Source organism: Coturnix japonica, chromosome 1 (genome assembly GCF_001577835.2).
Source record: "Coturnix japonica isolate 7356 chromosome 1, Coturnix japonica 2.1, whole genome shotgun sequence".
NCBI lineage: Eukaryota > Metazoa > Chordata > Aves > Galliformes > Phasianidae > Coturnix > Coturnix japonica.
Window position 1 is genome coordinate 13,453,759 of NC_029516.1, and position 72,089 is coordinate 13,525,847.

The window sequence follows — 72,089 nt, forward strand, 5'->3', positions numbered from 1 at the left end:
GATGTCTTCCCACAGTCTTCTCCAAGCTGAACAAGCGCAGCTCCCTCAGCCTGTCTTCATTCTGCTGCTCCAGTCCTTTACCATCCTCATGGCCCTCCATGGAACTCAATGAGCGGCTGGAAGAGCCAAGGCTTTGGGGTGGCCATGGGGAAGCCTCTACATGTCTGCCAGGAGCAGAGCCAGCCTTGTGCTAAGCCATCTCCCACGTGCTGTCACCTGGTGCCCAGCCCACGCTGTGCTGAGCTCCTGAGGTGTAATGTTTCAGCTGGGAGTGCTGCAGAAGCTGGGGGTGGCAGGACAAACGGATGCCTTCCGTGTGATCGCTGAGATGCCAAGGTAAAGGAACACAGCAGGGCCAGCATTGATGTAACCAGTTTGCAGTGTGCAGCTCGGTGGCTCCCTGCCATGGCCGTGTGGGCTGGAGCTGAGCGCGATCACTGCGCCCCGTCACCAGGCAGGGTGACCCAGGGCCTGTCCTTGGCTACAGGGAAATACGGGCTGTACCGGTTTTATAGGTATGTTTGTTGCCACTGTGCAGAGCAGGAATAGCCGCCTTGGGATGGGTTCCCAGTGGGGCTGAGGACTGATTCGAACAGAAGAAAAACCACCTGCCAGTTCTGATAGAAACTGGTCCTCTGGAGGCAAGTGGTGGGAATTGGTGGCATGTTTTTGATGACTGACAGGAAGGCCAGAAAAGGTGACGAGGAGGTGTTTGTGCAGTTCTCTACGTGGCAGACTGAGAGCAAAGTGCCACCTTTTGCTGCTCACTTGCTGAGACCTTCTGTGCTTGTTTGGCCCCAGAGTTGTTTGGCTGTTACAAAGCATTCCCGCTGCCCTGCAAGCATAACAGTTCAGATTAGAAGGAGTGATGGGATATAAACTGGACAGGGTGTCATATCAGCCTGTCCTACCTGTTTACAGTATGATGAACCTGGGCTGCTTGTAAATAAGGTAAAATGAACGTGTGGCAGAACCTGCTCCATGTAATTTGCCAGAGCAAGCAACCAATAAGGATGTGAAGTCAACAACCCTTTAAGTATTTGGCTCCCTCTGCGCAGTTTGCTGCCATAGGTGTAGAGCTGAACGTCCTTCAGCTGCGTGGCTCTGAGCAACACGGGCTAAATTAAATGTTGAGCTCAGGTGTTAACTTCCAGCTCAGGTGTTAACTTCCAGCCCAGCCGTGCAGCTTGTTTCCAATGGGCAGAGAGGCTTTTCTTGAAGTAGAAGATTATCTTCAGTTTTCAGATGCTGGATGTTATCCTGAGTAAGCAGGCAGCATCATATCCGACAGGGCTTGTGCTGTGCTGAGCGCATTGCAGCTGGGAGGGGAGGCCGGTCCCCCAGCTGAGCTGTGTTTGTGGCGACCTCCTGTCTTGGTTGGCTGCTGTTGGCTCTGTGAGCCCTGTAACACTCACCCCTTAGGCCAGGTTCAGTCTGTGCTGGGTTCTTTCTCAGTGATCTTCCGACGGATCAATAGTGAGGTGGCCAGCACTGCCTGCGGTCACCTCCTCCAGTGCACCAGGCTACCAGGCCCTCTCAGGACAATGCTTCTCCTCCCCAGGGCCACAAATACAAGAGTAGAAATAAGGGATCAAGTGCAACAAAAGCTCCTCCCTGGAAACAGAGCAATGAGCAAATGGACTGTCATTAACAAAGCACAGCTTTAATAAAAAGGTAGAAAGCTTACATCTCAAAATGACTCATAAATAAACGTAACTGCATTACATAGCATCTCTTTTTTAAATGTATTCATTATAATAATATATATTTTCTGAGTTACAAAATCCATATAAATAGCAAATTATCTTCTGGGTGCAGAATACAAGGACGCATAAAAAATGGGGGTACAGATCTGAAAGGAATCCTGAGTCCACACACCACGAGAGGCAGCAAATGGGACAGTGACACAGCTGGGCTCGGCAGCTGCTGCTGTCCACGTACAGAAGTTCTTCAAAACTGGGAGCCCACAGGGTGCTGCTGACCCTGCTGCTCCGGACAATAAACTCTGGAGTGGTTCTGTGTTCTCCGTGCAGGGATTTCAGGAGAACTCTATGGATTCTTTTGGTATCGCAACAAGAAAATGAGCTCTGTCTTCTGATGGATGGAATGGAGGCACACAAGGCAAGCTGCACCAAGATTCTGCAGCACGCTTCCTTCTTTGTGGTACGAGCGGTAGCAGCCTTTCCAGCAGGAGTTTCCTCTCTGTTCCTTCCCATGGCTTTTAGAAGTGAGCTGTGCAATAGATGTACGTGGATGGGAATGTTCTTGACTCCATGACTCCATTGCTCAGAACGAGGCAGGCTGCACAATTGCAAGAAGGCACCAAGGTGCAGGGCTGGTCAGCGTAATTCAATTTGGAATTCAGAGGAATTGTATTATTTTAGCACAGTTTGGTTTTCTGTTTGCAATGGAAGATGTCAACTTCTCATAGAAGAAGCAAAGGCTGTAATCTGCCCATTGCGCTGCTCCTCGTGAGAAGTCTGAATGCTCCTTAAGTTCAATTATTTGTATAAAATATAATGTTTTCCTTTGTTTGGCTGAGGTCAAGAGCTCGGACATGAATAAAACATGAATCATCAGAGAAAACTCATGCTTACAGACTGCAATAAGGAAACAGAGCCTTCAGCTTTGCTTCTTACTCCGGTGTCAACTCAGTAGAGATACTGAAGTAAATCAGAGCCGTTTTCAGTCTCCTGGCTGATTTCCAATTTAAGAGGGACTAAAAACTGGATGAACAAAGTTATCCTGAAGTCGAGCCGCAGCTCCTCCGTGCAGAACTTCATGAGTAAACAGACACGTGATAATGCTTCAGATTATGAAACTCTTAATGATTTTCTGTCCTTTCAAACATTATGAATAACACCCTTCTTTCTTCTCAGTACACAATGACTTGGGAAGATTTCTTTCCTGGTTTGGGTTAAGGAGCCCAGCAACAAGAGGCTGTGAATATTGCACGGTGAGTTAGGATACAAGTCTAGAAAAGAGAATGGCACTTGAAAGGGTTTTTCAGTCCAAAGTGAAGCTTTTCATTTTTTCAGCTAGTTCCTGTCTCACTTCTATATGTTTCTTCAGGTTTTGCACTTCGTGGGGGAGGTTAATGTCCCACACTGACACACAGGACTGTAATTCTGGGGGAAAAAAAAGACAGTGCAACAGAGCAAATTACTGTGTGAACAGAAGTGGTCTTGCTGAAGAAGGGCATCAGTGTGAGCATCAGTTGTAACTGTTCTTAGGAAAAAAGCAAAACAAATCAAAGATGGAGATTTTATCTTCCTATTCCAGTACTCGCTATCCTAATTGTCAGGAAGCTCTTCCTGATGTGTGACCTAAATTTCCCTCGCTGTAATAGAAACTGCTTAGCCTTTATCCTGCCCACAGGGAATAACATGTTGAAGTATTATTCCCTTCCTCTTTATTTACATATTTGAAGCCTGTTATCATATCTGTTGGATGCTTTCCTAATATTAAGTAATTTATCTTCAGCATTTTCCCAGAGGCCGCATTTCTCTCCTCTGGACTATTCCTAATAGTTCAGATCATTCAGCATTGTCCCAGATGGATGCACTCCTGCAGCAGAGGTCTTATCAGAGCTCAGCAGAGCACAGGAATTAATTCCCATGTCTTAGAGAAGCCACTTTTCTATTGGCATAAGAAAGGTTTTTGTCCCTTCTGCAGGAACATGACGCTGTTGACTCATGTTCCACGTGTGATCAAAATAAACCTTATTTTCAGCACCACTGCTTAAGCCGACCATTTCCTCCTGTTGGTACAGCTGATCCCTCCTAATTACGTTTGAGGTCTCACATCTGTCCTTACTGAACTGTATCCTATTCCTTCCAGACCATTTGTTCTATCTGTCAAGGTTGCAGTGAATTCCGGTCCTGTCCTCCACTGTGCTCGTGGCTCCTCTGAGCTAAGTGCTGTCTGCCAACATGAAAAGCAGACGCGTTATTCCTTCATCCACATCATTCACCATAACACTGAGTATTCCTGGAGGCCCCTCTCGAAACCCGTTTGACACGCTCCACAATTAGACATGGGCAGTTATTCTCCAAATAGAGTTTTCTAGAAAATTATGTGCCCTCCAAAGAGTAGCTTCATCCGATCAATTCAGGCAACTGAATTGTTTGTATGGAGCCCAGAAACATAACCAATGACAAAAACGAATAATAATTTTCAAAAGAGTAGATCAAATGTTGATCGCCAGCTCTCCAAACACACCTCAGAGGGTGGCCGAGCGTCATAGTTTCTGCTTCACTAATAATACAAATTAATAAAGCACAGTTCAGGTACCTTTGTGATATTTGTCATCTTCGGTGTCGCTCTTGTAGCAGTATCCCAGAACCACCACCACGTTCTTCAGGCTCCCTTTTGCAAAGAAAGAAAAGGTCAGATTTTAATTTTGATGGGAGGTTTGTAATTGAAGGACAGAAAGAGGATCTTACAAACGCTGCTAAGATGACAGAAACCACAGTTTTGCTTTGGGCCCTTTATTCACAGTCATCCACCGTGAGGAAAAAAACCAACATGAAAATAAACAATACAGTTAATGTCTCTGTTTAATGTAGGGGTTGACCAGAGTTCAAAGCCTGGATCAGCTGTTCAGCCTGCTGAACGAGCCTAAGAAGAAAGCACCCTGCTATTGACCATGTGCAGAGGCAGCACTCGCAGAAAACAGGCATCACAGTGAAGGCAGAAGAGGCTGCAAACACCGTTCCAATGGTCAGCAGAAAGCGCCAGATACTACAGATACTTACATATAAACTGTCCTCTAAGGATGATGTCTTGTGTGTCATATGTGAATTGTCAAGTGACAGAGTTAGAAAAAGGCACATTCACTAATCCATACATAAACTGAAGACAAAATTGATATCTCAACAAAATCCCTTTTTTTCTGAAAATAGTTACATTGCCATTATATATTTTCAAGTTAAAATGAAGAAGGGTTCAGCAGCCATGGCACCATTTCCAGGGCTTCTGTGCTTACAAAGTCTTTGAATGTAGGAGAAAAGCCCGGCCTTTATAAATAATTGCTGCGAGAAAATGATCAAAAGGAAAAAGTACACATCAAACGGCAGGGATCAGCCCCTTGCCATCCTTGAGTTGTGTGCAAATGCAACCAATCTATTTCTCATGAAGTATTAATTTTTCTCTCAATAAAATTTTGATTAAAAATGCCATGTAGTCTGGAAGCCAAGCATATGAGACTCAAGGCTTAAGTCACACCATATTACTTTATAGGATATAATCGTCCTATCAATGAGAATAACGCGAGGCAGAAACCTTATTTTTATAGTAACTATTCTATCTATCTGTACAAAACACTAAAAATAAGAGTCCCTTTACAGCACTAATACTGTAGCTATCAGGAGAGCTTCACCAGGAGAGAAACCAGAAGCACAAAACTTAAGATGGGGAATCAACACAGACAGACAGAGATTAAGACAATGCCTATAGGACAGAGGACAGTGAGAGCTATGACAAAGCATGGCACAAAGGATACAGTGAGGGTGGGTGTGTTCTTGTGCTGACCAGTGATAAGCCAGAGGAGAGCTGTTACTTTCTATGGCAGCCTGTTGGTATTCATCTAACACTGGTCTGTCTGACACAGAGTGAAGTTGACAGCAGTAGAATAGTATGAATGAACAGCACACGGAAAATGCTAATCTGTTCCTGGAACACCACATCAGACAGAAGCCAGTGATCCTAATCTTGGCCCCAATTTCAAAGTGCTTGTCATTTGATGGCTTTACTTACCTAGCTGAGCTGTTAGCATGACTCGAATAGAGTCACAGAAGTTATCTATAACCCGTACAGGGCGACGTGTTGATAAATCAAGTAGCAGGATATGTCCTCCTCCTGTCCCTACCCACAGTGCAGTATTTTTCTGCAGGCAAATTGTCTTCACTCTTCCAGAATAAGCAACTTTATGCTTTGATTCTTTGTTCAGTTTTTCCACTTCATCCCTAAAAGCGTGGAGAGAAATTGTATTAAATTTTGGTGGCACCCATCCCATAGCTGCCAGAACGTCTCCCTCAGTGCCAGCCTTTTAAATGATCGTTCATCAAGACAACTGCAAATAGCTCATTCTGATTTAATTTAAACAATCTGAGATGAAAACTACTGGACTTCTAAGAGCCAGACAGCGTGCTGGAAAATGTCTTTAAATAGGAGGCAGCTTCACTTCTCTGTTTTCCCTCAGTTTGTGGGAGGAGGAGGAGTACACGTAAAGCTCCTCCTAGGCGTCACCATAAAAATCAAATGGAAATAGAACACTAAGGAAGAGGAACAATTTAAAGGCAAATGTAAATTGCTGTCACTGCTACTAAAACTCTGACGTAAGGAGAGGACATTTTTTATTAGGGGATGCAGGCAGCGAAACTGAGCACAAGGCATCATTATCTTACCTGATCAGCTAAGGACAGCAAAAGACTTTCTTCTTCAGTAGAGTTAAATTAATCTTCTTGAAATCACAGCTTGTGAAATATATAAAGGTCTTAGAGAAATGAAATTCCAGAAGAGAGAAAAGAAATCCTCCTAATGATCTGGGCAAGCCCCTTATCTCCAGAAACATGAGGTATATATATCAAGCACATCATATCAGTGCACTGGAGAAGGCAACCTTAAGTCAGCTTTCTGTGCAACAGGTCGTCAGTTGGAAAAAAAGGACTTACTTCAGAAAATGTGCACAGTCAATTAGTTCAGAAAGTTTTTCCGTCTTCTTGTCCCAGATTTCCACAAAATGGCTGTTTTTCTTTGCCAAGTAGATGGATTTATCTACTGCTATGGAAATAATGTTTGCATCACTGTAAGCGTTATGACAGAACCTAGAAGAGAAAAGAACTCCAGTCAGAATCACAGGAAACATCCAGCAGAAAAAAAAAAGCCCTGACTATAATCGAGTTGTCTGTAACTCTAAGGAGAATAGTTCAGCCTTAAATCCCAAGTGGGCTGGGATACAATTGCAAGGGCTCGCTGAAACCTTCCTGCACTTTGCTGTGAATTCTCACAGCAGTGAGGTTGATCTCCCTGGAGATGTATTCCAAATCTCTCCTACCGATCTGCTCAAATCACAAATACTCACATCACAGCAAGGCAAACTCCACCTTTTTTTTTTTAACCACCTTTTCAATATCTGAAGCTGCCTGACAGCTGCTGCAGGGCCCACAAGACCATAAAGGTCACTTACCAAGGATGACTCAGCCTAAAAAGCAGCAATAAGATTGAGATCACTTTGCTCTGCTCATCTCAGTGCAGCCAGCTGCCTTTTGGTCTGCTTTTCTCTACATACGAATTTGGCTCTAATGCCAAATCTACACATCAAACAATTGCTAGCCCTGTAATTAATCAGAGTTATCTTATTCCACTGCCTCTTCAGTTTATCTCGGAGAGCAGCTCCAAATCACAGACACCTGACAACAGACTCAGCAACACTGCTGCTTTCCCTAATGTTACTTGTTCCTGACAATTTCATTTCCTAAGCTGCACACAGTTTTGCTCCTACAAAGCTTGAAGTATCCCTCTGACATGCTGTTCATCTTGCCACTGAACTGAATTCTACCGAAGTTTAGGTTTCTTCTGTTATATTAACATGTTATTTTCCAAAGCAAATTCATTTCCTAGAATAATTCTCTTTATTAGTATAAAATCAAACACTGTATTACAAGCTCAGGAAAAAGGCCCATAACTTCAGAGCAGGATTTACCCAGATCAGAATTACAGCTCCAAAAACTACCTGAACAGAGAGAGGTCAGCAGTCAAACATGATTTACCCCTACAGGGCAAAGATAGGCACACGTACCACACCAACACATAAAGAGAAATGCTGCTCAAAATATGTGAATGTAGCTCTGAGTAAAGTAACCAAAGCTTCCACAAATGCCATCCAGGGAGAAAAGTTTTCATTAGCATTTATACACTTTTAAAATATATACTGACATCATAAATCCTTTATGCAGCAACAACGCATTTGCCTTGTTTAAAAGCAGCAATGAAGACTTTACACATAACTCAATGATGTTGTTTTAATGCACACTGTATTTCATTGATATTATGGAAGGAAAATAATGGGAAGAAGAATTTAAAAGCCCCAAACAGAACCAGACATCATACCAAAGTACCACCAGAAATCTTTGACACAAACAAGAAAAGAGCCAAGTGACGATACATAAAGAAACTTACAGTTGGCTTGACTTTGTTTCAATCAGCTTTTGGACAGAGAAATCACTAGATAAAGCGATGAGCTTTGTTCCACAGCCTCCCCAGATTGTATTTTTTTCAGATAAATACGTGGATTCACTTAAGCACATGAGTGGTGTGCTAACATTTCCTATAGTTAGTATCTTCAGAGGTGTTGCACCCTTACACTGCGGGAAGAAATACATTCTCCATTAGAAACAAAGAGCAGACAGACACACAAAATAGGAACTGTTAAAGCAGCGCTACACAACCCACAGAATATTCACAGCCAGATCTTCTGAAACATTCTGTCTCCAGAATGGCAGGGACCTTTATGAATGCCCAAAGAATACAGCCTGTGTGAACAGAAATAAAACAGAGCTGGGACTCATAACTTCTACAGCTGCTGGCCCAGTCCAAGAAAGCCACATTGATATCCTAGAGGAAATCCATACCAGGCCATATTCTAGATCTGCAGTGCACTGCAGCTCCGTAACTGCCCTAAGTTGCCTATGGGCAGGAGCCAACCCTCAGGAACCAGCCGACAGGAATGGCTACTGGCATCTCTTTATCTGTGAACAGAACTTTGACCTCTAGGGAATCTAAACAATACTGTTTCCTTGAAGTATCTGTTCTACAGAGGGAAACTGTTGTGTAGATTGAAAAGAAAAAAAGGAACTAGAAGAGCAATAACTAAAGGAGATGGTCTCAATTAGAATATTCTAAATAGTAACTGTTAATGCCACTCTCTAGTCAGGCCTGTCAAAGTCACAGAGTCATAGAAATGTTAAGTCCTAAAACAAATAATTTCCTTCTCTTAACTACTGGTTAAAACATTTATTATTTACGTGCAGCTCCCCTCAGGCTGTACAGAAAAAGGATTTTTAATTTTACAGAAGTGATTTTAAAATAAGTTGCATGAAATAAAACCACTATCAGTAACTGCTTTATGTATTGCCAGCAGCGTTTTTAGAACAGACTATAAAGAATAAATCTACCTTAACTGCTCTGTCTTCAAACACTGCCAGTGTTCCATCAGCTGTGCCCACCAGAAAGAAGTTCTTCTGTTTGCTGAAATAAAACGAAACAAAATAAAGCAATGAATGCAGGAATCAGGTAAGACAAAATTAAATCAGTAACCGTTGGTGCTTCAGAGTTTCACTGAACCCTATAAGCAAATAACCACCACCTATGATCAGGAACGTAGTTTCCAGTTACACTGGGTACAAAAGTAAGTGAAAACATGGACAAAATAGGCAATTGTTGGAACAAAACCATCTCATGAATGTACAGCTGTCACTTTCTGAACATCTCTGTTCAGTGGCACTTCTGAAACGTAACACAAAATCTTTAAAAGCCACACATACCTTTGCTTTGAAAGTGAATTACAGTATAAACAGGTGATAGAATCGGACATCTTCTGCAGACGGTGCCGTCTTGTTTCATCTTCTGTGTTAACTGCCCACAGAGAACCAGAATGGGTTCCTGCCACAATCCAGTTTTCTTTCTCAGTAGGAAGAGTCACCAACGCCAAACTTAAGATTTTACTATCTGCAATATCCTGAGTCAGGAAAAAAACAACAAAACACTCAACAACTCGGTTATGTTTTCAATGCAGGTAAACGCTAGTAAATCGCTGGTAGCAAAAATAAAGTACAATCTTCCTGGGCACTGGATCTACCCGTGAAGGTGTTCTCCATGACATCTAATTCTTGATTAGCAGAACACATCTTCAGCTGTACTATCTATATTCAGAGTGCTGGGAAGGCCGCCTCAAATGGTACACTGGAAAATTTCTAAGATGAACACTGAAAAAAATACTTTATTGATCTCCTTGTTCTATAATTCCTATATTATGAAGGTCTCAAAAGCCATCAGAGCATTAAGCAAACGGAGCTACACAATATTGTTTCAGTTTAGCTGCTAACACTAAAGCTACAGGTTTAACTTTTCTTTCCATTTTAGTTTTAGAAAAATAAGGCATACAATTTATACCAAGTCTACTAATTCACGGTCAACAGATGGCAGATACTTTATGGAAATTCAATTTAAAAAGCTTAGATGATGAGTCATACTCAGTTCTGGATGATGAAGAGGAACATATGGATATCACAGCTCATCAAGCCTGAGTAAAAATTTCCTATTGGCACAAGACTGGGATGAACCAAAAGCAAATTAAGAGAGTGAAGGTTATGACCCGAAGTGTCAGAAGGAGGTGATGTACCTGGGAAGAGAGGAATTGTTAAGAGACAAGCTGGATTGTTAGGGGACATGGAGACACAAAGGGTTGTACAGCTCTTACTTCTTGTCCCAGCCTCCATGCTAGAAATAGCTTCCATAGAATCACAGAATGGCTTGGGTTGGAAGGGACCCCAAGGATCATCATGTTTCAACCCCCATTTCAGTGTAAGAAAGAAACATGGTGTTGGAAAGATAGAATTAGTCAGAAGTTCAAGCAGGAGAGAGGATAAGAGAGTGTTTGTTACATTTCATAGATGCAAGAATGATTCATTTATGAGAAATCTTTGTTCTTGCCATGATTTCTCACAGCTGAACTGTCCAGAAGCAATATCCTACTGTTCAAATACAGTTAACTCTTCTGAAACAGACCTGGGTGCCAATGAAATTATAATAAAGGACAACTTTCACACATACCTCACAAGTATGTCCATCTGTATTTAGGTTAACAAATGAAAGCTGTGCTCTTTCTGTGTTCCCGTTGCCTATCCAGACTCCTGCCTTCTTGCAGCTTTGATTGGCAGCTACCATGCACTCTGCTGTGGAAGTGCTGGGTATTGAAACAGACCTCATCAAACAGATAAGCTCTGCAGAATTCAAAATCTCATACACCTACAAAGAAAGCCACAGTATGCACATGGTAATAACAAGGGGTTGTACAGGGATAAATAAATAACAAGGAACGGATAACAATGTTTTATGGAATACAGACATAACATCTCAGCAAGTGATAAACACACTAAGCAATACCTGGGAAGATGTTGGTCGTTCCTGAGGGTTTTCCTTCAAACATTTTTTAATTAAGAGTTCAACTTTAGGCCAGGGGGCACATCCATATTCTTTGACAGGATCTTAAATGAAAAATAAGGTAACTTCTTAGCCAGCCTCTTACAGCAGAACTGCAAGTTCTGAATAACTTTCTCCTTATTTTAAGAACTCATTTAACTTCTTAGATAACTGCTCTATGTAATACCACGCTCTGAGGCAAAATGTCAAATGAACAGCTTGGAACTGCTCATCTGCTACCACAGAAAAATGAGAGTCACAGAGTTAGAGTCTTTTTCATTAAAAGCAGTTAAAGTAAATGGATTCCGTCCCTTTTCATAAGGAATGGATCAAATATGTGTGAGTTATGTTATGATTCATGCTGACCACTGCAGGGCATGTAATTTCTGTCTGTAGTCTTTTCAATTCCTATTGTCAATTCTTTTTTTCCCCCAGATTTATTCTCCTGTGTTTGCTAATACAGATGAACTTTCGATAAACTGCTTAGCATTTCAGAGAAGCAACTCCAAATAGTATTTTTGATGTAAGGAAATTTAAATCCCCACTCAGAGCTTTGGTTGTGTATCTTATCACTATAGGCGCTGACCACTGTAGGAACAAATCACTCATGAGTAACAGTGCTTGTATTGCTTTTCTTTTTGACTCATCAATATGTACAGCAGATACTCCAGTCCTCCATTAAGCACGAATAAGGAATGAATAAAACACACAAATGAACATGTTCTGCTCAGCAAACAGTGGGCTCTGTTTACTTGTGAACTCAGCCCGTCCTTTCTGTGGTGGAAATACATACATGATGACCATGTATACAGATGGAGCTGTATTATCTCCAGAAATGAATACTTCTGATTGTCATTATGAACTGGACTATTCTCTTTATAGAGTAGAAAACATATGAACTCTGTCTCTCAAATGGAGAAGATGTATCAGATCAACTGCCCTTCTTAGATGGAGTTTTCAGCCTTAAAGAACATTTCATATCCTCTATTGCAGGGCAATAAATGAGAACACCATGAGTTATACTGTTCAGCTGAATACATCACATCCACACTGCTTAGCCTTTCTTCAGCAACAAACAACCACATATTGCAATGCATATGGTGTTTGAAGAATGTTATATAGGAGGGCGGGGACTTCCAATGCTTGACACATTAAAGGGGATTACTATTTAAAACCTTTAGATGTGGTGGCTGCTCTTTAAGGGATTTATGTCTTTTTAAAGATTGTGAGATAAGGAGCGCCTCAATAATGGATGTTTTAATGTAATGTATCATGATCAAAGAAGAAAAGTGGATTTATCTTAACACACTGCATGATATACATAAACAAAGTAGTAGGTAAGGGTCAAGTCCAGACATGATTTCAGAAGATACCTCTAGCAATGCTCATTTAAGTTAGGTCTGGACAAAATTGTAAGTGTGGAAAATCTCTTAATAAAATCAACCAGTTTGTTGCCTTGGAATTGCAACCAACATATGTTGAATAGATGCCTATTTCTCACTGTGTGAGACTGTGTGGAATGGGAAGTTTCTAAAAAGTGTTATTTTTTTAGGCTCTTCTGCTCACCATCAAATACAACGTAAAACAAGAAGCGTTACTTTAGAGGAGGCAGAGCAAATGGCCCCCTTTCATTCCAGATCTGGTAGAAACAAGACATACCTGGCAACTTTCCTTGTATTGCTAACTCATCAAATTCATTTGGAAACTTCACACCTTCCATTATTCTACCTCCTCCTGTTAAAATGTCATAGAGAAGCAAACCGAATGAATACACATCAGCTTGCTGATTGTAAATAACATTTCCTCTGGCAACCTCTGGTGCTCGAAATCCTGTGAATAAATAATACATGAATAGTTATGATTCATACCAAATTGAAGTCACCTTTATTCTTGTAAGAGTAAACGCTTACTGATGAAAATATCAGAGGAAGGAAACCCAAAATGTCACACTATTTCTGGGCTGGAATAGTTTGCACATGGCAGACTACCCAAAATATCAGTTATCAATGTAAAGGAAGGAGATGGTTCAGCAATTACAGACCTCCTGCACCAATACATATAAAATAATTAATTTGTAATGGAAATTAAAATGAAAGACAAGTCTGCAGTCTTTTTGAAGACCTAATGCTGAATAGATGAAGCCGTATGTCATAAACAATTTAAAGGACCTAAAGGAACCATTCAGGGTTCTTCAAGTGTTCAGTGGTTTAGAATCGATGCTAAATAATCCTCTTTCATGTGGGAGAACAGTGCAGGTATTCACTGTCTTAAATAAATAAAAAAAGACCTATCTATGCATTAGTGAAAATTAAAACAACAAACACTTTTAGAAGTATAATTGCGATATCTCAAAATCTACACTAAAACAAGACTAAAACAAGACTTCTGCCTTCCAACTCCTTCCAAACGAGTCTATGATTCTATCATTCTTATTTCTTCTAAAAGGGGTTAAAGCACAAAAACAGTATAAATCTGGTACCACAATGTGTCATATAACCATGACTACATTTGTGGATTTCAGCTACAGTGTAGATAGGAGGTACTTCTTACAAACTTAAACAAAACTGTATTAACCATTTCTTTGAATCAATGTAAAACAAAGCATTTTTGCAGACCTGGTGTGCCTTCAGAGGTTTTTATTCCCATCCGGCAGCAATACTGGGCAATGCCATAGTCAGCTATTTTTGCAATGACAGCAGCATTGGGATATAGGGTAAAGAGTAAGACGTTGTGAGGCTTTAGATCACGGTAAATGATCATTGCTGAATGCAGGTACCTGTTAAAGAAAAATGTATTTATTAGAATCATTCATAATTCAGTGATACAGATACACACAAACACTAGATGCATCATCCCCATAACAGTAAATTGCAGAAAATGTTAAGTATCACCGGCATGACCCTGCCTTAGTAAATAGTAACTTCAGAATTGTTCTGATATAGTAATTATTGCCACACAAACACTGCAGAATTTTAGTGCCAAGTCGTATCTGCAGTGTCAGTGCCTATTTGACAACAACCTCACAAGTTGAATTTTCCATGCAGATTTTGCAGAATATCTGGTTTCATGGTCACGCTTCCATCACTTCTGAGGACATTCATGTACTTCCAGAAATGTAAAAATGTACTGAATTAATTTCTGTGATACTTTAATACAGAATCCATGGCCACACACCAAATTCCAATCAACGTTTTTGCCATATCTCTACTTCTATGAGCACCACTTGTTACCAGAAACACCAAACCCACAACCAAAAATCAGGTAAAAAATGTTGTGCTATATATTTGATAATATATATATCTGCTAATCAATCAGAAAAATATAGGTATTTGTCTGCCCAAGAAATGTTCTGCTGAAGATGTAAGAAAAGATTAGCTTCTCATTTTCAGTATGTCTGAACTGCAGTTGTATCCCATTTTTACAGCAGCACAGAAGTCACATTTACCTTAAGCCATCAGCTACATGTAGAGCGATCCTGTGCTGAAGTGTTCGAGTTAAGTTTGCTTTGTCTTGTTGAAGCAAACGATCAAGAGATCCTTTAAGGGCTAATTCCATCACCAGCATTCGGGGACGGACAGCAGCAGCCAGCAAAGACACTAAGCTGGGATGATGGAGGTGACAAAGCACTGCAAGCTCCTGAAAATGGTAAAATCAGATGAAATACTGTGGGCAGCACAGCTCTGAAATGTTTTGAAATAGTCTGGCACAGTACTTGAATTTTCTAAGCCATTTACCAGGGTTGGTATTCCACAAGCAGCACTACAGCAAACAAAGCATCATTTCTTACTTGTCTCAGGAGCCTGAGGGAAGTATGTTTATTGAAAATCTTTACAGCAACTTCTTCTCCACCATAGGAAGCACGGTACACTGATCCAAACCCACCATCACCTTTTCAAAGACAGCATTGAAAAGAACATTAGAAACAAAAGCTTATCAGCCATTTCTCAAAAATAGCTGAAAGGGTCCTATTTTAAAATGTGTGGATCATCCACTGCTAAACATCGCAATTAATAATCCAAGCACACTAAATACAGTGTCCTAGTGTAAAAGTTAATGGGAAATTCAGAACTGAATAGCCTGAAATTCTGTGTATCTTAAAAAATACATTGCCACTGAGGAGAAATCTCTAAGTTGTCTTTCATACGTTGCAGAACTGATTTCAACAGATTTGTCAGTGTAAGAAAAGACCTACAAAGTAAGGCTTACCCAAGAGAAATTCAGGAGCTTTGTCAAATTCCAGCTCATCAGTGTTCAACATAATGTTTCTAGGCAAGTCAGCCAGGATCAGATCAGGAGCAATCTGTGCGATGGGAATGGTATGTCTTGGCTGCTCTGGGTTTATTAAGAGGTCTCCTAAGAAAAATAAATCAAAGGCAATGGTCAGCAATCAAAAGGCACTGAAAGATGCACAGATCTCTAGAAGTGTACACGATGAATATACCTATATATATGTGTGGATGTGGATACGGGTGTAGCAGAACACCAATTGTCCCATTCAATTTCTACAGTGTCTTACATGTTTAAATATTTTCAAGGTTCTGTATCTGTACTAAATAAATGTGAAAGCAAGTGTTGCCATGTCACAACACCCAATTAACCTAGAGGTGTGTTTTCTATCTACAAAAAGAAAGGATTCTGTTAACATGTGAATACTACCTTTCAAGTTACTGCTGTACATGATCCCAAGAGATCAAGTAACAGTTTTACTATGTGCTAGATTCAATTACATGAATGAAACTGCATTATCAGTGTCATGACAGAAATACTCTTCACTGTTGCCATTTATACACTATTATACTGAGCAGCTGCAATCTATCCCATATTGTACAGTTACACAGACGTCTCTTGGATTAAATAAAAAAAAAAAAAGGAGTAAGTTGATTTTGCCCTACATTTTGAATTATTTCCTATGGAAACAATGACACTTCTAAACAACATGAAGCACCCAGACATTATAAAGCAGATGCCTGAGATACAAAATTTATCTACGCACTTCCAGTGTCATAAACATACATACCTTCTTCAGCCTTTTTAAGTAAGTCATCAAGAAGTATTTTCTGGTGTTCTTCCCCGTCCTCAAAACTGTACAGAGCCCATTTCTTCAACAGTGTTTCCCCTTCACCGCATACATCTATATCCAGCAAACCTGGAAACCATTCTTCCATAAGAGAATCAATGTGATCCACAACTTGTCCCAAAATGATGCAACCTTCAACAAACCAAAACGGAAATTACAGCCTCTATCTGCCAAACTTACAATTACAAAGCTAAACTTTGCATTCCAAAAGGCAAAAGCAAAACAAACCAAAAAGCCGAGCCGCAATCCAACTCGAGCACAAATCAGGCTCAAGAATAATTAACCTTTTCTGCAAGAAGGTGCTGTGATCTTCAAAAAACTGTCTGGGTTGTTGTCAAATACGGCTGATTCCACCAGACAATAAGCTTCAGGAGACCAGTTCAAGTAGATGCCTTGTCTCCAATACATTCTGTTAGGACGAAGAGCTCGTGCTAGAAAACATAAAAAGTGATTAAAAATCTGACTGTACACTTATGTCAAAGTAAACAAAATGGAGGCTGCAACTTTGCAGTCAGAACAGCCCCGCAAATGCTGAGTATGTGTCAGCTGACCTTCAGTTCTATAAGGCTACGCTACAAGCTAAATATTTAATGAGATGGTAAACAATGCAGGGATTACATGAATGCTTGAGTACATTCAGCTTTAAATATAGATTATCTTAGGACACGTGTGAAAAAAATCAGTGATTTAAGCTGTACCTCTACCACACATATATGGTATAGCAAGATGCAACTGGAATTCTATACTCAGGTGATGGTTATAAGTAGCATTTTTAGATGCATATTTTGCACACTTTCCTCATCACCAGTTTTCACAAATCACATATAAAAAATCAAAGACAAATGAAATTGCGAAGTTCAGGAGCTAAACTTCAAGTCAATACACTGAAATAGTAGAGAACAATTACTAAAAAGTCACCACTTCTGACCAATGAAGAGCTTTTGAACATTCATATAGGGAGAACAGATTAACCCATCTTTCTGTGAAGAAAACTTATCCTTTCCTATATTCCTTCTGAAATCAAATGACAATATTGCACACATATGAAAAGTTAATCTATTTCTAGCACTCAGAGGAGAGAAACGGGCTTCTTACACCTTCACTTTCTTTTGCGCATCGCTGTGGAGATCTCATGCAGTAATTGCTCCTGGCTACTTCTCATAAAAATACCACTGCCATTTTTCTTACATTTCTTAGTGGCCCAGAAAATAACGAAATCAAAATAGAACTGGGGATTAGACATTTAGAATGTACGTGTTCACGTTCGGAGGAAATATGCTCGCTACTACATTTGAAGCAAAAGATTTGTACCTCTTCCTGACAGCATATAAGGTGATATTTCAAGTAACCTGTTGATCAGCCTGGACCAAAATCCCATAGGAAAGTATGGCATCTCATAAAGTCTGATGATAATTTCTGAATTTTCACAGTGAGGAAGCTCTATAACAGGTCTGTGATCAGACAAACTGAAAGAAAAAAAATATTGTACCTTGTTTAATGATGTACTTTATCCAAACTTATTGATGGCATACATTATTTAACGATGTAAAATGCATTCATTAATGAACAAATAACACAAGGAATCCAGCCGCAGACAGTGTATTGTCTTATTCTGTTTGTTTGTGATAAAGTAAATTTCTGCTATAATCCAAACTCATCACAACCTCACAAATAATTTCTTCATTAAGAAAAACAAGCACTATTTAACACATTAGTGAAATCTGCACCTGAGGTAGAGAAACCATTACCTGCCACATTCAGAACATCTTTTTGGTTGCATTTAATCACCGTGCTGTTTTGGAGAGATTCTGCCTCTGAATACCTTCACAGGTTCTGACTTCAAGCAAATAAGTCATAAGAAATCATGGTTTTAATTTACCTTGCAATAAATATCTGTAATGTCAGCAGACCATAATGTGAGGCTAAATTATAATCTTCCTGTTGTGGAGCACGGTAACTATTAAAGAAGTACTTTCCTCATAAAGCATTTTATTATTCAAAGATGAAAGCTTTATCTGCTACAGGATCAATTTAACATGTCTCTGAAAGCATTTACTAAATAATAAGTACATAATACGCTTTCAAATGCCAAATTGCTCTGTTGATGAGTTAAGCTAGAAAGACCGATGGGAGGTTTTTATTTTGATCTCTCTCTATGGCACATTTGTGGGTCTTTGCTTACCTGCTTGGGATTAGTAGTTGGTCCTCTCCTAATGGCAAAGCAATCTGAAACTTCTCCAGAAGTTTGAAGTATTGTGACATGTAGACCTTAGGAAACTTGCTCTTCTTTAACAGGAATTTTTCCACGTCTGAGCGCTTAACAATTCCCTTAGGATACTTAGAAAAGCCTTCTACTTTCACAGTCAAAATCTTTCAAAAAAAGGAAAACAATTTGAGGCGTACAGTCATCGTTACATCGTATTTTCCTTACTAATGTTGTCCCTGAAATATCTGGTAGTCTATTATTTGTGAGGAAAATTAGACTCCATGTCACAATGAAACCAATGACTTCCATAATGTGAACCAGCAAGGAGACAACAGTCTTGTATTTTTGCATTCCATTTCATTCAGTGAATGAAAGGTAAATTTTCAGGTCAGGTTATGTGAATATTTATCAAAAAGTGGCGTTTCTAAATCAAGATATCAAGTACAAATTCACTTAAGCAGACAAGCCATTTCTTTTCTGTCCTAATACAGGATTCTGTATCATTGACTTTCCTACATCACTAGTACAAGCATACAGTGACCATTCCTCACCCATTATCACTACTTCAATACAGAGCTTCTGCTTTTTTCTTCACCTATCACAATATTGTGGGATAAGTGTGCATCCCTGAGGTTTTTTTACTCTATGGGTATTCCTGTGCCTGGTGCCAATTAAATGATGTTCCACATTACATAAGAAAAGGAATAACTGAGACAGGCAGCTGTCTAGAACGCAAAGAAAACAGAAAGAAATGGGTAATTTGAAACACAAAGAAATACTAAATAATGAAACTGTAAAGAAATAGTGAAAAAGAATCATTGGTAAATGACAGTGGCTTGGTACAGGGGAAAAAGTTTCATGAATGTAGATATAAAACATAATCAGAGACTGACCTGTGCCATGATTTTACACAGCCACTTAGGATCTACGAAGTACAGATCTCTTAGCTGTAGTGCTGGGTCCTGAAAATGAAGCAGTACACCTGCACAAAACACACTGTAATTAGCAACACATTCCTTATGCTCCCTATTAAGCAACATAACCACCTCACTCCGGGCTGTCTTCCCTATGTGACTTGATACAATCAGTTTGAACACTAAATTCAGTTATTGCATCTGCATCAGTATCTTGAGAGAGTAGAAAATCACGGTTTGTTCAGCTTTACCTCTATTTTCAGATGTTTTGTTAGGTTTGTTATCTGACTTGGGCATTTTTGGTGAAGCGGTTTTGCTCTATGTTGTTAATTATTTCATATTTAATTCTGTATAGTGCTGATACAAGCTGTTACCTGCCATTCTGTTCAAGCTGTCTCAACAATTGTATCTTTCTTCAGGCACTTTGCAGCCTAACAAGCAGGGTGATACTTCCCAGGAGTGACAAGACACATAAGATGTTATAAGAGTGATGCTTTTTATCATGAAATTTCTTGATGAGGATTATCAAACTGCAATATTTTACCCACGGGCAGCATTTCAGTTCAACACAATGGGTAAACCTTGATCCATACAAGTCTCATCTGCTGCACATTTGCAACAAATTGCAAATAAAACATCCACTGAAGATCATATTTTACCTGATTCATTCAGAAAGTGAATTGCATGAGGGAGCTCATTTTCATCCAGTTGTAACTTGTTTTCTTGTACCATTTCTAGTAATCGTTTCTGATCAATCACAGGAAATTCAACCGGGACATTTTTTCTTTCCAGCAAAATTCTCTTCTCCAGCTCCAGATAGCTGTCAGGAATTAGCTGGCCAACCACCGGTTGATCTCTGATCTGCACAATTAGGAATAATAATATTAAATGTATTGATTTATCCACATAAAGTGTAAACAATATTGCAACTCAGATGTAAGCTGCGTATATTAGCCCAACTGTAGCAGCAGCAAGGAATAAGAACACTCTTATTGACTAAAGTGGCTTCTGAAAAATAGATGGGACTAATTCTTTCAGAATTAATGTATGCATGTTTTCCTGCAAAAGAAAAAGCATAGGAGAAAATACTGCTTTACTACATATATATGGGAAAATAAAAAATGACATCTAAAAGTCACAGAGAGAAGCTCTGATTAGAAGTAAGAGGACAACATTCACTGTATGAACATAGTGCATCTCATGTTAACAGAGGACAATAGATAAATAAAAGAATTTTTAAGATCACATTCCTTCTAATCTGTAATGTCTCCAGACAAGTTAAGGGGAAAAGGGCATTTGCTTACGAAAGAGTCTCCACAGTCTGGTGACACAGCGGTGACAGCGGAAAACAGAAGAGAATAAATCTAGCAAGAAGAGTGACACAGCCAAGGATTCTGTTCTTGTTTCCTGTAGCCTGAGTTCCTTCCTGGACACCTGCTTTGACCTTTGGTATTAGCAAGCAATCAGTCAGGCTTTTTATTCCCTACAGGTGCTGAATAAGTTGTTTTGTGAGGGGAAATGGGAAACAATTGTCTTTTTCCCAATTGGCTTCTTAGTTTCTTGAAGAAGTTACATACCAATGCATTGTGGCATTTTTATGTGTCAGAAATGTAATTACTTTCTTATGGAAGTTCGAACACTCAAAGCATTTGAGGGCCATGTTTAATGCTTAATTCATTTTTGATGAAGTTCTAGGCAGGCACCTTGTACCTCCTTTCACAAAGTGTCTAAATTATTTATGGAAAATATCTCCTTTCCTGTGGACTAACTTATTTTTGTAAGGGAGTTTAAACATCACTTAAACCATAGTCAGAATGCATGGGGATGCTACAGAAACTATTTCTTCTGCACTGGTTAACTATCCCTTGAGCAGTGAATCACACAGCATTATATCAAATCAGTAAATAAAGAATTAGTTGGCTTTCAGAAATCACAGAATCTTATTTCCTGATACTCTGAAACCTCGCAATAGTTATTATTGCAATTAGATATTGCTAACCAACAAAAATGGGTAGTTTATGATCACATTTATTCACAAGATGGACAATTTTAAAACAAATATTCTGTTTATGGTCTTAGCATTTGAGAAAGAAACTTAGCTGACATCTTTGCTAAATTGATTTCTTGGTAGAAAAATAAATATAACCAAAACTGGTGATTTTCCATCATTATTTTGCTGTCTGCACTTTATAAAAGGCAAGGTTACCACACAAAAAATGTATTTAATTAACATATTAAAATATATTTACTTAACTAAAAACAGGCTGTTTTTAATGTTACAAACAGTATGCAGCTTACTTTGAAGTGAAGACTCTCCTTTATTATGATTTTCCGAAGTCTCATAATGGAATCCGATTCTTCTTTGGCATTCACAAAGTGATAATCCTGGATTGCTGGGAAGCCTCGCTTATTTAGCAGCTCTCTAGTAATTTTACTCATGCATTCCTTATGTTGCTTTTCATCAGAAACATCTAAGTGGGTGCCAACAAGAATGACGGGGGATGTTGAAGCGCGTGCCTGTTAGCAATACCCATATAATCCATTAACTCAATGTTGATGCTATTTTATATGCATGCAAACGGTGAACAATTTGGACAAAATAATCAGTACAATAATAACAGAAACTGTTTACTCCTTTTTTTTTTTTAAATATACCCCTTCTAAGTTTGAGCAATGGGTAAATCTTAAACTGAAACACCTCTTCATGTCTTTATTCAGAATACATTTAAACTTCAAAACCAGAAATCTATAGAATGAACTTTTTAAAGGAAGTGGTTTAGGTTTGGATTTCATTCTTGGCAGATGAATAGTACTGGCATTAATCCAGGCAATTGTATTTTTCATTAGAAGAGACTAATGAAGTGGAAAAGCACAGGGTACTATGCCAGCTGTCAGAGGAACAGTGCAACAACAAAACACCAGCAAGCACTGCATAGCAGGGGACAGCACATCAGAAGTGCTCTTCCTCAATGCTTATCTGGCTGTATCACTGCTCAAGGTGAAAAGAACGAAGACGGTAAGCTTAGCAAACAGGGCCCATATACAAAGTCCTGATGTAATTGCATTGCTCAGCTGAGGTTAACTATCAGACTGAAAGGGAAAGACAAGTAATGTTCACTATGGTGGTGAAAAACACAAAAACATAGAAGAACTCTCAAAGCAAAAGAAAAATATACAGACAGATTCTAAGATCAGTTTCCCTACTATAGTCCTGGGATCATTCCTTTTTACAACAGGATGATAAGCATAAACTTAACAGCATGATTTCAAATCAACGTCTAGACAGTTTTGCATGAGTGGAATTCCACTTTTTTCCCAGAAATTACACTGGTGAGAAGAAAAAGCACGCTTAACTCGTTATCCCTTTAATACAACCCCCTTTTTATATTTATCAGTCAATCCAAGATATTGCCAGAACATACAAGCCATTCTGCACATCACTCTACCATCTCATGTACAAAACAGTGTCGGTCTTCCACATCCAATTCATAATGCATTTCAGCACTTGCTTCATCTTACTAGCTCTTCTTGCTAAAGGGCTTCTTTGTTATTCCCCCCTCTAGAGAATAACTTGCATTTAACTTGCATTCAACAGCAGCTCCCCAGAAAGTGGCGTTCCATTCTGTACATATATACGACTTAATACCTTGATGTTAAAAAGCCATGGCTTCATAGCATCCACCTCTGCTTGTCCTTTGCTGAGATCATAAACAGCAAGATATAAAGCTCTTTGGGTCATGAAGTGAGGATGGGTGCTGTAGAACTCCTCTTGTCCTAATGATAAAAAATTCCCACTGTTTAGAACCTCATCCCCTGAGCATCTGCAGATTATAAAAGGTAGCATAACACTTGCTCTCAGATCACTACTTCACAAATGAAATTAATGCTAGCAGAAAATAATCTAAACTGATAGGAAACCTGCAATAACTATGAATTTTAGGTAGGTATTCTGTGGTATTTTGTTGACTGAAATGCAGTGTTGAAATACGTAAGCTGGTTTTAAACCAAGACCAGTGTTTAAAAATAACATTTCTAAAGTCTGAAACACCCCTACATTTTAGAAGTGCTTGTAGAATCCACCAGACTTAGAAAGGTTTACCGACATCCCCAAGCCTCTCCCTAAGTGCACTGTCTTCTGTGTCCTTACAAAACAGTGATAATGTATAGCCTAGAGAGACCCTGACTACAAAGGGAAAAACTGATCTGAATGGAAGATGGTTCTTCTGGTGATAAAGAGCAGTTTCTTATAATTCTGAAATTACAGTTCAAGAGTGCTGTGGTTGAAATGAATGATCAAACCACCTTTGGTGATGAGAAATTCCTGAGGCTTTATATTAAATTGAAGAACTTTTTGCCAATCAGCAGAATTCCCTAATGAATACGTGGTCACCTCCTCCTTGGTGTAAATTTGCATCATTCACTGTCTACAATTTGAAATTTTACTCTAAGAATAAGCAACACGTTAATGCGTTGAAGAAGTCAATAAATGAAGGATAATAAACTCTCAACATACCTCCGAAATCCCAGACATTTAATATAAGCTCTTTCTTCATTTTGCCTTTCCCTTGAATGATCCAGTCTTTCACATCAATGCCTACTGTAGCTTTTGGACAGCCCAGCTCGGTTCGTTTGCATTTCATTAACTGTTGTAACAGCGTAGTTTTTCCACTACCAGTGTTCCCAACAATCATTAGCTTCATTCTGTTATAAGGTACAGCCTTCTTCAGTCGTTGTTGAAGAAATCTGGCATGAAAGAAGTTGTCAGAACTCACAGAAATGTGTAATAAAGAAAAACACCAACAGAACTCGAGACCAAGCAAGAACTGAAAAACAAACAATGTCCTTCAAATTTTCAGCATCAATTTGGTACTACTGGGATTCTAACAGTATATTTGAATTTCTGGTTTGAAAATTAAAGCTTAATTCATAAAGTGTCTTTTGGGTTTTGTTATTAACTCAAAATGGACTCTATGTGATGCACTTGGGAACACAAGGAATGCTAGAAATAACCTGTAAAGACCATTTATTGCAAGGTTAGAATTATCAAATTTTAAAAGCCTCGGAGCCATGTTATTTAAATGACTACAATCAGTTTTGTGTGTGTGTGCATGCGTACAGAGTAGTAGCTGTACTGGAAATCATATGACAAACCAGCACTTCTCTTCAAACGAATATGTTGTTCTCTTACTGCTCACCACATACCCCAAGAAAACAAAACAAGAATATTTAGAGAGCTATAGGGAAACAAACCTGATGATGTCTCTGGCTTTGCATCCCACATGTTTGAAGTCCAAGTTAAGATGGAGGCCTTCCAAAGGAAGATCCCAAATTTTGGACAGTCTTCCCATTTCATCTGGAAAGAATCTCAAATCGGGATTATGACTTACATCCAGAGAAGTCAAGTTTTCTAGGAAGCCAATTTGAGGAGGTATCTAAATAAAAGAACATTTAATAGACAACTTACTGTTTATATATATATATATTAGTATGAGCATGAATACCACAAACATTTAACAAAAGTAGGTATTTTTACAGCTGTAGTTTAGTTTCAGGTTTTTTTCCTTTTTTTTTTTTTTTTTTTTTTATTATGAACAGACCAAGCGCCCCTCACTAATATACAAAGAACTCCATAATTCATTCATTATGGAAACTGATTATATCACACATTCCAGACAGAAAGCTTAATAGAATAAAGGGATTTTCCTGCATAGGAAGAATTATTCCCAGTAACACACCATTTCACTACTAGAATATTCAGTGATGTGAGATGGTGACCGGAAAATTGTATGAATACTGACAACCAAAGCTGAAAAGTGAGTTGATTTTCTTTAGGTAGAATTTCACACTTTACCTCCTTTAACTTGTTGTTGGACAGGTGTAGCTTTTCTAGCCTAGACCATGCACATGCCTTTTCACTCAAGTCCAAGACTCCAATTTGATTATGGTTAAATAACAGCTCCCTTAAGTTCAACGATTTCCAGTGCACCGGCCCAGGCAGGCTTACGATCTTGTTTTGGCTTAAATCTACTGATCGCAAACTGAAAACATGAAAATACAGAAAAGTTACTAAATGAAATAAATCCAACTGAGATTAATTGGAACTGTACTGGTTTTCAATAAACAAATGAATGGATTAGATATCAGGACAGCTTTATATCAGGAATGTAGATGGGAAGATGGGAATTACTACAATGAGCAAAAGTTATTAAGATGATATTATAAGCAGGTCTTCACTACCTTAGAAAGAATAACAAGAAAATACAAATTAAAATATAATATGTTCTCATTCTGTTTGCTAGTGAATTAAATGTAATGAAAAAACATTCACATCCATTTTGTATATATTTCAGAGAGTAAATTACAGTCAATATTAGCAAGCGTACATATTAAGATAACAGAAAGGCTCTTTCTTCTTTCTGTGGTTACTAATCAGCTCCCCTACCAGCACTCACATCTACCCAATCTATCAGACACCAAACTTGGTATCTCCTCCAGCGCTACTCCCACCACCTCATTCCAGTGACCTTAGAAAAAGTTCTGATCTTCACATGATTAATGTTGTGAAGGTACAGCAAAATAAATGTCACATGCATCATTATCACAATTCCATACAGAGGAAGGAAGTGTCATTCTCAGAGAAAAAATATCCTGTGATATTTGGGAAGTGAAAAAAACAATTTCAGTGGACACGTGCAAAAATCTGAATCTGCAGAACTTCTTGAAAGGGAAAAGTTGCCGGTATTTTTTTATTGATTTATTAATTAAAGCAATTCTGGTCTTCTTAGAACAACTGTCTGCTTCAACAGTCAAGTAACATATTTCTAAACATAACTATTTGAATCTGAGGAACGACACTTCCCTAAATAATGAAGAAAATGGATTAATTTGGCTCCAGTTAAATGACACTTCTCAGCAATTAACCTCGGAGAGAGAAATTTCTAAGAATCACTGAAATATGCTGAATTTTCTGCTTAACAAAGTCCACAAGATTTTCTTCACCAAGATCTGTATATTAAACTAACTTCACTAAGTAAAAAAACAACTTACTGTGGTAGAAGAAGAATTGTTTCTGGAACTTTATTAAAGCAATTTTGGGATAATTTTAAGGTCGTTATGCTAGATGACAAGTCAGGTACTGTGTCTAGAACAGAAAAAGAAGTTAATACCATTATTTTTCGTAACTTTAAATTATTTTTCATACTGCAGTTTTCTAAAATCACAGATAGACTAAAAGGTCAGGCAATCATATTCTATACGTAGGTCCTTATATAAACTGCTCAGGACAGAAACTGAAATGTATTTTAAGACTCATTTACTGAATTTTGCAAATTAGAAAAGCATATAACAGAGTTACTGTATTTTCTTTTATCACATTACATCCTTTCATATTCCATCTCATGTTGGCCTTAAATACTGAAATAACCTTTATTTACACTTATGTAGTTTTCGTATAATTCACAAAATAACTTCTAAACCTTTGCAGAAAATATGCTGAGCCACTGAAATACATTCAAGACTGAATTAAATTGCTTAAACATGAAAGTTTAGTGAAGCTGAGCTACTCTGTGGTACCTGAGCTATCTGCACCTGACTTGATGATACAGCACCCCTGCTGTGGAAGACCTGCTTTTTCTGAATCAGAAGCTGTAGGCAAAGTGCGATACTTCAGGGCATCTCAAATGACACCTATGTTTAGACAAGCGAATCAAACATCCTACAGTATTCAGAAAACTATGCTGGATTATTACTATGTAGTAATATTTAACATACATCTCAGTACATTATTAGACCTGTATTAGTGATAGATTTTCAAGCTAACCTTGAACAATTTCCTCTGCCTTGAGCCTTCCCCAGCAGTATGCAACATCTCAGCTACACTCAACCATTTTTACAGCTTCCACTACAAATATAACAAGAACAGTTCCATCCATCAAGCTTCAAGCATGTTGCTGCCAGCAGTGAACAAAAGATGAAGAGGTATAGACAAGGACAAGCACGTGTGCGATTTATTCTCCTTCAAGCATATATGCTGTTCTCCTTCCCAAGACTCCAAATGCTGGTGAGTAGGAATGCAGTGAATGGTCTCCAAAAGGTGGGTCTGAGATACTTACCAAGAGCATTCATCCTGGCATTGAACAGCTCCAGTTTCGTACAGCCCATTAACACATTCTCAGCAAGGGATGAAATATTGTTCTTACTGATGTTTAAAATTTTCAGCTCTTTCAAGGACATGGGTGAAGATAAGCATGAAATCTTGTTTCTGTTATAAGAAGAAAAACCCACGTTTTATTCAGAAACAATTAGCTAAAAAATTGAAAGTAAAGTGTATTCATGTGACATTCTCACACAGGTAGAATAAAAATACATTTATCTAAATAAAGACTGACTAGTCAGCAAAAATATTGATGCTTGTGGTAACACAGAATAACAAGATCGATATTAGGATTGCTTTAATTAACATGGAGAACATAAGTCTGAGTGTACAGTGCCTTTAGTACAAAAATGCAATTCTATTAGATTCAACCAAGACTCACAGGTGTTCTAATGCACTTTGTCATACAACACAGAACTGAAAAGATTTATACATTCAGAAAGTAACATCATTGTTTCATGGTTGATTAAATGATCCTTTCCACGCTACAGTAGAGACCATTCTGGATAATAGAAACATTATCTCTGCTGTTTGTTATGTTATAGTATGTTTATGAATGCTATTCTCACCCTTCCAGCAATAGCTGTTCGAGGTTTTCAGCAATGTTCGCAAGAAACTCAGGAATGCCCATCAGCTGATTGTATGAAAGATTAAGTTGCTTTAGGGTTGGACATCTGAGATGTGGATCCAAAGCAAAGGAAGGTCCAATGTCATTTCGAGAGATATCAAGATATGCGATACAGTTCATTTTCAGCAAATAAATAGGAAAAGAAGTAAATCGGTTGCTGTGCAAATCCAAATATGTCAAGCATTTCAAGTTCTGAAAGTAAAAAAGAGATGTTAAAAAAATAGACCGAAAACATGAATTTATAGGTTTTAAAATGGTTTATGCTTTACACAGTTCACTTGACATTTGTCTAACTAGGAAAAATAGAAGAAAATATTAATAGTATTAATGTAACCAGTAATATTTCTATTACTGAACAAAACATAAGCATTATTTAAAATCATTTAGCTCAATTTCATACAATTTAACAACCACAAACTGCCTGCAGGTCTCAGTTTCATTTGTTATGTTACTCCATATGACATCCTAAAGCTGTTCCCTGATGTAAACACTTTAAAACAGTCCCACAAAAACGTTTCTGTTTCCAGCTGCACTTAAAATCTGAATGAAAACAAGAAATGTATGAAGCATGCCAAAATATACACCCATACTCAAGAGTGGTATTGTTTTGAGTAGATGGCTGAAGACAAACTATTTACTGTAACTAATCTTAACTTGTATTATATAAAATTATGCAGCATTACCTCACACAGTTGTTCTGGAATGTTTGTAAGGGCATTTTGGTGGAGCTCCAGTTTATCAAGATGTTCCAAGTGACTCGTTAAGCTGCTGTTCTGGCTGATGGCATCAATGTTCTCCAGCTCATTTGACGAAAGATCTAGTGATTTAATACATTCCTTCTCTGAGATCAACGAGGAAAGACTGTCTGATGATCTTAAATGCAGTGAGCTTTTTGAGATTCCTCCTATAGAAACAAAGACGTGGGAAAAAGAGCATAATTTCACTTAACACAAAACTTAAATTCAGATGAATCAGACTAGTATCTAAATACACAGAAGACAGAAGAGAACATTTGTATATTAATCAAATTCAAATCCATGAATGTTTCTGAGGAGACAGAAATTTAAGAGACAGCAGGGAAGAGACAAAGGCTTATGCACTGCACAACAAAATAAGGGCACTCATGTAATTACATTGTCTGTACAATTGTACTTAAATTATTTGAGAAGTCCATGAAAATATTTGGCAGTATGCATACACTATTTGTACTCCATAGTAGCATTTAAATATATACCCCTGTCTTCATAAAGAAATATATTATCTAACTATGCTTGTGAAAACATTAAGGATTAAACAGCCTAATATATGCCAAATTAAACAGTTTACTTACTGGGAGGCTCATCTGAAGGCATTAATTTTCTTCTTTGTTTCACTAATGGCTCATAATCTGAGCCAGGTCCCTGGAAAATTCCAAAACAGAACAGAAACAAACAATAGGCGTGGAAGTCTGCAGATATATGAAATGATCTGAATTCAGGAAATTTCTTTTAATATAGTTACTTTTAATCAGAACTTGCAGGTAGAAAACAGAGAGACTGAGCTTTTTAACAGTAAAAATAAAAACAAGTCACCAATTTATAAAACTTTACAATTCATGCACTATGAAAATACAGTAGATGTTAGAGTGCAAAGAATATAGTGCATTTTTAACAACTTAAATGATTTTCACTGGGGTGGGGTGGTAGCATGAAGAACAGAACCTTTCGTTACACTTGATTATTAACAGTTTTACAATGGGCAACACAAATGCTTTTTCAGAAGGAACCTGGAATGAATATAAACATGGCTTACCACAGAGTAGGAATGTCGTGTTAAAGTAGGAGAACCTCTTTGAAAAGCGAGTTCTCTACCATGTAAATCAGCAACTGCAATGGAATTGGACTTCTTTTTTCTAAAAACTGAACCTTCACTTCCTAGGACAAAGAAATAAGACAGGAAGATAGGTAAATAAGATGATGTTTTCAAATATGAGGCTTCAAATTCAACTATAAGATAATTGCTGACATACAAAGGAGAGACATATTTCAAAAGATCAATAACAGCAGGAACTCACTGGTTAACTGTGTGTGCAACCAGCCTAAAATGTTTCAGAGCACAGGGGCCATGCCTACCTGACATAATCAGAATATAAACTGCAGCTTGTTACACTGGTGATTTATCACTTAAAATTTCCATCAAGTTTATATTATTACACATTTTGTAACATGTCTGTGCTACTGCAGTGTCAATAACTTTTTAGTATGGAGAACGTCTGTATTTAAATTGATACTTTTGCGTTTCCACATTTATTGAGAATGAAATGTACTGAACTTAGTTGTGCTCTTTTCATTTATAGACAAGCCAGGGAACAGCACATTTCTGAATCAGAGTTACCTGACTTCATGGTGAGACATAATGTGCTCCTGAAGCACCTGTGCCTCTGCCACTGTCTATAGAGGAAGCATACAAGAACTGCTCAGAAACAGACATCAGAACAGCTGATGTAAGCTGACCTCAGAAGCAGGCATCAAGATAGTCAATAGCTAAAACTGGTTGGATGAATCCCATCCTTTCTGCAAGAAAGCAACTAAGTGCATTCCAGTTCAGAAAGAACTGATTTTGAATGGATAATTAAATAAAATACTTTAAAGCCCTACTTTTGCAGGTAAAGCATATACTTATAGACTATGAACTATTTTTCAGGGGTACCACAAACAAAATTTTAGATAGCTGTATATATATATATATATATATATATATGCATATATATATTTTTCATGAGAAGTGTTTTATGCCAAATACAAACAAACAACTGACAAATGATTTTGTTAAATTATTTTTCCCTCAGCTGATAGTCTTACAATTCCCTAAATAATTGAAGAGATTCATAGTTATGGCCTCACCTTGGTATACCAGACTTGGACTATTAAAAAGCAAATGAATGCAATTACCTTCGCTGTCAATATCATCACTCGAAGGAAAAACAGTGTCCACTAATGGGTCAGAAATGAAATTCCAATCATAGTTTTTATCCACTCCATCTTCAGTGAAGTTTAAATCAGAACAAGCTGCTGATCTATCCTCAGAAATATTCTTCATCTGGTATTTCAGCACCATTCTTGCCAGTGCAGAGCCTGCATCTGTATGTATCAGAAACCAAGAAGGCAACACGTTCTCTGAAAAATGCATACAGCTTAAAAGATAACAAATACTTGATTACTTTTCAAGGTTTTGCAGACTTTCTGCAACCAGCCAAGCACTATGGAGAGAGTCTCAACCAAACATCTTGATCTAAAACAATATTACCAAGAGATATTAACACATACTATAGTAAATTCAGTGTACACTCACTTTGTCTTCTTGGTGGAGTAAGCTTATCTGGGAACAAAGGAATGAGCCAGGAAGGCTCAAGTCTCCCAATACCAAATCCTCCAAGACATATACTGCTGTTGGCGACATCAAGGCTAAGCTTCTTTAACAGCAAGCTGATAATTTGGCTATCTCCTCTCTTTATACTGATGGTTAAAGCACTCCGAATATCCTGCTCTCGAGCACCATTGGCTAACAGCAGTTCCACCAGTTTAGGATTATTTCCTTTTTCGCAAACCTAATGCAAGAAAACAATGAACAAGTTTATGTGAGGGACTCAAACAACAACTGAGATGTCAGTAAGAGACATCCTCAATTTTAGATTCACTGTGTTTTTATATTTATGTTCCCTTTTCAATTACACAATTCCCAATGACTCAGGGCTTAGGGAATTGCACTTCAGCACCAATTCACATTTTCATGAAGTCTAAACCAAAATACAGCAAATGCCTGATCTCTATCATTGCAGTGTCTACCATAAGCTCACAGAATTTTCAGGCAAAAATGAATAATGATTTACATTGTTTTGTTATTGAATGTGGTTTAATGGAAAAAGAAACACTCTTCATGGTCGTTCTGCCACGTCAGCAGGATATCAGATGAAAGGGCAACAATGCTGAGACTCACCACGCCTTGCCTAGAGCTGGGGACTCAAGCCTACTGGCTTCAGTTGGCTCAGTTCCTTCCAGTCTCCTAGCTTGCATTGCTACACAGAACACTGTTGATTATGAAAGTTACAAATATTTTTAGAATCAATGCCAGTTACTTCCACATTTTCCATTGTGGTTGACTAACACAAATTAGCTTGCTTTAGACCCCATGGGTGGATGGTCTGTTGAAAATCCATCTGTGCTGGATGATAACCCAGACAGCTCTGTTGGCAGAAGGCTTCACGGGAACACTTCCTGATTTACTTTAGGCAGTACTTGGTTTGATACTAAAGCAAAACATACAGTTCCTCCACATTTTTTTTAAAGACAGTTGTGGTTAGCAGGGAATACTTATATGCAGATGGGAACAGCCAACACTAGGGTCAATAGTTAAGACACCAGCTTGTTTCAGATAGTTCAGGTTCTATACGTGATCACTGGACAAAGCACTTTGCAGCTGGTGTGTGTGCAGTCATTCTAAGACATTATGTTACTGTAACTAAGTTGAAAGAAAGCCTTTAAATCAGCAAAAGAACTGATGACTGTAATGATCTGTAAGTACAATACAAAGTAAGAGAGATCACCACCAGGCATTTCAGAAAGAATCTTCACTGCAGATCTAGCAAAGTTTAACTCTACTGTGGCACACTGAAACCTACTCCTGCATAGTGTTGTCTGCTGGGCTGTCTGCATTTTGGCCTCAGAGTGCTTAGAATGAGCTGAATTTGGTCATGAACTGGGCTCTAATGGGTTTGATCCCATCTATGCCTAAACAGTTCAGAAAAAAACACCTGGGAGTTTGAAAAGTGTGAACTTGCCTCAGCTGACGTCTTCTTCCTCAAAAATACTCATAAGCTAAGTCAGTACTTGCATGAACCCTGGTTTGCATGTAAGCAGGGCAAAGAAGCAGAAAGCATGACTTTAAAGTGAACTTGCATCAGAACTGAGCTAGCAGAGTGGATGTGTTCAAGGTGACAGTAAACATGAGCCTCAGAGAAGTGAAAAGTGTTTCAGTGAGTATCAAACTGGGCCTGAAGTCACCAGGAATAGCAATGCTTGTCAGCACCTAGGTTACAGTTGGACTGCCTTAGAGAGTGACACTGTATATATAAGGAGATAGGAACCCAAAAGCAGGAATTTTAAAGCAATGAATCTGCACATATTTTCACATATTACCTGATAGATCAAAGAGCTTGTCTTTGTCTTCTTATTAATATCAGCTCCCAGTAGAAGTAAACATTCAGCCATAATACTATTGTACTCGATACATGCTTTTTCAAGCATCATATTTTTTAAATCATCATTTTCAGCTATCTTAGCAAAGCATTTACAACACAGGCTTTGAAACTGAATGGGAACACAAACAATCAAAGTTAGGGCAAAAAAAAAAACACCAACATTTTTCAAGATGTGGAGCATTCAAAAGAGAGGTGATACATACCTGTCGATCTCGCTGGTTAGTGAAGCACATAGACATTTGGTAGAAGATTACTGTGTCAAAAGATTCATGTATCAGCAGCTTGGCAAAACAAGGTGAAAAACCAAGAATTGTCAAGACTGCGTGAAACCCCTACAAGCACAATGAAAAGACTGTAAGTATACTGGTTAAAATGTGCAATTTTCAAACAAGTCATGCAACAAAATCGAATTGCAACCTACAGATACACTCTTTATTTTTTATGTTTTGCTGTTAAACATGCAATAACTCACAGACCGAGAGAAGGCAGGAAGATCTGGTGTTTCTGTGTTTTTAGAGCTGTAGTGTCATGCTTGCTTAGCTCACCCACTTGAGCAGATATTAAGTGACATTTTGAAAAGGCCAATTATGCACAGTAATATCTGACAACATCCTGCCTGACACACGGACTCGTGATTTCCTGAAAATTGTACAGAGGAAACAATCTGCTTTCAAAGAGATGCATCATATATCCTAATGTTTTGCTCCAGAATCCTTGACTTTAAAAAAAATGTATAGGAAAACTGAAAAAATATGGCTAGAATTTAAAAAGAAAGACAAGATTATTCTGTGATTCTGCAAATAAAGTTCGCCTTGAAGGGTGAAGTGGGTAAACAATGGGCTCTAATTCAAACCTCACTGAGAATAAATGACTTTATTTAACTTCCTTATTTATCCACATTGTCTTGATGTGTCTCTATACTGCTTCCTAAGCAAAACTTAGAAGCTGTGGGAAAAAAAAGAAGTATAAAAAAAAAAAAAAGGAGGCTGCACTTGTGATATTTCCAGACTGATTTGAAACAGAAGTGCAGGAACTTTCATAAGCAGATCCCATAGGGCAGCTTCATTCCACCAGAAAAATTTAACTGGCAATAAACAGGGAAAGCTTCCAAGGTAAAGGAAATAATTTTCACACAAGGAGAACTGAATGTGTATTCGTAGGGCAGAATGAGGAGAATTCTGTTTCCATACTCAGAAGTAGATCCAAAATCTGTCACTCTGACTTAGAATTCCAGTAACATCCTTTTTTATTTAAAATTCTTAAACTAAGTTTATTGATGTTGACAAGTCTGTGAACCAAGATCTGTTTATTACTTTTCAAAGAACAGTGATGAATATAATAACGACTAATGACTAGTGATCAACGAATGATGGATAGCGACTAAAAAATCTGTTCTAGTTCGCCAAACACCCAAACTTAAGCTTATATATCCTGCAATTAATATGTGCCTCCACAAAGCCCACCTCTATGACTATCATATTGGCTTAATTTTAAAGGCTTATACTAATCTAATAAGTGCAGTAAAATAAAAAAGAACCAAACGGATAATTTTGCCTCAACTATATAACTACGTCAAAACAATTTTATACAGTTTTTTTTTTTTTTAATCTTTGTAGGTAGAAATAACACATACATGCATCTGGATTTCAGTGACCTCTTTAAATCGTCGCAGAGTAGAAACCAGAACAGTTGCCAGGACATGCATAGTTGCAATACACAAACTCTTTCTTGTAATCAAAAAGAGCAGAAGACTCAAACCCAAACTCTGTATGTCTTTAAGAAAAAAGAAAAATTAATATAGTTGATTGTTCAGACATTCTGAGCGGAATAAACCTGTGGCCTCAGTAGAGTGTTGTTGTTAATATTCTAGACAGTTATTTCCATTAGCTATTACAGAGCTAAGCATTACGAGAGAGTGACTGAACCTGGAGACTACACAGTCCTGCTGCCTCTTCCTGCCATGTAACCTACTCTATATCCAGCACTAATGGGTGTAATAACCAGGTAAAAGATTGCATGGCTCATCAAACCCCTCCTACAACATCATTCATATTCAACTAACAAAATACCTTCCATACCTTGTTCATCTGGATACATCTGGAGGGTGTGAAGCACAGTGTCAGTGGCTCCTTGCTGTGTTAAAATTTCTAAAGCACCAGTGCACTCAGCTACAGAAGTAAGTAGTTTTAATCCACACCTCTGAATGCTAGGATTTCCAATAAACTAAATGAGAAATGAATAGAAAGTCAGATCAACAGCCTGTTTTGCTATAATAGCCGTATAATAGTTGCTAGTGATTACTGTTCATGAAGTATGCAAAATTACAGCTGATATGACCATAAATAACTAGAATTACAATTACAAAAAGGGTTTTTTCGATTACTTTTTCAATTCCTTATAACCTCCCTACATTACTACCAGTGATTGGGATGTTTTTTCTCACTTTCATTACAACCACTCACAAGTTGGCATCGTTTTCCCAGGACAAGTAGAGTGAGAAAATGTACTTTGTTTATGATTAAACAAAAATGGGGTTCTGTGAAAACAAGGGACAAGTGACAAAAAGAAGTTATGAAGCAGTGTAGGTATTGCAATATAGGTATCAGGATTTAAAGTTTTGTTTTCCATTATAAAGCAATTCGATAGTTTATCTGTGATTATTTATCACATTTTTTCCTCACTCTTAGATGGAGGAAACCTAGATAAGGCCTAGATCTAAAAGCGTGGATGTCATAATGACTCACAATGCTCCAAAATTATTTCGGTGAGCTCATGCCCATCTCCTTCCTTATTCTTTCTCTTCTGTTTCATAAAAATATGAAAATTTCTAGCCCTTCTGCTTGATAATGTAGTAACCAAAACGACAAACCAGCAGCATAAAAAAAACATGTAAGATGGTCACAAAGCATTGAAAATGAATGCAATCTGAAGTGAAAATTTAATTCCTGTTAACTCCTGTTTCCTATCACCTTCAGGTCAAGAAACGTCAGGATAAAATTATGGAGTTAAATAGTGCAAAGAATGGATATAATTGAGAATCACTGCTTTGTTGAAAGTAAAGGAGTATGTATCAACAGAAGCCACTATGTGTAGCTGAGGAAAGATGTGAGAACACCTTTTGTGTATGGAGTAGTCCATTAAAATCACAAACTGCACACTTGAAAACAATAAAAAAACAGCAATGTTTTTGTAAGTACAAGTTAGAATTACTGTATAAAATGATGATCTAACGTTCTCTAAAACAGAAAGTAAGAAAAGAAACCCCTAATGACAAATGAAACTGAAGGTTATGGCTGATTTGATTAAATCAATCGTAAAATGACTGTGAAACTAAGAATTATAAATGATTCATCACTGCACATGCAAAATAGGGACGAAATTCATTAGGATGAAGCTTTAACTATACCCTGTTCAAAGCACCAAGCACCAACGAATGAGTTCCCTCCAGCAGACACTGGCTTTTAATGACTTTCACTGTAAGTGTGAAAGCAGCATCTCCCATGTTTCTGGAAGAACTGTTCTGATCATTCTTTGTATCTGAAACAACAGAAAACAGACTTCATCAGAAGAACAGATTTAATATCCTCTCCAATATTAACTGAATATTACTAACCCAGTACTAGAACTAGATTGGACAAACAGTGTAAATGACTCAGCAGGTGTACTTTTGATTTTTTATGATGCTTTCAGAACATTGTATTCACAGAAACAGGAACCTCTCTGGATTTGCACTGTAGTTTTGAGTACACCGTGTTTGAAATGAGTTTCCATATATTTGTTCAGCACTTGCTGTGAAAATTTAAAATCATGCCAAAGAATTTTGCCCAGGGTGCATTGCAACACATTATTACTTCCTTGAGCTACGTGATTTCTTGGTGTTCCTGATTATTTCAGAATGCTTCTTCCATCTTGGAAGGAAACATGATAAAGAAGACATAAACTATTCATGCTTTTTCACTTGACAGCACAGCTGAGGGCAATTTTTACACACAGATGACATCAGTGGGACGTGAACATGAATTAAATAACAAAGAATGGTCTATCAGATTTACTTTTCTTGTAGCCATCAGTACTTGCAGTAAAATGTCAGTACAGAAAGTCCTGAGATTTCCTTTAAAAGTCACTTTAGTATTCAGATTGATTCTGATTACCCCAAATTATTATTAACACTCATTATTGCACAATTAATGTGCAAACTCCAATGCCCACTTTGTGCTCTCTGTGTTTCATTACACTTTAGGAGGGCCTCATTTGAAGGATTCACACTAAAGAAATACCCTGGCCTACATGAAAGAATAGATGTACAAAGGTCTTAATCCTCCTGTTTATTGAAAAAGTTTGGCAGTACTAGCATTATAATTCATTGAATAGAAAGAAACTGGAAACCTGAAATCAATCTGCATGTTAGAGGAGTTTAACTAGTTTCAAAGTTATTGGCTTTGTAAACACTCAGCTAAAACTGCTGAAAGATAACCGCATAACTGTATGGAAAAATGAAATCAGTACCACAGGTCTGTACACTCACACTTAACACTGGGGGAAAAACGGGGATACACAGCAGTAAATAGTATACATGAGTTAAAAATTTCCCCAAACTCTATTATAGGTAAAGAAGAACACATTTTTCCATTTGTAGATTGTCCTTGAAGAGATTTTTTAAGGGGGAAAGGAATTGAGTTTGGTTTCTCATCAATTTAGTTTGTCCTTTGCTGTGAAAAATGGTGTACAGTAGTATATTTCGTATCTCTGAATCACTATCTTGGTGTCAGAGATCCAATTTTGCTGTTCCTCTTAAGATATACTATCACAACATTTGTTTTTTATATCAAACAATTGCATTTTGTACCAGAACAAACTATGCTGATAGCATTATCACCCCTTGCTCTCACTAAAAGATGATCTATGATGAGAGTGTACAACCACAGCAATGGCTCCACAGCAGAGCTGATGATGGGATATCAGCTGTGATAATTTAAGCCTGTTGCTTTCTATGAATGGAAAATCTTCTATCTTGTACAATCTTAAAAGATTTGGAGCTGCTCTGTTAAAACTGCAACTTTAGTAATTTTTTGGTAAAGGCTGTCACGTAAGATGAGAAAGATTAAAACCCAGCTATCTAACTAAATTGTCCAGCGTGGTGTATGATACCACACCAGTTACGTTTTTAGACGACTTACCAGGCATCATAAAGTGTAAAAGGACCCGAAGTGCTTCCAGTTGTACAGAGAGTGATTTTTCATGTTTCCTCATGGCTTTCACAACTTCAGATGCAGCTACTGTCATTATATCCAAATGAGGGAAACTGAAAACGTTATTTTCAAAATGAGTAAGAATACTGCATTCCTAAGTTACACATACATTTGCTTCTTTCTCTTAACTTTTAAGCACTGTGCAATATTCCTTTTGCACACTCTAAGTATGTTTCAGCTGCATAACAAAAATGTTATTTTCATGCCATTACATGACTGCAAAGTATGTAATTAATTCAGTCTGAGACAACTGAGAGGTAATTCTCAATTCGGTCCAGAAAACTGATACACAATATTTCATTCAGGGCGAATGGTGGATTTACATATTTCACTTTGATTCTATGTGAGAAGATACATCTTCCCTAACTTGCTGCTCTCCAACTGCCATAAAATATTGATGATTTCCCAGATACATGCAGAATAAACAGGAAAATAGCAATCACGTTAGGCTCAAATTTTGAAGAAATAAAAGCTTATGTGGCCAAAAGCCACTAATTCACTTCTAAGGTAATTTTTCTTCTTTTACTTTATGAAACATTTTATTCCTACAAGAATGATTATGGAAGTTTTGAAATTTTCTTCCTTATAAAATCAAATTATTTGTAAAAAGTTCCATGAATATATATTGAGTCTGACATTTTTTCACTGACAGCTTAGCATATATATAGGTTTTGGAGAAGGCTGGAAAAACTTGGCAAGACACTTGGAATGGAATCATGTTTCCACCCTATGCTAATATTTCTGAGTCACAGGTTTGTTTTGCACTCATGTTCTATAGCATTTGCAAAAGCCAGTATTGGCTTTTAAGGAGAAATATTATCACAAAATTTTTATTAAATGGAGTAAGTATTATAGGAATTTTCTAAGCTATCAGCGGAATTTAGTGCGGCTAACAAGAGAGGCTAGATGTGATTCAGTGTCAGCCTAGTCATTTCTAACATCTATGAACCAGATAATAAATTAAATGTGATCAGTTACAGCAGTGCATCTCTTTGCAGCAGACCTTCACTTTGGAAGCGGTCGTGTTATTTCTTAGTACATTACCTTCCTTCGAAAACATGATTCAGAATTCTGCAGGCGCTTTCAGCCACGTCAGGAGAATGTGGGTGTTTCCTCATTATATCCAAAACATTCATGTGTATTCCTTTAGCCAAAAGTGTCTTCCTAATATTTACTACAACACACAACAGCAAGCCCCACATAAGCAAGTCTCTCACTCTCTGTAGAGATCTCAAAAACATCACAATTGCTGATTTTTTCCTTTTTTATTTTCTTCCTCAAAATCATACATGCTATAGAACTGTCAGTTAGAATGGGAAATGATTCAAGCTGAAGCCAAATTCAATTTGCATATCTTAATCAAAAACTTTACAGTCCCTGAGACGACTAATAAATTTAAATACATGTGCTATCTTTACTTGCACAAAGTTAACTTAAAGGAAGGAGAATATATTGCTTTACTTTTATTTAAATAACAAAACTCTTCATTGTTACAGTGTTATATCGGATGGCTCAGAAACCCAGCCATAAAACAATGCTTTCTCACCTAGAGAATGGTAATTAACTGTTAATCTTCCTATCTAGTCAGTGGTTTTCAATGCGGTTTTCAATGGTTTTTAACCACTTGAGGTCCATAACCACCTCAATGGTATCTAACAAAAGAAGGCCAACTGTCAGCAGGCTTAAATACTCTACCCAGAGGTCCACATCTCCACTGAAAAATTTTGAGGGGGTCCACAAATTGAAAAGTTAGGAAACCAGGTTAGGGGGCGTAATCACAACTGAAACAATCTTGAAAACTGTTATGCATATGCTTAGGTTTCTACACGATTTGATTCACTGAAGTCAACAGGACTGCTCAAATTCCCTGTATTAAGCAAGAAAATATTAACTGTCAACAATGGTTACTCATGTGAGTTTCAACAAATACTGCTGATGAAATTCAAACTCGACAAATACTTAAACAAGCATACAAAGAGGTGAGCCTCTCGTCATATCGTCTTGCAATTGCAACACATTAGCTGACAGTGACCTCTTTAATTCCACATAGACTCCTCAATACTAGCAAATAGCAGCTTTTTCATAGCAAGATACACATTTCCTACTGAACACAACACAAAGTTACACTAAAACACAAAATAATATTCTAATCAATTTGAACACTATTCAAACAATACCACGCTTGAAACACTCTTCAGTACTACAGCAGTACTTTTAAGTGGAAATAGGAAGCAAAGATAGTTAAATCCCCTTACCATTCTGTTGTGACAAAATTGCCAAGGTACCTGCTGCTGCCTGAAACACTTCTTTTGAGGAGGAGTGCATCAGCATGGACAGCATCACTGCTCTATCTATGGGGAACCTTTCACAGACAAATAAATCAGTATACATTGACCATATTACAGCACAACTGTAGTTCAGTTCCCTAAAAATGCACTAACCAACAAAAGCAAGTTTTTAGATTGTCTTCTCAAGCTTTTCCATAGCAACAGCTTTGCAAACTGTATGTATTACCCTACTCTGAATCCTGCTGAATTCATTTCGCATCATGACTTCCAAGCAATTTTAGGTGCAGAAAGGAGTGAAAAAACAGCCTTAATGAATTTGGTATGATTTATATTAGAAGAAACTCTGAGAAGAAGTATAAGTGAAATGGAAATCTGTCTTATGCATGCCTACATTCTCCCTGATAAGCAGCACTCCCCATACCATGCCCTTTCATTTGACTTATGGGAGAACATGCACTGCTTTTCCATACTCATATCCTAATCTTCTCTATATTTTCCACTCCTACATCTTTAATACTCCCTATTCTTGTTGTAACTGAAGAAGTTTCTTGTGAACAGTACAGATTAGTTCCATCAGACTGCGTTCTGATCCTTTATTAAAACACAAGCAATTTGGCTTGAGTAGAGGTTAGCATACTTTATGATAAATAAATTTTCCATGTTGATTGCCACGCATTGCATTATGTATTATAAAAAAAGTAAGAAAAATAAAAATAATTTGAAATATGAGACCCCTCAAATGGTGTAATAGCAGGCTTTTTTTTTTTTTCATAAAAGAAATAAAGGTATTAACACTGACTGATTATCTCCATCTCCAATCTTCTCATGAAGACTGCGTTGATACAGAAAAAGGTTTTTCAAAGCCCAGCATGCAGACTCCTAAAGAAGACAAGAGGATACAACAGGATTAAAGAAATATGTTTGAAGAATAACAAAATAACATCTAAAAAACTCCAAATAGGTGGAGTGTTTTTCATTCTATGCCTATAGCAGGGGTGTTGGAACTAGATGATCCAACCCAAATCATTCCATGAGTCTATAAAAAGAAACAAATGGCTTTATGTTGAAATACAACAAAGTACTGACTGGCACATTCCTTGCCAGTTGGGGTTGGCCAGAGCTACAAGCATGTGCCACACTCTCACTATCCGACTTTTATTTTGAGATTCATTTTAGACCAACATTAAGTCTTCTTCCGATGGGTCTGTGTTTTGCTGCCAACAGGTTTTTATACAACGAAGGTTCCAGTTAGTAATTCTCAACCACCTAACTACATTTGATCCAAAGGAGCAACTGAAACTGGCTGAGGTGAACAAAGGTAAGAATGGCAAAAACTGAAAAGATTTTTTCCTATAAGCTGATCAAGCCTCTGAGGCCTTGCTTGTTTGAAGATACAGGGGAGATAACTTTGTTCCTAAACATTTTATTTAATGAGTAAGGCAGTCTTTCCAAACCCCTATTATTCAGAAATACTCACCAGTACATCTGTATTTTTCCGGTGCAGTTCTAATGCTCTGTAACATGCTTCCAACCAGCACAATTTCTCTTCCTCCTCCTCTTCTTTTCTTTCCTCTAAGTCTCGGTTTAAGAATATCGTTTCAGCTTGAAATACAAGATATTTGCAATCAATTATTGATGTAAAGACAAAACATTTACGTCTTAACCCTCCTGTAGTCATAGAGCTATGTTTCTTTCCTACATTGCCTATGTAGGAAAGTTAGTTGGAGTATTAATGTTATTCTAGGGAAAGGGAAGTCTTTTGACATAAATTCTGTGACAGAATTGAAAAATGTCTTTAGGGCTATAAAAGGAATCAAAAATTTTCTGAGGTAGTACTTTAATGTATCTGTAATTAGGTAATTACATAACAGGCAAGGTTGAGGTTCTGAGAAGACCTGCACATACATGTTATGTGATATTATGTATTTTCATACAGAGCAACACACACATAAAATTTAACTGCACATAACCACCTACCACAGAACCATCTTCACTCTGAAGAGTGAAGCCATTTAAAAGCACAAATAGAGAAATACTTGGTCTGACAAAGTGCAAAAAAAAAGTAAAATATATCATTTTACACCTGTGATTTTCAGCATTTAAGAAAAGAATGTATCAATGCTGACTACATTACTTGAAGCTTACTGTATTGTGTGATGATTTCTAACACTTGCTTTTTTGAGGATTGTTACACAGCATTTCTAGTGACTTCTGTATTTCTCAATGACTGAGAGGATCAGCTTTTTGCCACTGGACGGTTAACTTCTGTTTAAAAATAGCAACTGGGACCCACTCAAGGAAAAGGTTAAGCATTTTAATTCATTCCAGAAATCAAGCATAAATTCTGATTCAGTGTTGCAGTCGACTGGCACAATATGAGTACTGCTGTGCATGGCAAACATGGCATCAAGTTAGCACTGTTGTTTCTAGAATTTTTTTATTAAGTAGGAATTACCCAATGTTTGTCTATGAACAAGTAGGCTGCCCTGTTAGGATCTCTCAGTGTGACTTCCCAGCTCTGAACATTTGGCAATATGGCATGAACACAAGAATGTCATACTATCATATTAACAAAACAAACCTTAACTAAGCATGCAGAAAATCAAAGCTATCTTATTTGAGGCTTTTACATTACAGAAACGGAATTAAGAACAACAGTAAATTAAATATTAAATATCAAAACAATGACCTCCCTATTTCCTAATTAAGTAATGTATTTATGTATTTAGAAATGAATTTACTCACTGAGAAGAGCTAAACAACTGAGGGCTGCAGCCTGTAACTTTGCATTTTCAGAATACATTTTCACAGCCTTCACAATGACTTCTGGAACCTTATGTAACACAAGGATATTGAAAAAGTTTCCTGAAAACAGATGAAGATATTAAGTGAACATAAACATATAACTAGTTTTAAATACATTTAGCATAATTTCTCAATATGTAATGCAAAAACTGTGTGTAACAAACTCTTGAAGTATTTTTAGGGTTATTCACATATCATTATTTTATATGAGGAAAGAATACAACAAAGAAAAAAAAAACTGGGATCTAAGTTCTTTGTGATGTTTTCTTAACACAAAGAATGAGGTTTAATGCAAAATGAAATATATGCTGTCAGCAAAATAAGAAGGATACAGTCTATGTATCATTTGCAGACTTCCTGCCAGGAAGCAAAAGCAATCATGGTCTTAAATTCCTGCAATGATTTGATTTATCCTGCCAAGAGAGTGTTTTAACCCTGCCTTGCCTTCTGATTTTATCCTTGTAAAATAGATCAAATGTACCTTTGTAAATCCAGAACACATACATCATAGAACAGAAGAAAAACTAGCTTTTCATGATAAATGTATTTAAAGCACAGCTTTTATCACAAGCTGTATGGTACATATTGAACACTGAATATAAGGAATTCCACAAATGAAAGTAAGAAAACTAAAATAAAATAACTTCTCAATTTATGCATAATATATCAACACTCACTTGATAAAATACAGCTCAACAGCTACGGTTTCTATTTTGATATTTAATTTTAGCCATAGTTTGTAACAATGAGAATCACACTAGCAGCATGAAAGGTGAAATTCAAATCTGTATCAGTGTTTCTCAAGTACTGGAGAAATACCTGTATTTGAGCTTCAAAAATGGAATTACATGCACAAGAAAAGCCAACCCCACTTCTTTACCAGTCTCATGTGGTTGGCAGGAAGGACAGCCTAGCAACTTCACTCTTGTTTCCCTCACTGCCTGCTGCTGTGGACACCTCTTCCCATACCCCTCCCAGAGTGACTGCTTATCAAGAGGAAAGGCATCTGTTAAGCTGAAAGAAGAAGTAATAGATCTCGTGGCTGTTTAACTGCCACTATTACTTGTTGGTCAGTAAACACTCGTGACAAATGCATGTTCCAGGCTGACAGAAGCCATGAAATCAGGTTGGTTGCACATAGTGCAGGATCATAGCATGTCAATGAAGTTGCTGTGTCCCCACAAATGCCCTGTTACCATTCAGTTGGCCTTGCACAAGAACCTGCTCAAGGGTAACATCACCTCTTGACAAAGAGCTGCATATACCACCTCAGAAGCCACCATGCTTTCTTTAAATGTTTATTTGGCTTTCTGGAGGAGGAAGTGGAAGTTGGTCTGGGTTGCACTCAAGTTTTATCTGTATTCTGTACAATATCTGCATGAAGGAGAGGAAACAGATGGTGACAGGATGAGATTGATTTGATAACAGGATTTGTGCAGTGGTACCGGCATCTGAAGCACCACCTGCAAGAAGTGGGAAGTCTAACTCATGAGAAAGACCTTGACTGAATGATGAGGACCCTGCCATGCAGCACAGGCTACTCCAGCTGCTACTCACCATCTTTTTTTATACAGCAGAGAGAAAAACATTTTTATTTTCATTTGAACTTCTTATTACACAATCCTTAGCAACTGCTCAGATGAGCTTACTACAACAGCAAGAGATAGCACAGAGCTGAAAAGAGGTATATCAAATGCCTTTTAGACATCACTATTATTTTGCTTGATGTGACACCAACACTTGTTAGCTGAGATAAACAAAGTACCAAAGCCAAGGGAACTCCAGCAAACTGCTTCTCTCATGGCTGCAGGCAGGGGGCCCTGAGGCTGGCACCACAAGTGAGCAGGAATGAATGCAGTGCAGGTCTTTTGAACATCAGAAGAAAAACACATAAACTGTGAACTTACCCACAGTAAGCTTATGCAACAAGCAGCAACACACTTCCTGAACAGTTTCGCTATTGGGGAAATTTTTCATCATTTCTACTATAACATTGTAGAAGCGAACATTTCCAGACATGAGCACTTCAACATTGCTGGCTAAAGAAACAAACAAAAATTACTTCTTAAGAGAAAAAAAAAACAGTAATTATGTTGTAATTAGACTTTCATTACATAGATTTAGAAAGCAGTTTCTGTGTTTCAATTTTTGCTTGCAATATGAGAAAAGGGTGCCATTTTTTCTTAGTCTTGCTGTAGAAAGCATTAATGACTTTCAATACTTGGAAATAATTCCTTAAGTTCAGAGTCTGTATTAACTTTCATGGATTATTTCCATTTCACACCACACCATGTAACAGGAATCTCCTCAGTTACTATTTGTGTCTTAAAGAGGAACAGATTTATAAATACTAGTTCAATATTATATTTTACAGTATTACAATAAATATTCCCAGGGGCATACAGCTGAGAAACAATCTAAAATTCTCTTTTCTAATAGATGTCATTTATTTGTTTTAACCATGTTCCTCTTTTGTTTTCTTTCATTTTTAGAGTGAATGTTACCAAGTCTGAATTTGGTTCAAATCAGTTCTACAAAATGACTGTTACGTATTGAGGGCATAGAAATATTCACCTAATGTTCCTATAGTATTCTGGAAGTCAGTTCAAATTCTTTATTTCACAGATTCAAATAACGGTTGAGACTGAAAGGACCTCTGAGGTCAAATGAAACAACCCCTGTGATCGAGCAGGATCACCCTGAGCCAGAACCATGACCAAATGGCTTTTGAATATCTCCAAGGACAGGGATTCCACAGCCTCACTGGGTAACAAGTGTCAGAGCTCAGTCACTTCACCCTATTTACAGTTCATTATGCAGATCAGATAAAGAAATCAATGGGACAGTCAAACTATCCAGTAAAACAATGGAACGCACCCTTTTCTATACAGGACAGCAATCTTGCATTTAGTAATTAAAAACAAAATAGCATTATGTTAATTAAGAACACCGTGCATGAAAGCACCCTTGCAGTAGATAATCTTGGACAAAATCCTGGCCCCAAAAAATGATAGAGAATGCTGTCACTGATGCCAAGAGAATCAGATCTGCACTACAGAAGTCTACAAACTTTCTTAATATTCTTTTCAACAGTTTGGTATCCTGTATATAATGATATCCTGCAAATCAAAACAGGAAGTTCTGGTTCAAAGCATTTCTGAATCACTCTATTAGCAAAGGAAGGTAGTTTTCACAACGCTTCCAAGATAATGGTGGTTTAGTAATGTCATTCTTAACTGGAAAATACCTTTTAAAGTTTTGCACACTTCACAGGAAGTCATCAATTCACAGGTGATAATCAATATATTAAAACATTCATAAGATTCTAAAATTGTTGACCACAGAGAAAGCATAATTAACTGCATATTTACATCCTGCAAGGTCAAAGCAGTGCTACATACACAGTGAGACCCCATTTCCCAGGACCAGCTTGAGAAAAGGAGATGGAATGTGTCTCATCTAATCTTAACCACCAAAATTTGGACATCAAGGATCACACAGAAACTGACAAGGAGATCTGAGCAGTCCATAATTCAGGGAATAACAGGTACCTCTGTTAGCCTGAGGTAATATTCCCCCTGGAGGTGCCCATTAAATATAGGAGAAGCCTGGACAGATCACAGAATCACAGGGGTTGGAAGGGACCTCCAGAGATCATTGAGTCCAACCCCCCATCCATAGCAGGTTCCCTACACCAGGTCACACAGGTAGACATCCAGGCAGGTCTTGAATATCTCCAGAGAAGGAGACTCCACAACCCCCCTGGGCAGCCTGTTCCAGTGCTCTGTCACTTTGGTAAAGAAGTTCTTGTGCACATTCATGCAGAACTTCCTACACCAATGACTAACATTGAAATGGCAAAATCCATGTGATACATCACTTCCCTACAGACTCTGGTGGACAGCTGGCAGTAAAGCAATTTCTCACCCAGCCAAGATGACTGAGATTAGAAAGAGTTCTTGGACTGCACTTGAACAAACAGCCACCATTCCATTTTTCATGTCATATGAGCTGGAACAAAGCCTGTGTGTGTACTGAATGATTTTCTCCAAGGAGGCTCCTCCAAGGTGCACGTAGTGTGTGATGTAATAGCATCGGGCTGGTCTAAGTAGCCTTGCTTTGCATATTCATGCACAAACTATTTTTTTTCCCTATTTTCACTCTTTCACATCAAAAATTAAAAGTGCTAACTCTAAAAAGAACACCTACCTTGAACCCAATCTTTGTCATGGTCTCCTCTTGGAACCGTTATGCTTTATCTAAGTAATTATTTCTTTTAGAAGTCCTTAAAATTTGGCACCCGATTCCTTTGTAAATGGCAATAACTACTGGGTTAAAGTGCAATTATTTCTGGCTTAAGGAATGTTTAATTTTTAAACACAAACTGCAAAAGCAAAAAGCTTGTGAATGAGAAACTAAACAGCTCAGAGTCTGATGAAATGTGGGAAACTACAGCCTAGTTCCTGTTTTATGGCATTCTCTGGGCCAGCATGCTTCCTATATGGACAGGATGCACAAAGCACCATGAGACTCCACAATGTGTGCAGTGCTATACATGTTCCTCATTGCAGACATCACTGAATGATCAGAGGGGTGCTTGAGCCAAAAACCATTTCTCAGGCCTGGCTTGCACTGGGAAATCTTCCCCTGTGGAATAGCCTCTGCCAGCAATGTTTTTTTTACAGGCTACATAAATTCACTGAATATACATCTGGTCAGTAAATAAATCTTATTATTCGATCATTTTTAAAAGGCAGAGCACTTGAAATTTAACCCCTACAGCTATGATAAGTATCTTAGTCACCACCTATTCTGAGCAGAAGAAAAATTCATTTAGGGGGATTTAATTATTATAAAAATGGCTGAGAAAGAAAAAGTCTTGTTAAAAATTACAAGTCAGTATTTCCCACAGAAAACAAACAAGTGATTTGCCTGACAGCTCTCAACCAATTCTCACTGCAAAGCTGTACCCTCTGGCAAAATGAGTCACCATTTCTGTAGCATTAACATCAGTTTATCTCTAGAAAGACATGGAAATTTTATTTTCTTCACTGTCACTGAAAGATTACCAGGCACTGAGGCGAGCTGATGAAAGATATGGGAAGAATGGTTTTCAATAAAGCACTTACTTGGACCAGCTAAGGAATGTAATGAATAAAGTGCAGGAAGAATCACCTCTTCTTTCTCTGGGAACTCTTTAAATACTTCCAGTATGATCATATGATCTTTGCTTTCAACAAATTCAGTCAGCTGCTCTTCTGGAACTAAATTAAAAAGGAAAAGAAAGACAGTATGTTTTAAGGAAATAATTCATATTCTGATACAAGATACTCCTATACCTGTACTCTCCATTCTCCTCAATTAAGATTCCTTTTACAAATACTGAGCCACTTTACTAGGAGCTTTTTCTAGACTAACCTTCTGTAACTGAGTTCTGACTTCTAAATGCTTTCTTTTGCAAAATTGCCTTTCAGTCCTTTTCAGAGAACAAAGTTCAGGTGTTCCTCCCCAAGACAGAATGTAAGTAATGGAATACAGTTAAAACGGTGATGGAATGTCATTTCATATACTCCATGATTTTATTTCAATTATCAAATTTTTTGATAATGGAGTTCTTTCCATAAAGACTACAACCATTCTCTAATAACATCTTACCTTCACTGTAATAACAGCTTAAGCTTTTTCCATAAGTGCTCCCTATCATTTCTGCTGACATAACTGCAGTTGTGCAGTGAACCAGTCTGTGCAGTGATCCAGGTGGAGAACAAACCCCATGCTTGAATTTTTTTTAGCAGAAACATTTTCTGAATCAGTTTTGTGATAAAGGTACAAACATTCATGTTATGATAACTGAGAAGGTATCTGAAAGTCAGGTTAAAGTAGCCAGGGGCAGCCAGGGAACTTTTATTATTACTGCCATTGAGAAGAAGGTATGTAGCTCCATAACCAGAAGAGTTTGTAGATCTGTAGAAATCAACCACTTATTACAGAAAGCATGCACAGAAAATCTAAGAAGTTGAAGCATCTGTGGAGTCTGAAGAAAAAAAGAATGGCAGATTTGAAGTATTTTGGGAGAGTGAAAGAGGGAAAGAAAAGCAGAAAATAGTTCCAGGCACACACATGGGAGAAAGACCTAGAAAAAGAAGCAACATAAAATGATGCCAGAAAGAAGAGATCTGATTAACTGGAGATCTCTGGATGTCTCTTTGAATGAAGAACTGCATGTCTTTGAAGCAAAAGAGTACAGCAGTTGTAGCAGTAGTAGTAGTATTTCTCAATATTCATTTTTAAGCAAGAAGCTCAATACAAAGAAAAACTGCTTATATATGGCATTGTTGGCCATAACACATATGCAGTTCCTAAAAACTTTGTGAAAATTAAATACATAGTGACATAATTCCTCCAAAGAAAGGCAGTACAGATATGTATGTACAATATGCACTCACATATAATTAATGTTCAGTACTAACAGGATCAAAAGCAGAAGGATGTGTCTTCTAAAGTGCAAAGATTTGATTGTTTTTAGACTTGTTCACACCTTCCTGGCAACCCAACATTTATCAGTCTTTAAGTAAGAGGCCTTGCTTGTTGAGAATTAAAATCAAACATCACTGCTCTTTGTTCCATTGTTCCTAGCTTTGAATCCCATCAGTTAGAAATGCAGCAACGTTTTTCATACTCATTTATCAGTTAAATAGGTATCTGCAGTCCCTTCCCAACCTATAAATTCTTCTAACTTAATAACACACAAGACACAAGTACCTTTTTCAAAAAGCTTGTATAATGCTTTACATCCATGTTGCTGGATCTCTTCATTTTTAGGGAAGGTGTGCATGGCATTAAATACCAAGGAAAACACATCCACTTCTTCCTCCAGGAGCAGGAAAGCAATTACATCTAAATAGAAGAGATTATATGTTGAGCTGATGCATTCTCAACATGTTTACTGAAGCACTGTACTTAACCATTACAATCCCAAAGTCTTTAATTCTGCTCCTAATTCTGCTCAGGTGGCTCCAATCCAGGTTTTTGTAGAACAGAAGAGGCTGCTATTTCTCAAGGTCATACTTTAGAATACAATTGGTATTTTCTAAAACATTACTGGCAAAAAAGATAAGTTTCCCCTCCACACTCTTGCTCCCACTTTGCACTGGCACTTGTCAGACCTCTCAATGAGCCAGTTCAACTTGCTAAACTGGTAGAAAATTAACCAGTTCAAGAAGACACTTCTTTCAAGTTGAAGAATTTCACTGACAAATAAAATTGCTGCAATAAAGAGAGCTGGAATACATTTACAGAGGAAAGCAAATGTGGTGAACCATAACATTTGTCCATCTGTATCATGAAATCCTATTTGCACTCTCTTGGCCATTGTGGCTTATCACTTCCAGCTGGAGTGCAGTTCAACTTTCTGGGCTTAGAGATGGAAAGAAAACTAGCAGCCTTCTCTGACAACATGACAAGGTACAATTTGAAATATTTTTCTGAATTAAGATAGTTGGAATGAGAGTTTAAGTCTATAATTAAAAGGAAGAGGAAATCAGGTTCATGAGGTAACGATCTTAAAAAATAGACTAATCAATGGCATTCAGCATTTTCCGAATGTGCCTGTCTCATACTGCTGCTTATAGCAGAAACCTGGACAGCCAGATGAGCTTTAAGTACCAAAAACAAAGTCTAATCTTTATTCTGTAAACAAGGCTGATTCTAATGTTTTCTAAAATCAGTGGAACAATAATATAGTATTATATGCCACCATGAATAAATCTAGCAGAATGCCTCCCTTGCAGTCACTCTTTAATTTCAACAGCTTAGGACTGTGGAAAAAAGGTCTCAGTATTTGGTAAGATTAGGTCTCTGCAGGGCAGAATAACAAATACAGCAGAGGAGATTTTACTCCTTTCAAGTCTACAAATCAGTACTAAAGGAATCAAGTCAGACTGTCACCAAGTTTATACTTCGCTAAGAATAAGCTCTTACTTATTTAACTTAATTATACAGCAAGTATTTGTGTCTATGCTAATAACAAGCTGGCAGAATTAATCAGCCATGTTCTTCATGGCCTTGCAATTAGAAGATTCCTTTCTGCCTAGTTCAAAAAAGGTGCAGAACAGTCCTGTTATTACTTTGCATATGAGTACAAATGACTTTGGAGAGTAAAGCTGAGAAACCAGGGCAAAGCATACGGTCAAACCATTCAGAATCACAGTTCTGTGTTTTAAAGGCTCAGATAAAGTAGGAAAATAAACGGACAATACCTGACATCAGGAGTAGATTTAATGCTTTTAGTCCTATGACTGAGAGATTTACATTTCCTTTGTGAACTGTAAGCATTTTAAGAATCTGCCTAAAAATTAAAAAACAAATTAACAATTAAAAAAAGGGAAGAGTTATAGATAAAGAACTACTAACATACTTTTAAAATCAAAGTTACTTAAAAAAGAACAAAAAACCAAGAACAGTTACAGAAATTAGCAGCAGTTTTTGAAGTCATTTAACTTTTAATTGTGTATACTTCTATTAATTTTACAGGAGACAAGTGTTATCCAGAACAGAACTATCCCACACAAAGCAGGGCAGTGGGGTGCAGCAGGCTGTAGATGGTACGGCAGTGTTCTGTTTGTTGCAAGGGTGAAATTACAGTGAATGATGAAGGATTTTTTATTTCTCAGCAAAGGGATTTGAACAGCATCCTGGAGAATTCTACCCTATCAAATTCTAAACAGATTCCTCCCTGACGTTTCTGTATGCACACTTTGGATACTGGCACTTCAGTCCTGAAGCAAATTCTTGGCCAAGTATACAGCTCTAGTGGACGGACTGAGTATCTGGGTGATGAATCAACAAAAACAAGGAACCACCCTAATCAAGCTGGTAGAGTAACTAACACCCATAAATGCGGTTCCTTAACCTCCTGATTAAAATGTTGTAGTCTTAAGCTTTCCTAATGCATTTTATTGTCAATTTTCAGGCGTGAGTGTACATGCATACCCACGCAGAAACAGTAGCATGAAGATTTCTTCACCTTGCTCGGTACTCAGCTGTGGACAATACAGTGGGAGGAAATGCAGCCAGAGCAGCTCTCCTGAACTGACCGAAGAGATGCCCCACACCATGTAATGTCATGTTCAACAATAAAACTGGGGGAAGTTTGCAAAGAATTGCTGTTGCTTGCGGACAGGCTGGGCATTGGTGGACTGGTGGTAAATTATTGCTTTTATGCCATTTCCTTTGTTTTATTAATTTTTTACTCTTTTACTTATTGCGATGTCTTTATCTCAAATGATGAGTTCTCTCGCTTTTGTCCCTCTGCTTCTCTTCCCAGTCCTACTGGAAAGAGTGAGTGGGTGGCTTTGTGGTGCTTAATTCTCAACAGGTGTGGATGTATAACTCACAACACGAGACTGTGAATGAAACAGCAGCTGAAAACCAGAGTAATTTTCTGAGGAACAGGAGATAAACACTGTACCACCCAGAATAATTTAATTAACAAGCCTGACAAAGAAATCTTAACTAGCTGGTACAGCTTCACCTCAGTTATTTATTGTTCATGAAAAGCAATAAAAAATCCCTTGTGCTTTCCAACAAAAACAAGGCAGTTCATGCCCCTGCTGACTTTGTACTCTAGCCACCATTAAAAAAAAACACAAACCACAACAGACGTACCACAACTTCATGTAAGTGACATGACAATAGCAGCCTTTCTAAGGAAGGGTATGGTGAAGACTGTAAAAGCAGAGAAAGATTTACTCGTAGAGTCGTAGGGCTGTAGCTCCTTCCTGTCTTTATCTGAACAAGGCAACCTGTCAAAGTGAGAGCACACCAGACCAAGCCCTTCTCTCCCATTTGTATTATACTTGCAGCCAGCGTTTGTGTTATGGAACAACTTCAGTAAACCTTTGCCAGTCTTCATCTCATCTAAACACAGCCACTTTTGGTTAGGCTCCCTCAGCAGACAATGGAGAGATATGGGCATGTTCAAATCAAGCATGCCTTGCTTTAGCATTGCTCACTGCAACGATGGAAAGAATCATCTTCTGAAGGTTAACTGTGTCCTTTGACTTCATAGGTAATTGAGGTGACTACTTTAAACACTTTATTTTCAGACAACCATGATCAGGTGCAAGAAACACCCTGTCTTGATCTATACCACTTGAGACTTGTGGATATAACACATCATACTTGTGAATAACACACACACAAAACTGTCCAGGTGATACTGTCTATTAAAATAAAACATCTTCAGAGCCACAGCATCCCAGAATCACTGAAACTGGCGAGGAGCTCAGAAGATCTCTTAATTCAGCTCCCATCCCTGGCACAGGGTCGATTACAGCTGATTGTGCAGAGCCGTGGACAGTCAGGTTCTGAATATCTGCAAGGCTTCGGACTTTATAGCCTCTCTGAGAAACCCTTTTCAGTGTCTGATCAATCCCAAAGTATTAAAAAATAACTGATTGGGTTTTTTAATGTTTAAGAGGAATTTTCTCTATTTCATTTTGTGCCTAATGCTTCTGGTCCCATCACTGGGCACATCTCAGAGAGGAGGCTCGGTTTTCTTTATTCCCCCCATCAGGTAATTTATGCACACAGACAGACAAGATCCCTGTTTGTGTGAGTCTTTTATTGTAAAACCTGAAGAAATCCATAAAAATCTTTATATAGAAGCTGATGTAATAACTTTACATAAATGCACCCTATTGCATATTTATGTTGCCGTGATATAAAACACTTTGAAAGACTCTTTGCATACAACATACTTACTGGTGAACACCCAGTACTTCCCAGTCCTTCCCAACGTCCTTAAGAGCAATGTTCTGTAGAGTGCTTGGACAAATTTCTATCAGTTTGCAAAGAAGTGACCAACCCATCTGTAAAATAATAATACAGTTATTGTAGAACAGATACTCCATTTGGAACCCCAGCGTTGTGTTTTAATACCCCGGCTTTCAGAAGATACATGTTCTGAAAAGATACCTAGCTAAATGAGAGGTGTTTCATTAACACAAGACAAGACAAAGGACACAAAAAATTAAGAGCTGAAAGTAAAACACGCTAATGATTCTCAGTGCATCACCTGGAACAACACACCACCTTGAGGCTAGAGAACACACACACAAGAGATGCTGAGAGAGAAAAATAAGACAGGAGATCCCTGGTATTCCATCATGGGCCTCTAAAGATCACTGGACTATTGCAGCTGTTCCAGCTTCACTGAAGCACAGCACTCACCATAAGAATTTGATGCTTAATTGCAAATGATGAGGAGAAAAGATGTATTCAGTTTTGGAAACTGTCACTCTAAGTCAAGTGCCTGGACTTTCAAATAGCAGAAAAGAATGCTGGAAATAAACAAGATAAATAAGCTGAAATAAAATGCTCCTCTTTGGTTGTCCATGCTGGAGAAATCTGTTCGCTGATAGTGGAACAATGGTCTTTATCATTATGACAGCATGCTGGGCATATCAGCCTTCAAGCTGATAAAACTGAACATGTGGACGATAGCACTGAGCAAAATCCATGCAACAAAATAATTAGCTGATGAACAAGAAAACCCCGCTGTACTGGAAGAGAGGAAGAGAGCTGAGAAATGTCAAAAGTTCAAGACAAAATAGATTTCACGTATAGGAATGGAAACAAAGCATTCCTGGCCATGTTAAAAAAAGAAAGAAAAAAAGAACAAAAAGTGGAAGTAGAACTGTGCGCTGTAAAAATAGGGTTTAAATAGGAGACAACAATCCCTGTGGCAGGGGGGTTGGAACACGATGATCCTTCCAACCCAAGCCATTCTATGATGCTATAATTTAGGTATAGCTCAAAAACAATAAGCACAATTAAACCAGATTTCAGCAGGAGAGCTATATAAAGTCAAGAGAAGGTCAAGACAAGACAGCTACCAAAAACAGGAAAGTAAGCGGGCTTTTCTGTGGAGTCTAACTGTATAACTGCAGAGTTCACAGAGATTCTGTGATCTCTAATCCTGCAGCATGAAAGACAAGAGACACAAGCAGCACAGACTACAAACTTGGCAGCTTTCATGACCGCTTTGGCACGTCTATGAAAAAGGTGATGTAGCTCCCAAGGCAAGAGAATTCTGAGAATACTTCATAGGTCACAGGCACCACGTTCACGCTGTCTGCAGTAGCTTTGCTTTTGTTGTAGTGCACATTTGCAGAGCCAAATATTTTAAGGCGATTTAACTCTTCAGCTCAAACTTGCAATTTGAGCTTAACCATGAGTCAGTTGTCATGCTTTTCCCTTGCTTAGGCAGTGAGCTGAGTTGTTCCGTGTTGAAGTGTAAACCAATTACTGTGGACAGTCAGGAAAATTAGGGGGTTGGCATGATGATCTCTAAGGTCCCTTCCAACCCGCACGAGACTGTGATACTGTGAACTAGTCTAGGCTGTGTGACGGAGTCTCAATCAACTTTTGAAGAATAGCATCCACCAAAGCTCCCCAATATGGGGTTATATATCATCTAATTTTCCATGTTCAAAGCAACAAATATCAAATCTGCAAGACAAATACATTGCAGAGGTGACCATTAATTGATACCCTGTAGACTACTGAAAAAAGATTCTGAAATACCACTTTCTGCCATAGGAACTGCTAAACTTAGAACCCAATGAAAATTAGCACAGTGACTTTACAGAAGTAACTTTTGTACTAAAATGGACTGTAATATTGATGTTTCTATTGATCGCTTTTACTTGCATTATTGTGACTCCAAGTGTGCCAAACATTCGTAAGGACTGTGTAGTCAGGGAAGTCAGAAGCAAACATGTGACCCAATGATATGTGGTCAGTTTTACAATATTAAAATCACAGTCTGAGATAACAAAGAGCTCATTATCAATTTACAGTTCCATAAGCAAGCAGAGATTTTTTAAATAACAGAAACACTAAAGGTTACAGGGGACAGAAAAAAGCACAGAACACAAAGATATTCTTAAAAGCATCTGAGCTTTTAAGACACAGACAGCTGATAGCAGCACTGAAACTCTTGTTATTTTTAAATTGAGTCCTTTTCATTTCTAGCATGCAATGAATTGATATGACATTAGCTCACACCCTTCTGTGTGACACAATAAAGCTCTGCTGGCTGCTCTTTCCTCAAGTGTGTACAAATTCCGCTCCACAGTTTCTAACCCACTCCAGTCAGCGTCAACCAGGAATTGCATAAAGAAGCTGCCACGTTCACTTAAAAGATGTCTATTTTACTTCATGGTGGTATTGACCTTATAGCTCAGTCTCTTTCTACTTATAAAGGAGCAGTAAGGCTTATGCCCATAGCCTGACTTGCACTGACACCTGAAATATTGAGCTGTTAAGCAAATTGACTCTGTACAAGCTGGTGGAACAGCAACAGCACACAGTGCTTTGCAATTGGTGAGTATGGGATGGCAAAGAAAATCCTCATTTCAGATACAGCTCTCACTGTGCTTACTCTGTTATGTGAGTCACTTTTATCGCAATGCCAAAAGGGTCAATCAATTTATTCAATGAAAACTCATTAGCAGTATGAAGAGACTACAACGAAATTGGGGCCACGTCCTCTTGCTGCTGCCATAAGATTTTGTATTCACAAAGGTTGCAATGGGTGCAGCAAGGAAAGCAGCCCTGCTGAGACACTGTGGGTGTTTGCAAATACTATAATAGAACATGAAGAAAGAGCTGCCCATGGCATTTTGTGCAGATTGGAGCTCTGCGCTGCCTCTGAGCTTTGTTTTGATGCCTTAGTACAATGGAGTAATGCAAAGAAGTCATTTTAAAGCTCTGCACCAAATCAAAGTTGAGATTTATACCACTATTAAAATGAGAACTAAATGATCTTTCTAATGGAATTCTTAAGAGCCTCATGCCACCCTCTCAGATCTGCTCCTGGCTGTGCTTCAATCTCATGCTTTTCACTTCCTTGCCTGAACTCCTCAGCAGCGGTTTTGTAAATTGTGACATATCTAATATGCTTCATCCTGAAAAACAAAGTAATATTACTGCTTTATCCTTCTTTATTTCCCAGCAACCTGACAGAGAACCTTTCATATTTTAATCTGAATTTTATGCTCTGATCACTAGCTAAAGTCTATGAAGTTAAAAAAAAAAACCCAACAACTTACACAACAGTATTATTTAAGAGGCATATGCAGCATGATTTGTTTTGTGGACTGGGAACAAGTAAAGGATGCCAGAAATCTTGTAACCATACCAATGTATTTAATACACAAAGAGAGTGAGTTGCACACATCTGGAGTCTGTAAATGCTCTCTGGGCACAGTACAGTCAGGAGCTCAATACATGCCTACACTTCATGGGGTGGGCCCAGCAGCAGCACCAAGATGGTCAAGTGGCACCCCTTGTTTACATGGGACACCATTTGTAGGGGCAGCCAAGCAGAAGCAGAAGCTGATCAGATGGCTGCAACACCTCTCCTGTGGACTGGCTGGGGGAGCTGGGGCTGTTCAACCTGGAGATGGCTCTGGGGGACACCTCACTGTGACCTTCCAGTACTTAATGGGAGCTTATCAACAAGAAGAGGAACAACTTTCTACAGGAGGGACAAGGAGAAGGTGGCTTTAAATCAAATGAGGGGAGATGTAAATTAGATGTTAGGAAGAAATGCTTTACTCAGAGGGCTGTGAGGCCCTGGCACAGCTGCCCATAGAGCTGTGGGTGCTCAAGGCCGGGTTGGATGGGGCCCTGGGCAGCCTGAGCTGGTGGGGGGCAGCCAGCCCACGGCAATGAGTGGGGCTGGAGGCTTTGAGGTCCTTTCCAACCCAATCCATTCAACGTCTCCACGATCAGCCCGTGAAGCGCCCGCAGACCCTGCAGACCCCGCCGCCCTCACAGCGCTCCTCGCTCCGTTACCTGCTGCACGCCGGCCGCTCCCGCGTACAGGTCGAGCACCAGCAGCAGGGGCACGTGGGCGTTGCAGCCTCCGAACAGCCGCGGAGCTACGGGGACACGGAGAAGCCGCGTTAGGGCCGGGCGGAGCGGGGTCGGGAGGGCAGGCGGGCGGCGGCCGCCCCTTACCGCTCTGCCGGGCCGCCAACTCCAGCATGTCGCTCAGCGTCTGCACCACAGTCTCCGGCCGCTTCCTCTCCTGGACGTTGCGGAGCCGGACGAGCAGCTTCCTCAGCGCCTCCTCCTCTCCGGCCGCCGCCGCTCGTTCCCAGGGGCAGCCGCTGGCCATGGCCGCGTCGTCGTCCCCCCGCGACGGGCTCCTCACCCCATCAGACGCGGCCCGTGGGGACGGAGAGCCAACGACGCGGGCCCGTCCCGCCGCTCGGCGTCACCCGGCCTCACCCGGCTATTTCGGGCCGCCCCTCCCCGCGCTCCGGGTGCACGGCTACGGCCAAACCCCGCGGGTGGGAGGGAGGTGAGGAGGGAGCAGCGCTGCCGCCATTAGGGGGCTCCCTCGAGGGCCCGCACGCTGGAGGCCAGCTCTTTTTCAGTGATTGACAACACGAGAGTCCAATAGCTGCTGGCTGAGGGTCGTGTGAGGGTTGGGTAGTTGGTGCAAACGTTGGCAAGAGCTTCTTCTTGGCACAGTCTGCATGGAGAGCTTGTGTTATCCTTGTGTTGTCCTTATCTGGAGATTTCAAAGCCCACCTGGATGCTTTCCTGTGCAGCTTGCTGTAGGGAACCTGCTTTAGGAGGGGCTTGAACTCAATGATTTCTAGAGGTCTCTTCCAACCCTTGAAGTTCAGTGATTCTTAGTGGAAGCTGGGGCAGGAGCTGTGACCTTTCCTGAAGCTGAGGCAGCTGAGGTGATGCAGAGGGCCTGGAGGAGCAGGTTAACCTTGGCCAAGGAAGGCATGTGCTTGCAAGTGTTTTGGCCCCATGGGCTTGGTTAGGTCTGTGGGTTTGCTTGAAAGAAACCTTTGTTGCCTGTAGAAGTAAAATTTCACTCTAAGCTGTGCAGTGAGAGTTTGCTGTTGTGAGATAAGGAGGTTCTCCTGCCCTGAGCGTGCATTGCTTCACTTGTGGTTGATGCAATCTTCCTGTAATCTGGCAATGCTTCCGGCACCTCAGCCCCTTTCCTGAGGGAAAGTATGTGGGCAGCAGCACCTTTGTAAACAACCTTCAGAAGAGCAGTACAAGTGGTGTGTGTTACATAGAGGAGTTGTATGCGCTTTGAGTATTAATTAAGGGAATAATTAAATTGTGAAATTGGAAGTACAGTTTGGCAGTTCATGATAGGAGTATGGATTTGCTTGAAGCTTGTGCTCAGGTTATGGTGTTTGATTGATAGAAAAGCGTGATTGAACAGCTGATTTACAGGTCATTAGTTTCTCAAAATAAGCTCTAAGCGACTGTGTTTGCTGATGCCTCTGAACACTCTTGATACTGGTGGATTGGTCCTGAAAGGCTCAGACATTGCTGCTCTCATCATCTGCACAAAGAAACTATTGTCTCGGCATCCCAATTACAGTCTGCTAATTAGGGCTCAGTTTGTTGAGTTATGTGCTGGTAGTATCTCCCTCTCTAAAGCACTGGGAGACAAAATGTGAGGCAGCCTTATGAAATAGTGACTGATAGTCTGAGATGTGTGGAATTCATTACATCTGGACTAAAACGGAAATAAGTTGAAGTAAATGGATTGATTTCACTCATAAGAAGTTTTTCCTCACTGCAAAACCATTAATTCAAGCATAAAGAATGACTTCTAAACCAAGAAAAGACATTTTAAGCTGGATTTTGTTGTTGTTGTTTTTGTCTGGCAAATGAATGCAAATCCCCTCTCAGGTTTGTATAAGGATGCACTGGGATAAGTTACGTACTGGAATGTCAGTGGATTTAAGGAAATAAATTCTCATGTCTTGGATGCAGTCCACATGCATGTGCTGAGTTTCTGCTCTTCTGCATTTAAGAGCCTTGTCTGCATCAGTTCTTTTCTGGTCATTTCTGCTTCGAACATCTTTCAGTGGTTTATCAAACTTCAATCTCAGGTATTAGGTAAATGAAAAGAGAAAGCAGATACTAAAGCTAAAATGTAGTCTTGGTTTATACTTCAGAAGTTTTGTCTGTTGTCACCCTACTTCTTTCCTTCTGTAGCTTATGAACACGAGCGCAATGCAGAACTATGTGAGATATACTGAAGAATGAGATTTGTCTTTTAGAGAAAATATAAGGCAATGTGAGTGCCTGGCTTTGGCTTTGATTGTTGTGTTTTTGATTCATGGACATCACAAAGTCTTTTTTCTTCTTTGTCACCTAATTTCAGTGGGGAAGGTAGAAACCTGATGACACTAATCACAGCACAGCCACACTCAGTTAATCTAAGACCGTGGGACTGCTTTTAACAACTGGTGTTTGAACCCCATGCTTTTTACCCTGACTCACCTTCATAGTTAGTAACCTCCATTTGTTAACTTTGTGCCACTGGCCATTGGGGTCTATGGATGTTTAGGGAGGGCGCTTGCAGCGGTCTCATTGGTAGTGTGTCTGGCAGAGAACCCATTCAGGTGGAGTCCAGGTGTTTGCTGGATAGATTTCATTTCTGGGCAGTGCATGGATGTGGCTGAAAGGCTGATTGATCCAGGGTTTGATGTGGAATTGTGTCATAGGATGCCTGAGGAGTGGCTGCCACATTGCTGAGAAGAAACTTAACCAGTGAAGATGTAGATCCTTCTAAATATAACACAAATATTTATAGCCTGCCCTTTGTCAGAGGGTTAATTTCCTGTAAGAAGCAAGTAGTTATTTCCTTATTCTGCTGGTAGGTGAAGCCATAACTGTGACAGGGAAGACTAGACTGCTGAAGAGAATTTTCTTGCAGTTGAACTTAAATCTCATTTGTGTTGTAAAATGGGCTGTGATGGCCCAAACCCTGACTGTGTGTGTTGGGGGCATAATCCTGGACCAATTAAATCTAAGATGTTACATGTGAGACGGGAAACAATACTCTGGCTTCTTCCTCATTCTGTTTCAGTGGCAAGATAAACATGGCAGTGTGAGCCATTAAGACAGACTTAAATGTTTGCCCACTTCTCATGTGCTTTCTTTTTCCTTTACAGGAGCTGTTCTCTGTTCCTCTGGTGCTGTGGTGGATGAGGCTTCAACCTCCATGTAACACCATGCCAACTTTTGCCTGTACCTTCTGAGAGCCTGCCGCTGTGCTTCCCTTCTCAGCCAATGCAGTTTGTTACATTTAGCAGAGAAGCATTTCTGCCCACCAGGGCCTGTATATAGTCACCATACATGGGTAAATCAGCTGATTTCAGCCGCTTTTCTATGTATTTGGTTTGGTGGCCTCCTTGTTTCTTGCCTCCCTCACTCTCTCTGGAGAAAGAGAACAGTGAGAAATAGGAGTACCTGGCTTTCTATCTGGTCTTTTTGTGCCCCTGTATTTGTAATGATGTTTGTAACTTGCTGGTTTTATCAAGGTGTCCCAGAAGCTGTGAGCCTGAAGAAGCAGAGTGTTGTGTAATCTGCACGCTCTATATTGGTTTTCACTGTAGCCTGACAAGTTCGCAGACCTTGTGCTTTCCTTGTTCTTATCTCTCCCAGGTGTCAGCAGAAGCAGTGATAGCAGCTGTGTGTCATGAGTTTGGGAAGATGGACTTGACAGTTAAATAGCTGAGAGGTAACTTCCAGATACTGTAAGGAGAAGAGCCATAGTATATACTGGAGAAATGAAATGTCCAATGCAGGCAAACTAACTGAGATTAACTGCGCTGAGTCTAGCAAGGATCATTTTAGCTGTGGGGAAAAAAATATTTTACAGGGAACTGGCTCGTTCTAAGTCAGTTATTGGATAGAAAAGATTTAGCCTAAGGAAGGTATTTTCCTCCTTCTGGAGAAAATCTGAAGGATGGTGATGGGGGTCATTTTTGTTCCATTTTATTCATTGTGTTATTTCCCATTGGAGTTAGTTTGACTGGATGCCTCCTGGATCCTAGTGTCAAACTCTGGGAGCATTAACCAAGACTCTAAAAGCTCCTTTTTCTTGAACAAATCTGTTCAGTGCTCCATGATACTTGGCTGTACAACCAGGGGCACCTGCAGTTGTAATGCTTTACCACTTGTTTGTGAGATATAGCTGGTGTGAGTCTTATTTGCTTCAACTAATGTATTTGTTACTGTCAGTGCTTCTGTTCTTGTGATACCACAGTTTTGTGCAGGGAGTTTGAAACTAACAAAAAAACAACAAACCCACACAGATGACAATATCTTCAAGTCTGTTTAAAAAGTTAGGGAGTATATGCATGACGAGTTTTCAGCCTCTGCCTTGTTGCTCAAGAAATCCTGATTTCCTTAATTCATCTTTTATCAGGAAAACCAGATACCTGGTCTTGGGCAGCCACACTGAAATGACTAGGTCCAAAGAAGGGCAACAAGGCTTGTGAAGGGCTTGGAGAATATGTCCTATGAGGAGAGGCTGAGGGAACTGGGGCTGTTTAGTCTGGGGAAAAGGAGGCTGAGGGGAGACCTTATTGCTCTCTTCCAATACCTGAAAGGTGCTTACAGCGAGAGCAGAGCAGGTCTCTTTTCACTGGTGACAGGACGAGGGGAAATGGTTGAACCAGGATAAGTTTAGGTTGGATATCAGGAAAAACTTATTTACAGAAAGGGGTGTTAAGCACTGGAATAGGCTTCCCAGGGAGGTGGTTGAGTCCCCATCCTTGGATGTGTTTAAAAGCCATTTGGATGTGGTGCTCAGGGACATGATTTAGCAGAGGGTTGTTAGGGTAGTATGGTTAGGTCATGGTTGGACTTGATGATCTTTAAGGTCTTTTCCAACCTGAGTGATTCTATGATTCTATGACTAAGGAATACTCTGATTTCTGTATCAGCTGTGAATCTGCAGAGGTTTACATGGGTTACTGTATACACAGGAGGGCATGAAGGTATGATTCCTGCAGATAATTTCTGGTTGCTGTTTCATCTAGGTTGTTACTAACGTTTTGTAGTATGTACAAATGTGTCATGCCTGGCCCCTGTGACATGTCGTGTAGGTGTGGTGAGACTTGAGATTGTCCAGGATCCTTTGGAGGGCTGCTGGAAGCTGTGGTGTGGCTGCAGACTGTCTCCTATTTCTCTGCATCTAACCTATATTCAGCTACTTGAGTACAGCCATTACTCAAGGCTTACATTGAAAGGTGGACTATATAATATGAATGGAAGTAAATGACTTCACAGTATCCTAGTGGTGCTGTAGGACTTAGTGCTTGCTTTACAGTACTAAATTGTAGTGGAGTTCAAGGAATGCAAGATATACCTCAGAATTCTAACACCTAAAGATATGTGCTTTGTGGAATAAATCTTGAATTGATTTTTGCCATAAATCTCTCTCAAGACTTTCTGCTCTTTTCCCTGAAGCAGAATTCCATGATGACCGTGGGCTGTAACTCTAAATTAGAGTTTTCTGATTTTATATATCAGTTCCTATGGCCTTGTCATTCAATGTGTAATAAAGTCATACTTCCTCAGAATTTGTGTATGGTCATATAGAAATGAAGGGTGCACTGAACCATGCAGGAACTTCCTGCATGAAAGCAATGATAGGTTTGTGCCTACTGTAACTGATCTTTGTTTCAACTCCTCTCAGTGGTTTATGGGATAGAAGTTCAGAAAACTGAGGAGCAGCTGAAGGAACATTGAGGAGCAGCTGAAGGAACATTGCTGGGATGCTCTGGTTTGAGGTTAAGATGAGGAGAGTGACAAAGCCTTGAGTTTCACTTGGCTCAGTGGCTCAGCTGTTAAAAGGCGTTGCACTGTGAAGTAAGTACGCTCAGAACTAAAGCTTCATCTTTAACAGGAGAGGGAGGCTATGTGCAAGGAAAGGTATTAGGCTGTTTTATTCCTCGCTGAAAATGAGGATGATCATCTAACACTGGATGGTGTTAGCTTCAAAGACAGAAGGTGCCCAGACACGGCCTGTTCAGAAATGATATGACAGTTAATTCATTGTCTCCTGGACAAGATGCTGATAAATGATTCATCTGCTTTTATCTCTTAGTCAGCAGGGACTCTGTGGTGTTAATGAAAACAGTAAACAGTAGCGGGGCCAGGTATCCTGCCACAACCTAAAAGATGGGCTTTTCAGCTCATCATTTTTAGCCATCAGGGGATTTGAATTTTCTCTGTGTTCTGTGCAGAGGGTTTGTCATCTCTACAGCCCCCAAATGCACCTTTGTTGAAGCAGGTGCCCTGCTTGAGTTTCAAAAAGGTGCCGTATAGTTAAGGATACAATTTCTGTGCAAATATCATTTGGTTTGTAATGTAAAGGCAGCTTAAGAGTGCTTCGTCTGCATGCTTCAGAAGAGACTGGTTGTCATCATAAACGCCGAATATTCTCGTGATATAGTTTAAGTATAATGAAGGTTTGATTTGTGCACGTATATCTGAAATTGGAGTGACACCTAGTGGTGGGTGTACTTACAGCAGTATAGAATCTGATCCTTTTTGTCTCGTTTCTTCATGAAACTCTGCTTTCCTCTGGTCTCTCTCGAGAAAATACAGATTTGTCTGAAATTCCTGTCCTCTGCTTCTCTGAAATTTAAGCCTTTCTCCAAAATGCTTTTCCCTTCTGTTGTCCTTTGGGGTGCACTGCTTTGCCATGTATCACTATACATCTCTAGGTCTTTCTGTTAATAGAACAGTCAGACTAGTGTAGTACTTTATATAATTTTCCTGCTTTCTGGCATAAAAGAAATAAAACTGAAAGTTTTCAGGGAAAGATGGAAATCTTTTCTCTGAGGAATGCTTTTCAAATGGTTGTATTGTTGTCTGGTGGCTATTGCCAGCTTTTCATCTGGATGACATGATGGTACTTCAGCCCTTCATATGGAAGAAGTTTGAGCTTTGAAGACTTGGTCCCTAATCTGATGGGACTAGTATTTGCAGGTCTGATTGTGTGCTGGGTGCACACTGAAGGGTTGCATGAAATCAAGAGCTGGGAAGAATTAATGCTCTCAAGAAATACGTTGAACATGGATGTAGTAGGAAATGTGAGCCATTGGCTTACTTAATATTATCCAATATACCCCCTCTCCTTATGCTGCTTTCCCAGACCACCTCAGCTTTGCTACAATGCATGCATGCAGAAATTGCTCACTAGTTGGATGCCAACACTGTCTAACCTTGGTAGCATTGCTTATTTTTGCTTAATTCATTTTTACTTCATTTTTATGTGCTTTTTTCTTAACTGGATTTAATACAGCACCATTGGGTTTACAGGATCATGTACAAACCACTTTGCTTGTGTCTAAATCTTTGTCTCCCTTTTCCAATTTAATTTTTATGGGTCTTTTTAGCTGTAATTTGTCTGTCATTAGTTTTTAAGGAGTACAAATAAAGAAAGGAATGCAATAGTTTAAGTCCCTGAAGCATAGTTTAAGAATGCAGAACCAATGGAAATCGTAATCCAGCTACATAATTTCTCCCACCACCATATCTGTCTGTGTGGTGTTGAATTGATCTGTTGTTCTTAGTAAGATGAAGCTTCCTAGCTCTTGCATAGGTAATTATCTGTGTGGGCTCAACATCTGCACAAGATATATTTTGCAGTTAATAACAAACTTGCCTGATTGGATTTGCCAACTATTACTAAACCAATTGTACAAAGTGGAAAAATCTTTTTTAAGGTTAATACAGATGGTTTTTTTTAGATCTTCCTGAATTGTACTGTACATATTTTTGCACTCCTTATAAATCAGATGCTTTTTCATTACAACAGCATAAATCATAAGTTTTAATCACGCAAACTACGCTAAGAGTCACTCACCACATTTGTGAGTGGCTAAGTTGATTGCCAATTAAGCACTGAGAGCTCCTATGTTTCTCCAAGCATTCCGATGCTGTGTTAAATAACTCAAAGGTTATTTAAAACTCAAAACTGCTAATACTGAAGTAGTTTAAATTCTGTAGCTCAATTTACAAAGAGGCCATGACTCTAAATGAGTTGTTTATATTCCCTCTTTGAAAGTGGGTGGGAAAAAACCCACCAGCCTAACATTCTCAAAATAAAATAAAGAAGTACAAGTTGGTAATGCTCTTAGTTAACCACATACTTGCTTTAAATTATTGGTTGTACTTGGAGTAACCTGTGTCAGCAATGATGGCTGTAAGGCATCAAGACAAGTGCTAACTTAATTTGCTTGGGAAACAGAATGTTTTAAGTCCTCCAAGCTACTGTCACTGCATGGTGCCATTTACTCATGATTATTGGAACAGTTCTAGTCTCAATCAATTTTACTGTCCAAACATTTTTCCCAAATTACCTACTGTATCAATTGCATCAACTACATATTTTGCAAGATTCTGTTTAACTGCATGCTGCTAAAATCAAGCAATATTTTAATCTTGTGTGACTTCTGTAGCTCTTAATTTGTGACACCAGCGGTAAATCAGGGTAAAACAAAGCGAGTGAGTGGGAATGTTCTTCTGCTTTAACTGGTCTACAACTTTCAGAAGCATAAATTAGCATCTGTCTTTTTCTACAACTGGTGCCTTCCTAAGGCAGGACCTCTGCCGGGAGCCCGCATGGAGAGAGGGTTGTGCTCTGCTGTCACATCCTGCTGTAGCACTGTTCCCCTCCCTCAGTCAGCCTGGCCAGGTGCCTGCCATCCCACTGCTGCTCCCAGTAGTGATGGGTGATGAGATCTGACTGATCCACAGTACTGATACAACTTTCTGATAATGGTGCTGTCAAATACTGTGATAGAGCATTAATCTGTCTTTAAGTGTTTTAAGTCAGCAGGACACTTCCAGTTAGCGTGCGTAACTGATGGTCATGTTGAAACTATATTGTGCTTAGCAGAAAACAGTTTAAATCAATTCAGTCAGTGCATGAGCAGTATAATGTGATGCTCAATAAGCATATGATACTGAGCCCATAAATGCAGCACACCTATGTAGTTCTATACTACTTGTTGTGGTGCTACATTACATTAGCTTTAAGATGAAAGCCACGAGCCACAAGGTTAGTTAAATAGCGATTGTTTCCTTTTTTGCCAGTTCTTCCATGCTTTTGCCTCTTTCCAAAAAGGGTAAATGTATCAAAGTGCTCATGGGGAAGAAAAGCTTTTTGCTCAGGGTACAGCACCGAGTGCTTCCAGTAGCACGGCTGCTTTCTGTAATGGGCATTTATCGGTGTTCTCAAAGCTAGCAGCGGTCAGCTTTCTGGCAGGCTTCCTACCACATCAGTGGACAGCATTTCAACTCTGGACATGAAGCAGTACAATTTTACTTAGTACAGTTTTTAACATGTGCGTTTAAAAAAAGTCTATGGTATCTTTATTGTTTTACTCAGTGCTGTCAGAGTAACAAAACCTACCTCAGAACTGATTTGTCATTCACTTCAATCACTGAACAACATTTGTCATCAGGGACTGGTTGGGTGGAGCTAGTCTCTGTTCTTTAGTTATTTAGTTCTGTTTTTTGTTCCTCAAAGAACTCCGATTTGGCTTGAATTTGGCATGCTTGCTTCCTGTGATCCTTCGCAGACAGCAAGTTCAATAATATTTAAGGTCCCTCCCAACCCAGTCTATGATGCAGCTGCCCTTAAACAGTGGGAGAATGTAGAGATTTACCACCACCTAAGCCTGCTTTAGAAAAAGCAAGCCTAGGTTTTATCTTCAGCTTTGTGCACTGGAAAATGCCTGAAAATTGTGAAAACCTCTTTAGGCTGAGATGTTACTTTGAACTTAAACAAATTAATCTTTGCCTTTGATGCTGACAGTGTCTTTAAACTACGGTGGTTACAAAAGGTATCTAGTTGTTTAAAAACAAAACACAAAAACAACAAAAAACTTCAGTGATGTTCCTGTCTCTTGGGTAGTCAGCCAATAGTCCCACGGAATATAAATTATAGCATTTCATTTCTCAGTCACAGCTTATGGGTTTAACAATATTATATATCTCAGCTGATTTTTGTCTGCTTGTGCAGCTATAAGGGAGTCTAATGTGAAAGACTCATGGACTTCAGGTACTCTTCAAAGCTTGGTGATTTCCCTGAAGGCTTTGTAGTTGTGAAATGCAAGGTATCAATTACTCATTTTCAGCAGCTCCAAGGTTCTTCCTCCACAGCAGAAACTGAGATATGTATCCTGGCCTTTGTGAAGCACTGCTCATTCTTGTTGGTATATGGCGACAACTCGCTGATGAATACTGTCCCCAAGCTAAAATTAACCCATGTTTAGATGCATGATTTGGAAAATATCAACAGGAATAAGGAATACTTGTGAGCTGCATGACTATTCCAGAATTTCCTGTTGTAGCAGAACTGCCTGAAACAGTAATAGAACGCCTGGTGGGAAGGCAGGGCTAACCCATGTGAGCTCAGGTGTATGCAATGCACCTGAGTGACTAGAATGGGTGAGACCAGCATCCACCCCTTCCCAGACCTCATTTAAGGGCTGCAGTGGAGACAAGTGTATCTTGCTGGAGATCCCTGCCTACCAGAGGCCTTCCAAAGGTAAGCAGTTTTTCTTTGTTTTTTGTAGCCATCACTGCTGCATTTGGGATTGTTCTCATTTGCTGCTATTATTGCTGTATCTTCCATCATTTTCTAGCTTTACAGCACTACACTGTGTAGTCAGTATGTTGGTGAGCCACTGTACATCCTGTGAGATAAACCTTCATAAATACTCTTAGATAACACCTTTTTTTTTTATTCCCAGAATACATTTAGTCTGATCCTGGGGAGCACACCGCATGTGGCAGCTGCTTCACTGTGTTCTTTCACAACAAAATGTCTGTTCCTCTGTTAAAGCTCATTTGCTAAAACCAAATTGCATACATATACACTCCAATAGAGGAATTCATTCCTGTCCTCGCAGTAGGATAATCTCACTCCTTAATTGTAGGTTAAAAGTTCTTGGTCTTTCATTCGTTACTTCCATTTCACTTCTCAACTCATAGCGCTCATGCACAGAAGAACATCTGCCCAATCCATGTGATTTTGGGTACTCTTTGTTTTATGACTAAAACCAGATCAAAAGGAGCATGAACAAAGATTTTGAATCTAGAAGTATGAATTCATGTAACTCTTGAACATATCAGTGAAGCAGGAAACAATTGGCATTTTAATAAGCTACCAAAGTATTGATGAAAGTTCTGGGTCAAAACAGCATTCAGTTTTTACATGGATGCAGCAGCTACTAGTGGTTTTAATTCCATTTGTTATACTCAAGATTTCTGTGTAATTTCTCAGTTCTGTATAGTTTTGTGCTTGTCATCTGAGTTTCAGGGTCAGCAGCCAAGCGACAATTTTCTTGTTCCAGTTTTGCTGAACAGCATTTCTTATCAGTCTGTCATAGGCTTCCAAATAATATTTTGTGCCCTGCTGAAGTTGGTCATTCTTGGTAGGAAGGCTGATATTTTTGGCTTCTTGAATCAATTTAGAACCTTATTCTGTTTTTGTGCAACTTCTCGTAGTTGTAATTCACTGATCTTTCCTATAAAACACTAGATTGAATGTGATATGTCTCCGGATTGACCATGATTAAGGAATATTTGAAGCTGAGAATTAATTTCAGTACTTGCCAGCTGAGAGGATTTTATTGGAAGGTTATTTCTTTACGTAACAATATTGCTTGCTGCTGTTGAAATAAAGTTAAAATTCCCTTTATTGTTGTTATAGCTTTCCTTTTCTGCTTCTAATCACGTTGGTCAGAAATGGCTGTATACAAGTCTTGTTCTTATTTGATCGATTATGCTTTGATTTAGTCATTTTAGGGGTAAAAAAGAAAGTGCTTTGAGCTATTTTGAGATGTGTGTGCTGGAAGGTTTTGGATTTGACCAATTTTGGCATATCCTGTTTTCTGTTTCTGTCTGGATATTGTTCAAGGTTTTTACTGTGCAATTACACTTCATTTTTGGCTTTGGACAGAGTCATAAAGTGAGACTGAAGCATTTTGTAGCAAGGCCAGCTCCTCCAAAATGTCTGTTACAGAGCTAGTTTAATTTAAGAAACTGTAATTAGTGTCTTTTTCATCACTCTGGTGCAAATGGAAAATTTTGAATATTAAGCATAAAAAGCAGAATACTTGAAGAACATGGAAGATAGATCCAGATCTGGATCATGGCATACGTAAGTACTATCTATTTTCCTGTTAGTCTTTAGTAGCTTCTTAGAATTCAGCTTGATTTTGTGACCTACCACAGGTGAAGTGGTTTTTTTATTGACTGTCAGTGTTAAGTAGGTACAGGTACATCATCATCAGAGTCAAGCTGCAGGCAGTAATTTGCTCTGGCAAAAAGATGACAAAATATACTGAAGTAGTTGGATATGAATAGCAGGTTATGACCTTTATTTGTAACTATATGAAGATTTATAGCAACATTAATTGCATTCTTCTTCACATCCTGAGATGAATTGTCCCATTGTGGATACATGGCTTCTGACTTGTGTCCCCTGTGGTGGAGGTTCCAAACCTATTAGGTCACTGAGAGTCCCCTTCAGTGAGTGGAAGGAGAGTTTCTCTTGCAGGATGCGAGTCTGCCCCTCTTTGTCCCAAAGTTTTCAAAGGCTAGACCAGATGAAGCTGATATGTAGCTCAGGGGTTGTTATTAGATCTTCTGCTCTGAGGACAGCACTTTTACATTGCCACTATGTATGATATGCACAGCACAGTTTCCCTTCTATGCATCTGTGCCTGCCTAGGCTATGACTCAGTGAAAGTCAAGGAGTGACCTTCTGACAGATGCACAGCCCTTAGAGAAGTCATACCCTTTCAGTTGCTTTTTCTTGTGCCAACCTACTTGTGTCAACACTTGCAAATGTTCTTGCTGTTTTGAAATTACTTGCTGGCTGAATTGATGCCACATTCTGTTTGTGTATCGTAGCTTCACACTTTCTTTAAATACAAGAAACCAAACACTTTTTTTTTTTTTTGTCATGGGTATTGAGTGGTTCTCCGAGCACTCTGCCATGCCCTTGGCTGTATACCTACATGTCTTGGCAAATACCTGTGTCTTAGAAAAAGTATATTAACCACATACTCACTAAATTGACTCAAATACTTACAAAGAATAAGCACGGAATTCAAATATAAAGTTCTAAAAATCCAGGGCTGTAAGACTGGTTTAGTAAAGTATTGATGATCAATGCTAGTTGGCCATTATCGTTGTTTCAGTCGGACTGAAAGGAATCTAGAGAAATACCAAATGAAGTTTGATTTGATGACAAAATTAACATTGCTGCTTTTTTAATGTTCTAACTGAAAATTTCACTGATGGGTCTTAAAATGTGGATATACTTATCTAGCACATGATCTCGTTAGAGCAGAGAAGGCCAACAAGAAAGCTGATGCAATTCATCCTCATTCCTTAGCTTCACTGTGCTCTCTGCAATGATCCATGTATTTATTGTTCAGTCTTGCATTG

At 38.8% G+C, this 72,089-nt stretch overlaps 1 protein-coding gene and 1 long non-coding RNA gene across 4 annotated transcripts; one reads left to right on the forward strand and one right to left on the reverse strand.

Annotated features, from left to right (window-relative positions):
* Positions 1–1,639: 1,639 nt before the first annotated feature.
* On the reverse strand, positions 1,640–59,143 carry LRRK2 (leucine rich repeat kinase 2). Of its 3 annotated transcripts, XM_015851507.2 has the most exons (51): positions 58,788–59,143; positions 58,623–58,708; positions 54,522–54,628; positions 52,016–52,104; positions 50,520–50,654; positions 48,887–49,021; positions 45,665–45,796; positions 43,698–43,817; positions 42,430–42,554; positions 41,752–41,831; positions 40,920–41,026; positions 39,709–39,838; positions 38,593–38,717; positions 36,822–36,952; positions 35,494–35,638; positions 35,049–35,188; positions 33,619–33,747; positions 33,354–33,524; positions 31,510–31,765; positions 31,110–31,298; positions 29,971–30,092; positions 29,510–29,579; positions 28,863–29,083; positions 28,121–28,371; positions 27,511–27,659; positions 26,447–26,540; positions 25,251–25,437; positions 24,650–24,831; positions 23,913–24,142; positions 23,046–23,173; positions 21,698–21,916; positions 20,059–20,260; positions 19,379–19,467; positions 18,462–18,649; positions 17,591–17,745; positions 16,564–16,710; positions 16,220–16,411; positions 15,409–15,555; positions 14,990–15,090; positions 14,648–14,838; positions 13,818–13,978; positions 12,862–13,032; positions 11,167–11,267; positions 10,834–11,028; positions 9,546–9,739; positions 9,177–9,249; positions 8,182–8,366; positions 6,675–6,827; positions 5,758–5,966; positions 4,294–4,368; positions 1,640–3,128 (listed from the first exon to the last, which is right to left on the reverse strand). In XM_015851507.2, exons 1-51 carry the CDS (start codon positions 58,945–58,947, stop codon positions 3,007–3,009), a joined length of 7,596 nt encoding a protein of 2,531 aa, XP_015706993.1. In that variant the 5' UTR covers positions 58,948–59,143; the 3' UTR covers positions 1,640–3,006. The 3 variants fall into 3 exon arrangements, with proteins under 3 accessions (XP_015706993.1, XP_032298361.1, XP_032298360.1); XM_032442470.1 differs by lacking the exon at positions 58,623–58,708 and having other exon boundaries at positions 58,788–58,887; XM_032442469.1 differs by lacking the exon at positions 58,788–59,143 and having other exon boundaries at positions 54,522–57,730.
* Positions 51,042–52,918, forward strand: LOC107308009. Its single transcript, XR_001552591.2, has 3 exons — positions 51,042–51,221; positions 52,430–52,631; positions 52,729–52,918. It is a non-coding gene; the product is annotated as an uncharacterized LOC107308009 (long non-coding RNA).
* Positions 59,144–72,089: the final 12,946 nt, after the last annotated feature.

Excerpts from the sequence above, each read along its gene's own strand:
- LRRK2 (XM_015851507.2), bottom strand. The coding sequence starts at position 58,947 with ATGGCCAGCGGCTGCCCCTGGGAACGAGCGGCGGCGGCCGGAGAGGAG. Across the intron at positions 41,027-41,751 it reads ATTGGAGATGGAGATAATCA|GTTCCCCATAGATAGAGCAG; the intron begins GTCAGTGTTAAT and ends TGTCTGTGAAAG. Across the intron at positions 35,639-36,821 it reads TGCTTGGTGCTTTGAACAGG|TTTATTGGAAATCCTAGCAT; the intron begins GTATAGTTAAAG and ends TTTCTCATTTAG.